Source organism: Watersipora subatra, chromosome 11 (assembly GCF_963576615.1).
Source record: "Watersipora subatra chromosome 11, tzWatSuba1.1, whole genome shotgun sequence".
Taxonomy (NCBI): domain Eukaryota; kingdom Metazoa; phylum Bryozoa; class Gymnolaemata; order Cheilostomatida; family Watersiporidae; genus Watersipora; species Watersipora subatra.
Window position 1 is genome coordinate 43,476,916 of NC_088718.1, and position 72,089 is coordinate 43,549,004.

A 72,089-nucleotide genomic window follows, 5' to 3' on the forward strand; every position below is an offset into this window, starting at 1 on the left:
CCACTCAGCACTTCTCTTCCACTGGTTCCGGCATAACTTCATTCAGTAAATCCTCTACGCTGTCCTCTGTCAGAGTGGCATCCAGCAGCGCCTCTGCTTTATCCTCCGTAATCTCCAACACGGCAGAATATGGCCGTAGTGCCTCGTCCTTCTCCGTGTTACTCCCTTTGTAGGCTACCACGTTTGCCGGTGTTGGCCTACCCACTCCTTCTCCAGTTTCTTTCAAACTCATTGTGACCAAAGTCAGTAAATCCTGTAGAGACTTGTTGCCTTCGCTCTCTATCTGTTCCAGCGCTCTGATGTCATTCAGAGAAAACGAGTGCTCTAATAAGAAATCCTTGGTTGTGTTCGTGAGAATCGTTCTACCTCCTTCCTGCGCGACCTTCGGACCATTTTCCGTTAATTCTACCGAGTAGCATATACCATCTCCGTATCGTTCCGGCCTCCTGGTTGTCGGGGCCGGCCTTGGATTGTGTCGGACCAAAGTTGATTAGATTACGGGGCTGATGAGACCTGGTGTTGCGGTCTTTTCGGTCTCTACCGGGTTTGATTCCGGTTCTCCCAGAACTTTTTTCCATGTGGCCGGATTGATTTCTTTGGAACTAGGAGGGCATCCTTGACTTCCTTCTTTACCCTGTCCGGCTGGAATTTCCTTAGAAGTTACTTCCTTCCCTCGATTCTTTGCAGCCTCTAATAGCAACTTTTCCCAGCTGGGGAGTGGCATTATTGGTACAGGATATATCCTGCCCTCTTTTTGCCTTCTTTCCGGCCTGCTGGGTCGAGCGCCTTTCATGTTTGGACCCCTCCTTGGCTCCAGAGTGGCTGGGGCCTGCCCCAACCTCTCTGGGCAAGCGTGATAAGGCTTCAGTATTCCCTCGCTCTAGATGGAAGACTGTCCCTGCCATTCCACCAGATACGTGTGGTTCCCCCAGGCCTTTAAGACCTGGTATGGTTCCACAAACTTTGCCTGTAGCTTGGGATTTTCTCCTCGTCTTCGGCGTTTGTTCGTGAGCCATACCCAGTTGCCTGGGGCGTACAGCGGTGGTTCTTCCTTATCCTCTTGTCGCACCTCCATCTGGCTTTGCCGGAGCACCTCGTGCACTGTCTGTAGCCTCCGCTGCACCTCAAGAGTATGCTCGTGGGCAGGAAAAAACTCGGTCGGTGAGGGTGACTTTCCAGCTGGTCTGGCAACCTCAGCTCCCATCCCAACATTAGCATGTTGGCCGTCTCTCCAGTCGCAGAGTAGGGGTGTCTCTGTATGCCCTCATCAGCTGAGGAAGCAGTAAGTCCCACTCGTCCTGTCCCTTAGTCAAAAGCAGCGCTCTCAAAGAATCCTCGAGTCCCCAGATATTCCGTTCCACGATTTCATTCACCTGTGGGTGATACGGAGTCGTGTGGGTCTTTTTTATGTTCCAGAGTTGGCACCATTCAGCTATCAGTTGGCTCTCGAACTGTGCCCCTGGTCCGTGTGAATCTGCTCAGGCAATCCCAGGTAGCAAAAGACCTGCTCATCCAGTGTGTTGGCAACCACCAGGGCCGTGGCGTCAGGTAGTGCCAATGCATCCTGCCACTGGGTGAAGTGGTCGGTAAGAACCAGCACCCACTTGTTCCCCCTTGGTGTAACAGAAAATGGCCCCACCAGATCCACGGCCATTTTCTGCTAGGGTCGTCCTGCGTAGAGCATCCTTCTTCCTCCGACCACCTTTGTCCCTCCATGCTTTGCGGCCTGGCACACCTGGCAACTCTTGACGAGCCGCTTGATTGTGGACGTCAGCCCAGGCCAGTACCCTGTCAGTTAGAGGCGACCTATCATCATTCCCAGCCCAGAGTGAGCCAGGGCGTGCTTTGTCACACCGTAGTTTCTTGCATGGCCGGGGGGCAGATGTCGCACTAACCAGCGTGGCGCTGCTGGGCCATGCGTGCTTCCAGCACGCCGTCCTGTCATATGCGCAGAGAGCACCACATGTGAAGCAGGATGTCAAGCTCTCTGCTCCCGAACTCCAGGTGTTTTGATGGGACCTCCTCCCCGGCGGCGATGGCACGGTACATGATGGCCACTGGTCCCTGACCGGTAGCCTGTGTCCTTGCTAGTTCGCCCTTTGGTCCTGTCACTCCTGGCCGAGCTGATAGCCTTTCGGGGGAGCCCCCAGCACCCAGGTTCAATCCCGCCCCTGGGTGGCGGGAGTCCCGTGCGGGTTGCCGGTTGGCCCCCCGGGGTATGCGACGTTGCCCAAGGTTGATCCCGCCCAATCGAGGGTGGAAGTCCCATCCAGGCAACTGGTCGGTACCCACGCGGCTAACGCCCTTGTTCTTTTGCTAGCTTCTTCCATGAAGGGCCCTCGTCCCTCTGTTCAATGCTCGCACATTGCCGGCAGATCTCAAGCCACCGGGCTACTTGGTTTGAGAGTTCCCTACTCCGGCATAGCCACCGGAGTGATGCGTGGTCCATCCGCAGGAGAAACTCCTGGCTATACAGATACGGCCGGAAGTGCTTGACTGCGTTCACTACTGCAAGTAGCTCCCATTGAGTGACGCAGTAATTGCGTTCCGAGGGGGTGAGGGTCTTGCTGTAGTAGGCAATAAACCTTCTCGCAGCCCTTCTGTACTTGAGACAGCACGGCCCCTACTCCACATCTGCTGGCATCCGTGTCCAGGATATACTGCTTTTGAGGATCTGGATAGCCCAAGATCGGGGCGGTGCTGATGCTTTCCTTCAGCGTGTCGAAGGCGGCTTGCTCTCCTTTCGTCCATCTCTAGGGCTCTTTCTTTGCAGTCAGTTGGTGCAAGGGGTGTGCTATAGTGGCGAACTCCGAGTTGTATTGTCGGTAATAACCGATCATCCCAAGGAATCCTTGGAGTTCCCTTACTCCGCACGGACTCGACCACTTCACTACTGCCTCCACTTTGTCAGGGTCTGTAGAGACTTTATTCTGGCTTACTATGTGCCCTAGGTAGCGAACTTAAGGTTGTAGTAGCTTGCACTTGGAGGCCTTCAGTTTTAGTCCGGCCTTGTGGAGTCTCTGGAAGACCTCCTCCAGCCGATGTAGATGCGTATCGAAATCCGGGGCGATGATGATATTATCATCTAGATATAGCGGCAGCCGCGTTCTCCAGTGGAGGCCATGTAGGACGCATTCCGTGAGTTTTTGGAAGGTGGCGGAGGCAGACGTCAGTCCGAAAGGCAACACCCTCCACTTCCACAGTCAGGACCGTGTGGAGAAGGCTGACTTCTCCTGTGCTTCTGTATCCAGGGACACCTGCCAGTACCTGCTCACCAGATCGAGCGTGCTAAAATAGCGACTGCCGGACAGGGCGTACAGGCTGTCGTCGATCCTGGGTAGCGGGTAGCCATCCTGTTCCGTGACGGCGTTGAGACACCAGTAATCAATACAGAAGCGCCATTTCCCATCCTTTTTCCGGACCAACTCTACGGGGGAGCTCCAAGCTTCTCCGGCGGGCTCGATGAGTCCTCGTTTGAGCAGGTCTTAGACCTGCCTCTCGGCCTCTGCCTCCTTTTCTGGTCCAAGTCTGTGAGGGGTTGTCGGATTGGCCGAGTACCTTTCTTAAGTAGAATAGAATTTTCCACCTCGGAGGTCCTTCCTACGTCGTCATCACCCGTACTAAATACGGTGGCATACCGACGCAGCAAGGTTGCCAGCCTAGACGTTTGTCCCCTGTCCTCACAGTTTGGCCTGGCCGACTAGAACAATTTCTCAAGGTAAGCCGGCACTCCATTGATTGAAGTCAAACCGGCGTCTCACAGTAAGGGATCGTCCTCTTTGACCTGCGAGGCCACCACTCCCGTGTATGTGCCGATAGTGGTTCTGGACCGAAAAGTCAGTGGCTGCTCCGTAGTATTCATGCAGCGGGTGATGACTTGTTCCTTGCGTCCCGGCTGGTTCAGGCTACTGGCCATGGTAGGTCCATCGAGAAATCTCTCGATTAGCCTCATGGGGCAATTGTTCCGCGAGGTGATGCAACGGTGTATCGCCATCTTTGTTCGGGCGGGAACCACTACTCCCTTATCACTTTCATTTTGCTCTGGAGCAATCGCCCATGCCGGTCTGCGCAGACTAGCTGTCTGCCATCCACCTGAACCCAAACTCCTGAACTCGAGAGCGCATTGATGAGCAACGAAAAACGGCATCCCGAGGATGGCATCCTCGCTCAGTCGGCTCACTACAAAACCTTCCTCCGTCTTCACATCCTTAAAGTGAATGGTTAGATGGATTATTCCGTGGAAGGGAAGCTGTGTTCCGCCATTCAATAGTTTGTGGCTGTCACTCTCCTCGAGTCGGTCCCGCACAGCTCCTGACAATCGACCAAATACCTGCTTATTGATCAGATTGTTGGTGCATCCGGTGTCCATAAGGAACTGGGTGGGCCGCCCCTCCATTTTTCCTGAGAGGAAATAGCTGGTGTAGTGCGGTCGGCTGAGGGCTTGCGCCTTAGTGGTGTCCTCCAGGACATCCTCTGTGAGGCCTGGAAGGCTTCCTTTCTGTGGTGGGGCGAGGTCAGCACTTCGAACCGTACCATGCTCAGAGCAGTTCTGCTGCTCCCGTGATTGCTACTCCCAAGGCGGAGAAAGGGTCGGCCCTGCCGCTTTTAAGGCAGGCTTCCAACTGTCCGGTTCAGTGGGGATAGTTCTAAGTGTCTTGGGTAGAGGGGATTTGGGGGTCACCCTCCTACGCTTCGGGCTACATCTCTGCTGTTTGCACAGAGGGGCGAAAGCACTATTCGGGACAAGGGGTCTGTCTAAAATAATCTCACCTAACGACTGGTAATAATTCCGTGTCACCACAGGTCCTTCCTGTACACGAATTTTCCTTGGCCTAGTCCTTGCCAGTTGAGACCAGCCATCAGCCGTTGTCGAATCCCGCAAAATCCTGGTATATTTTTGTGTTTGCTTGGCCTTGGCACAGCCAGTAGTCCAAACTACTGCTGTGGCCGTCCTCGGTTTTCCGAAGCCGGTTTGGTGTGGTGAGGGCAGTTCTTTTGTACATGCCCCGGTTGGCCACATCAACAGCAAAGAGTAGCTGGCTGGCTCCTTTTTTTCAGCTGGGGTGCGCACCTGCTCCTGGAGCTGTTTTACCTTGTCCGTGAGAGTTTGGACCTGCTGGGCTAGTTGTCCTATGACATCGAACTCGGCAGAGTTCACCTGGGCAAAGGTTCCTTTATCCAGGACTTGCACCGAAGATCTGGTGGGCTTACGCTCGCTTCCTTGGATTTTGAGTTAGTCATTTCTGGCTCAAACAGCGTCCGCCAGCGTGGGCATAGGTACTGCCAACAGATGTCTCTGCAGGGCAGGGTCCTTCAGCGAGCTGCAGAAAGTCTCCATAGCCATGCTATTTCGGTGGCGATTTGGCAGGTCCCCGTACGCAATGCGCACCAGCCTCTTCACCTCCATCGCATGCTCCTGCAGCGTCGTTTCCTCCTCTCTTTTAAGGGCGTTGAGTTGGCTCAGTGCCTGCTTAGTGGAATATCCGAACCTTGCCGAGAGGGCATTAAAATTGGCCTCTTAGTCCTCGGCTCGCTCACAGTCCTCAGCCTGCTTGCCCAACGCTTCCCGGAAATGCAATAGAGTTGCTCCTTCTGTCCATTGGTTAGCGTCGGCTACCTCTGTGAAGTGAGCAATAAAATATTCCACATCTCCTTTCTCAGTATACTGGAGAGTCCTGAAGGGTGGCGCCCATTCCTGAGCTCTCGGCATCAGCAACACCCACTCAAGTGCCTCGACAAGTCGGTTGGGTCCCGGGTCAGCGCTCCTGGCTCTCCTGTTACCCATGTCTGGTTCCTAGTAGGTTTCTATTCTTCTTCCAGAGGAGTGCCTCTACTGTGTCCGCAGCTCCTGGCTCCTTTCTGAGTTTCTTTCCATGGGAAGTTCCTCCAGTAGAAGCACACCACTTCCTTAAGCAAGTTCTGTCGGATCCCTTAGTATGTTTCTGCTTCTGGAGCAGTACATCTACCTGTCTGATTGGCAGGCTTTTCACAGCTCTTCCTGGGTTTCTTCCGGTAGTAAGTTTTTTTCCAGTAGGAGCCTGCTGCCTCCTCAGATAGGTCCTCTTAGTAGGTTTCTGCTCCCGGAGCAGTGCATCTACTAATCCTGTAGGGCTTTCCACAACTCTCTCTGGGTTTCTTCCAGTAAGAAGCTCTTCCAGTAGAAGTGGTGCTGCCATTTTTCCGGCAGCCCAGTTTATCCAGAGGCCAGTGATCTAATGCATGTCCTGTGGTGGAGTTCTAGAGATCGTTACCAATCCCATTGCTGCCACCAGGGAAAAGTTTATTTCTGCGACCTTCACTTTTCTCCACTAGTACAAGGCTTGTGCATGAGTACAATGCTTATATTTCTGTTTAGTTCATCAAGGTGTACAAGAAATGAATCAAGTGACAAGCAATGGACAGGCCCAAAACAGCTCTGCTTGACTAGACAGATGTTCAGGCTTATATAGCTGCTAAACTCCGCCCCTGTTCTGCTTAGTTAGACCCGGCACGGTTCGGCCCGGCTCGGCTCGGTCCAGCTCGGCTCGGTCTTCAGTCAGTGCGGCTCTGGCTTGGCTATGCTTGACTCGGCTGTACATCGACTTGGCTTGGCTAAATGCTAAATGTTGTGGCCATCCACCACAATATTAACAATACTATAGTCAGTAGCCATGATATATTAACATTACTATAGTCAGTAGTCATGATATATTAACAAAACTATAGCCAGTAGCCATGATACATTAACAATACTATAATCAGTAGCCATGATATATTAACAATACTATAGTCTGTAGCCATGATATACCAACAAAACTATAGTCAGTAGCCATGATATACTAACAAAACTATAGCCGGTAGTCATGATATATTAACAATACTATAGTCAGTAGTCATGATATATTAACAATACTGTCTCCATTAGCCATGATGTATTAACAATCCTATAGTCAGTAGTCATGATATACAGTATTAACAAAACTATTGTCAGTACCCATGATATACTAACAAAACTATAGTCAGTAGCCATGATATACTAACAAAACTATGGTCGGTAGTCATGATATATTAACAATACTATAGTCAGTAGTCATGATATATTAACAATACTGTCTCCATTAGCCATGATATATTAACAATACTATAGTCTGTAGCCATGATATACTAACAAAACTATAGTCAGTAGCCATGATATACTAACAAAACTATAGTCAGTAGCCATGATATACTAACAAAACTATAGTCAGTAGTCATGATATATTAACAATACTATAGTCTGTAGTCATGATATATTAACAATATTGTCTTCAATAGCCATGATATATTAACAAAACTATAGTCTGTAGCCATGATATACTTACAAAACTATAGACAGTAGCCATGATATACTAACAAAACTATAGTCAGTAGCCATGATATACTAACAAAACTATAGTCGGTAGTCATGATATATTAACAATACTATAGTCAGTAGTCATGATATACAGTATTAACAAAACTATTGTCAGTACCCATGATATACTAACAAAACTATAGTCAGTAGTCATGATATACTAACAAAACTATAGTCAGTAGCCATGATATACTAACAAAACTATAGGTGGTAGTCATGATATATTAACAATACTATAGTCAGTAGTCATGATATATTAACAATATTGTCTCCATTAGCCATGATATATTAACAATACTATAGTCAGTAGTCATGATATATCAACAAAACTATAGTCAGTAGTCATGATATATTAACAAAGCTATAGTCTGTAGTCATGATATATTAACAATACTATAGTCGGTAGTCATGATATATTAACAACACTCTAGTCAGTAGTCATGATATATTAACAATACTATAGTCAGTCGTCATGATATATTAACAATACTGTCTCCATTAGCCATGATATATTAACAATACTATAGTCTGTAGCCATGATATACTAACAAAACTATAGTCAGTAGCCATGATATACTAACAAAACTATAGTCAGTAGCCATGATATACTAACAAAACTATAGTCAGTAGTCATGATATATTAACAATACTATAGTCTGTAGTCATGATATATTAACAATATTGTCTTCAATAGCCATGATATATTAACAAAACTATAGTCCGTAGCCATGATATACTAACAAAACTATAGACAGTAGCCATGATATACTAACAAAACTATAGTCAGTAGCCATGATATACTAACAAAACTATAGTCGGTAGTCATGATATATTAACAATACTATAGTCAGTAGTCATGATATACAGTATTAACAAAACTATTGTCAGTACCCATGATATACTAACAAAACTATAGTCAGTAGTCATGATATACTAACAAAACTATAGTCAGTAGCTATGATATACTAACAAAACTATAGGTGGTAGTCATGATATATTAACAATACTATAGTCAGTAGTCATGATATATTAACAATATTGTCTCCATTAGCCATGATATATTAACAATACTATAGTCAGTAGTCATGATATATCAACAAAACTATAGTCAGTAGTCATGATATATTAACAAAGCTATAGTCTGTAGTCATGATATATTAACAATACTATAGTCGGTAGTCATGATATATTAACAACACTCTAGTCAGTAGTCATGATATATTAACAATACTATAGTCAGTAGTCATGATATATCAACAAAACTATAGTCAGTAGTCATGATATATTAACAAAGCTATAGTCTGTAGTCATGATATATTAACAAAGCTATAGTCAGTAGCCATGATATACTAACAAAACTATAGTCGGTAGTCATGATATATTAACAATACTATAGTCAGTAGTCATGATATATTAACAAAGCTATAGTCAGTAGCCATGATATACTAACAAAGCTGTAGTCAGTAGCCATGATATACTAACAAAACTATAGTCGGTAGTCATGATATATTAACAATACTATAGTCAGTAGTCATGATATATTAACAATACTGTTTCTATTAGCCATGATATATTAACAATCCTATAGTCAGTAGTCATGATATACTAACAATACTATAATCAGTAGTCATGATATATTAACAATACTATAGTCAGTAGTCATGATATATTAACAATACTATGGTCAGTAGTCAGGATAATTATGTCCCCAACATTATTTAATAAGAGAATAACAACCATAAATTTATTCTTTACTGAAGTGACGATTTGCCATTTTCCTTTTTCTATAAAACAATAGTTATCATAGTCATAGAGACTAGCAGTACACATCAGTTATTATAGTCATAGAGACTAGCAGTGCATATCAGTTATCATAGTCAGAGAAACTCGCAGTACAAAACAGTTATCATAATCAACTACTTAATTACTGACCAAAGGATCACCATACCAGATGGTTTAGCTATGAAGTGCTAGAGCCAGCTCATGAGTAGACAACTCACAATACGGAAGTAGTTAATCAATATATTCAATTTTATACAGCATCACTAGGTGTTTGCCAAAGCTTTCATAAGCAAGACTGATTGATTTTACAGGGTATTCCATACCATGATCAACTATTGATTCCGCTGTAGTGCTGATTGTTGTAGCCTCGAGTTCTTTTGTGTTGGTAGAGATCATGATATTGACAGTGGGAGAGATGTCATCATTAGTCGAATTGGTTGAAGGTGATGAGTTATGAGTGGTAGCTGACTGAACATCAGTTTTGCTTTCAACAGAAAATAATGAAGAGTATTCATTTTGAGCAGTGGATAAAATTGAAGAGGTTGTCATCATCATAGTCTTTGTAGTTGATGCAGCAGCCATGCTGAGTGCAAGCATGAGCACCAGCTCTTTAGCCTGTAACACAAAATCACTTAATCTTAGATTAAAAATCTGGGATAATCTCCCTTAAGCCAACTTTTGAGTTGATTGTGTGCGTATTTTAGGCTTGTTACTATGGCAACATTTTCCATATCACCAGTGCGTAAGGGAGCTTTATCTAAGCTGAGACACCAGCGTTTTTTCCCAACATTAAAAAGCACAGCTATACTTGAAATTTGTTTAAGTTTTTATAATCTGTAGTCAGAAGAGGTGAGTTTTCTTTTGACCAATCAACATAATTGCTGTTTTGAATTCTAGATGTACATTGATAATAATAGCAAACTAAGCATTTAATCATGTTTTATTTTCTAAATTATTTTCTCTCTCCTGACAAAAGTCATCAAACTTCCTTTAAGAAAAACGCTAGCATTTAGGTGAGCCATAAGCTGCTACTAGTAAAAGAAGCTCTGTTCAGCTGGCTATAAAGCTCTCAAAGTCAACAGCTATCACAAATAAAAATGTTGACAATATTCCATACCATCTACTGTTGCATTCATTATTACATGTCAACTCCTAAAACATGAGCCTTCATTGTTATTCCCACTTGTTACTTTTTAAACATATTTTCAAATGCAAATCTTCAAAGGCAGAGAGTTTGTTGGATGTATCATTGTAAGCATTGATACCTCTATGTTTACTTTTCTCTTCAAAGACAAACTACTCGTTAGCTATTCATAGTAATGGGTATGTTATTATAAGAAGTGCTCAGCAATGTGAAAAAGGGAAAGCTTTCTTTTATTGTTCCTTCTGAAGTAACTTCATTCGCATTGTACACCGAAGTGATACAAATACAAAGCCATTAATGGGTAAGAACTCAAGCTAAACTATATGAAACCTAAGCTAAAAGGACAGTACTTGGTCTATTGCAGTTTTATTTTTAAGCCTGCTATTGTGGTAAAATTCTGCTTTTAACTGGTACATCTGGAAGCTATCTGATCTGATAGATTTTATATGGCCTTACCATATGTTCAAAACTAGAGCTGATTCTAGCGTAAAATTAAGTTTGTTTTGACATGGATTCAAAAATTGTGAATTGGTATCCATACTACTGGCTCATAAGCTGCTTTATATCACATATGGAAAGTTAAATCAATAAAATGATCTTCTTGAGCCATTTGTAATTTCTAGATTACTTTGTTAATGTTAGCAAACATGGAACTACTGAATGTGATGAAACATGCATTGCATACATGAAACTACTTTGGAACTTGTACTAGACACAAAGGTTACTGTGTGAAGTACCAATTAGTTTGCTGTCAGATCACAAAATATTTTAAAGATCTGAAAGCTGCTAAAATTATATATAACTGATGTGGTAATAAATAATAATTTCTTACTCCAACTGTGCAAAATAGATTTTATTTTGGCCCGAAACAGTGGTTAAGCTTCTTTAAAAAACTACAAAGTTATTTGTGCAACAAATAATGCTGCTAACAGCTATTGAAAAGCCACTTATTTTATCCGTTTTCATTGTTGTTATAAACAAAACGTTTTCTTTATTTATTAAAAAGGCAGATTTATTTGTGACTATTTAAGAGCCGCAATCTACATGTATATGTACTACTGTAGTTGCAGTAGTATATTCATTACAGCTGCAGCAGACACACATTCTTATTTTGACATTTGGCGGATATAAATACATTTATATATGATTTTAAAAGCAACAGTCAATAAAGCTGTCTGTAGCCAACATATTATATAACACTAAAGAACAATGAAGCTATCTGCTTAAAACCATAGTCGCAGCAAATGTCTAAGACTCGGCAGAGTTCATGGTTGGTTTCTATCTCAGTCGGTTCATGGTCGGTTTTATTGTGGTACCTGTCATAACCACCTTTATGTGCCATAAAGGTACGTCTAAAATAGTGGCCCCACACCATTTTAGAAGTAACCACCTTGCCACGTAACCACGTGCCATAAAGTAACCACGTGCCATAAAAGTGGTTACTTCTAAAATAGTGTGTGGCTGCAAATACAAAGTATCAGAGGGAGTCAATCTTCAATTACCTGTTAACAAAAGGTTTGTTAAAATGAGGTAGCCTAATTTCTTACAAGTCAAGCAAAGGGGCATGTACAGCTTTATTGACAAAATCAGTCTCTACAAGAAACCGAATATCGTATTGATGTTGAATACATGTAGAGCGGCATAATAAGATTTTAGAGCAAACAAGCAATTTCCTAGCAAAAAACTATCATTGTATCACTGATCATTTTCTAGATGTTATAGAATATCAGGAACTTAGTGTGAGAATGAATATTGAGAATAACAAAGTTCAGTCTCTGCCATCACACAAAAGCTATTCAGTTTCTACTGCAGTAACTTCTATCTTAATAAGTGGTTGAACTCGAGTACATAGAATAATTGGTTTTTCTAAACAACAAAGAAAGTACTCCATTGAGCATTCAAAGGCTTTATGATGTTTATACCTTTGAAAGCTGTATAGATTGTTAGACATTTTACTAATATAGACTACCTCAGTAGATTTGACATTGGGCCAGTTTACCTAAGCCATTTCAGCACTACTCCTCAGCACCTATTTTCCTTATAAGAAGGCAGACAAGGTACTAGTATACCCTTCTCAATTACTTACTCCAGGGCTGACTGAGTACTACTATACTTTCCTATTACCTATTTCAGGGTTGAAATATTACTAGTATGTTCTCTTGAGCTATCAATATTAGAGCTGACAGATTTATTATAATTCCTAAGTTACTTACAACCCATGATGTATGCTACTTTTATTTTTATGCTCTAAAACCACTTTGATTTTCAATAAAACATTCTAGCCTGAAGTTAAAGAAGGATTATTTGATTTTAAAAGCTCATCTAAGAAGTTGAATCATTGATTAAATCTACCACAGCCAAGCCAATCTGAACATGCCTACCTTATGCAAATTAACTTTCTATGGCAGCTATACATAAATTGACTTTTATCTACTAGCAAGTATTTCAGGCAACTATAATACCACCAGCAATTTTAACATAAAAGGATTTGGCTTAAAATAGCCAACGGTCTAGAACGCGCCTAACCACCGGTAGTGGTATTTGCAACCTGAGTTATTCTGAAACATACATTGTGGTAGCTTAGAATGACAGCTACGAGTTTTAACTGTTTCAACTTGTGTTCTCTCTGCATGCATTTTTATTCCTGTTAACTGTTCTATCATTTTAACCGTAAAATTATGCTAAGCCTAATGTAAATGAGAAAAGTTAAAGTGAATAAAATTATGTGACACTCAACTTCGCATAATTTGCAACAGAGCTAGCAAACAGAAACCAATAAAAAGTATTCCACACCATAAAGTAGTCAGCACTTTACAAAGAAAACTGAGACAATCTAACCCTAGTTGGTTGCAGCGTCTATCTTCTATTACTAAACGAACAAGTTTTGCTAAGCTGAAAAATTCCTCTGTTATTTCTTACAGAAAGAGTAAAGCCTAATATACTTACAACAACATGAACAGGCGCCATCTAGTTCACAGCTAATGGCATAGAGTTTTTTGTTGCATCTGTATATGTTTGTTGAAAGTTTTTGTGACTTTCCTTTTAAAAGTCTGGACGGCAGTAGCTATCAGCAGCGGCAATAAAAGAGGTTATGAAAATAGGTCATATTGTATTTACTTAGGTCTCATCAACATTGTGCTAATTAACTACTTGAGCTTGCTACTCTTTGCCCTTTGAGCAAACAAACAATGAAGCCTTCGTAGTTATTGGTTTTTTTAAGATGATTTGTCTCAGATCAATAATAACTATTGTTGAGAAAAAAATTCTGTAGATGAAGCGCTAATAAGGTGAAATCTGAGTGCAAGAGTTGACCTAGTTTGATCGGTAAAATCTTTAGGTTGAATTTCGATAATGGATAAAATTTCATCAATTATGGTCTGGCTAAGCAGTTGAAAAACTTGTTGCAAGTTCTTTATTTGGCCCTCAGCCTCAAAGCTTTGTATTTTATGTATTTGGTGTTTAGTCTGGGAAACTTGCACTGAATCTAAAATGTCCCTTCAATCTCAAAAGTTTCTGCTGATTCTGTGTCAGGCTTTCAGCCGGAAAATTTTGTCATTGTTGACATAATGTACTGATAGCTATTAGGTAGTACCTACATAGCTTGGTAAGAGATACAATATTAACATAATACAACAACAGTTAGTAGGTAGTACCTACACAACTTGGTAAGTGTTACAGTGTCAATATAACACACTGATAGCTATTAGGTAGTACCTACATAGCTTGGTAAGAGATACAATATTAACATAATACAACAACAGTTAGTAGGTAGTACCTACACAACTTGGTAAGTGTTACAGTGTCAATATAACACACTGATAGCTATTAGGTAGTACCTACATAGCTTGGTAAGAGATACAATATTAACATAATACAACAACAGTTAGTAGGTAGTACCTACACAACTTGGTAAGAGATACAGTGTCAATATAACACACTGATAGCTATTAGGTAGTACCTACATAGCTTGGTAAGAGATACAATATTAACATAATACAACAACAGTTAGTAGGTAGTACCTACACAACTTGGTAAGTGTTACAGTGTCAATATAACACACTGATAGCTATTAGGTAGTACCTACATAACTTGGTAAGAGATACAGTGTCAATACAATACACTGATAGCTATTAGATAGTACCTACACAACTTGGTAAGTGTTACAGTGTCAATATAACACACTGATAGCTATTAGGTAGTACCTACATAACTTGGTAAGAGTTATAGTGCCAATATAATACACTACCACCTATTAAGTAGTGCCTACATAACTTGATAAAAGATACAGTGTCAATATAATACACTAATTGCTATTAGGTAGTACTTACACAGCTTGGTAAGTGTTACAGTGTCAATATAATACATTGATAGCTATTAGGTAGTACCTACATAACTTGGTAAGTGATACAGTGTCAATATAATACACTAATAGCTATTAGGTAGTGCCTACACAACTTGGTAAGAGATACAGTGTCAATATAATACATTGATAGCTATTAGGTAGTACCTACATAACATGGTAAGTGATACAGCGTCAATATAATACACTGATAGCTATTACGTAGTACTTACATAGCTTGGTAAGAGATACAGTGTCAATATAACACACTAATAGCTATTGGGTAGTACTTACATAACTTGGTAAGAGATACAGTATCAATATAATACACTGATAGCTATTAGGTAGTACCTACATAACTTGGTAAGTGATACAGTGTCAATATAATACATTGATAGCTATTAGGTAGTACCTACATAACTTGGTAAGTGATACAGTGTCAATATAATACATTAATAGCAATTATTTAGTACCTACAGTGTACATAATGTGAAAAGAGATACAGTGTCAATATAAGACACTATGAGTGTTTAGGTATTTTTCTATTTACATACACTTGTAATGCTTTGAATAAGCATTTGCCATTCTGTATTTACCTATACTTGTATTACCTTGTGCACGCCTTTTCCATATGCATACGCTTGTAATACTGTCCAACATTATCTAAGTCATTAGTATTTACTTCTTATCTCACTATTTCAACATATTTAATTTTGTTATATTTTACAGACTTCATAAACCTTTAAAAGAATATCTGATAGAATCAGGCCGTATACAAACTATACTGTATCAGTAAAAGCTATGACCAGCTTTCCTGATGGGGGTTCTGCAGCTACGGGAAAAACTAGGACTCTAGAAGCGGGTCTTTACATAGAAGTATTTCTTTCTGACAACTATAATCCCATTTTTGTCAAATCATACATGCTGAAAGCTAAAGATAATTCCAATGATATCTAAAGCTTTAGTTACTCTTTTATGGTAACAAATACGAAAAGAACTATGGTAAGTTAGTGAACTTGCGTTATGTAGTAACTTATAAACAAGTATATGGTGTTATTTACCAATAGTTTTTAAATCTCAATTGATTTGTTTTACGTTTGCTGTTTAAGCGTAGTTTGAAATATTTAATTTTAGGAGCGTGAAGGAACATTAAGAACACGAAGCTAGACATAACATACATAAATTTAGCCACATTAAAATCACCATGCTACTATGTTATGGGAATATGACTCTCTAACTCCCAAAAAACACAGAAAGTGAAATAATAATATTGAAACAAGCTAGCTTTAATGCTAGTATGGAATGCTCGCTTTGCAAAATGTAATGTCAACAGAGAACATAAAAATGGATTTATTTTAAAAATTAAGTGTCACTTTAATGTATGATTTAAACAATCAAGCTTTAATTTTTTTGTTTATAATAGCTTTCTGAATTGACCAAGTTTTTTTGTCAAACTCCTAATTTTCTATGAGTAGATTCTAACTCATAAGGTAGTCTTCCTTCGTTGCAGCGCCAACTGTTCCACCAGCAGGTTTCACTATTATCTCCAGTTCTTCTAGCTCCGTATAGCTAAGATGGTCAGCAGTTCCGGAAGAACACATAAATGGTATCATTATGTGAGTAGATAACTCCGCCTCAGTATCACAATACATCATCATTCAGCTATAAGCCAGAAGCAGTTTAAATAAATTTTACACCTACTAAACATGTTAAAATTTATTTGAAACCAAATTGCTCTCTATGAAAATTAGGCATACAAAATAGAGAATATTGCTAGCAAAAACTGGAGAAGAGAAGACAATACCAAAAAATATTCATTGCGGATCATTAATAAATAGCTTTACTTTCTAACATTTTAAATATACTATGGAGTTGTTAAAGCGATTTTCACTTATTTAGTTTATTAAAAACTACAGGTTAAAATCATTACCCTGGGAAAAAATCCCTGGTAATGATTTTAACCTGTAGTTTTTAATAAACTTTATATATATATATATATATATATATATATATATATATATATATATATACATTTCTCAAAGTCCGTGTGTCGTGTGTTGGAAATCCGGCTATAGGTTATAAAATAAATATTAAGTATCGAAGAGGATTCGATCTCGGACCAAGCCGTTCACAGGTCTTACACCTAGCCCACTGGACTACAGACTATGCTGGTCAGCGACTATAAGGCATTATATCAGCGCAATACCTAACGCTATGACGCCGGTCATAGCATAACGTCACAAGAAGCTGTTCGCTCACATTATTAAACTGCCTAATTGCTAAACTGTCTCTACTTCTCATTGTTTATAAGACAAAGAACTTTTCTCATGATATGTAGTTTGAAAGTTAGAATGGCAAATGTTGTTATATGGTAAATACAAATCAATTTTCTGTCCTAATACTCTTCTATTACACGGGCAACGCCGGGTGGCACAGCTAGTATATATATATTTATATTATTTATATATATTATAATATATATTTATATATAAATATATATGTTGTAATATATATTTATATATAAATATATGAGTTGTGTAATATATATGCTAATATATATTATATATATATACACAACTTTGAAATTTAAATACATACATACAATCACAAATATAGGTATGACTGGTAAGCTGATAAGGGTTTGGCTGTTATGGACTGCAGGAATGATTTCTACTACGAATTTTAGCAGTCAACTTATAGATTGATAGCATGAAATTGTTATGTAGGGGTAAATTATGTCCTACAATGAAAAGCGTGTCAACATATCAGAGAGTCAAACAAAACACATTATTGATGGACTGTCACCCAACCCTGCATATAGCATCACATTAGCAGGCTACGTGATCAGGAATGATGAGATACTTGAAGGAAGAGTTGTTACAATTGTTGAAATCACAAAAGGAGGAAGTAAGTTTATATTATATTGTTAAAGTTTAATATATTAATGAATGATGAAATTAATATTCTTTCATGGTAGCTTTTGAAAATTTTGACTAGACAAAAACAGGAAAAAAGTGAATGAGCTGAAAGGTAAGAGAGGAGATGGAAAGTGAATGCAAGACACTCGAAGGAAAAAATTGAATTTTTACATTGAAGGAATTTTTTGAGCGAAGCAAACAAATCTTTGAAAATTTTTCTTGAAACAAACGATATATGTTTTTTGTTGTTGTAAGCACAGTTTCAGTTTTATTTGTGCAAAAGTTGAAAAATAAATACAGTAACTACTTTTCAAATAAGAGTAAGCAAACCCCTAGTGACTGCACTTTTAGTACAGTCCTTCTTGTACTACCATTTTAGTTCTAAGCTCACAAACCCTCAGCAGCTTTGTGAGAGAAGGCTGGATAAATAAAGTTTCAACGACCTACATTCAATTCACTCTCACCAGTGATTCCTCTGAAATATTCACCCAAGAAAATGGACCGGTCATCAAATATCAGATTCTTGTGTTTGCATCCGAATCAAACGATGGCTGCCACAAAGGTGAATGAGAAATATTTCAATTTTTATCAAATTTTATATTTGCATCTTGTTTATGATTTTGTCTAGTCGGGCATCTCTGTTGTTTATAAAGCTTGAATATTCAGTTTGTTTTCAGGTTGAAACTCATAGGTTGAAACTTTCACAGCTTGGAGCAGATGTTTTTACAAGATCATACAGTAATTTATTTTATTCACTTCACCACACAGCAAAACACCACACAGTTGCCAGGAATATCAATTTAGAATACCTTTGGTTGATTAATTAATATCTGTATTTGTTGTTAGATGGAACAGGAAGATCTGAGATCATTTAATCTTGGGGCCAGGCTCAAAGTTATAAAGGAAAGTCTTTACAAGCTTATGCTATTGGAAGTTTTGTTGCAGTTCCACAGGCTAATCAAAGGTATTTTGGTTGTATTTCACCTTCATCTTTGATTCACAACACTTTAAACACTTTAGATTGGGACTAAGTTAAACCCACAGGACACATACTCTGAAAGCTAGGATAATCAAATCGATGTTTTATTTCTATTCACATCATTTTATATCAATATCTTATTATACTAGAAATTCCACTGTAATACAGCCCATGACCAAAGTGATATTGGGAAAAAAAAAAGGGTACTGATGGTTGAGAAATGCAATATTAGCAGTCAAATGGCACTGCAGTGCAATAGGATAACTGCAATAGTAGCTGTAATGTACTTGGCGTTATTATGTACAGTAACTTCATTTGCAATATTAGAAGTAAACATCTTCAGTGCAATATTAGAAGTAAAATGCACTGATATTATTAGAATAACCGATATTATTGATATAATGGTACAGTAATAATAGAAAACCAATGCACAATTTTGTTTACATTTCAAAACGTCATAGCTAACAATATCAAGAAGTTGTGATATTTATATAGATTTTTAGAAAATCTATTTAACAAAACTATTTATAAAAAATCATAACAGTAACATATTGCCCAACATCAGTCACTATATACTTTGATCTTGTAAATTCGAATGCTTATTCTTATAATTAAATCTTATAAAATCAAATAATTATTCTTATAATTAAATCTTATAAAATTGAATAATTATTCTCATAATTAAATATTGTAATAATCTCATAAGAATCGTTAGTAAAAATACCATCGTCATTTCCTTTACTTTCGCTGCTTTGGACATCAGTTGGAATACCAAAGCACTTCTAAATGTCCAAAATGTCAGTTACTTTAAAATCGGCAAAAAAGAGACGATAACTTTTCAGTACTTCTACGTTAGCTACAAAAACCTTCGGCAATTCGACAATGCTATAGACCGGGGGAATGTGCACGTTTTTTTTTGTGAAATGCGCATGACTTAATGGTTCTATTCTCTGTCGCTTGGCGTTTTGTTTGCCGGTCTTAATTTTGATAAAATTAAGGCTTGTCAAGTTTTAATAACTATTTCAGGCCGAATTAATCTGTTTATTTATGTATAATCTGATCAGATGGGTAAGGGTTAGAAAATTCTCTACAAATAATAAAAATTGGTAACATATTTAAATAGGTTTATAAGTGTTTTGTATCATTATTATACTTAAACAACTTCATTGAAAAATGGTTAAATGCGTTGATGAGATTTCGGTGCAAGGATGTGTGACGCCCGTGGATGAATAACTTTTGTGAGTTGTATGCACATATGCATTTATCATAAATCTCCCAAACAATTGCTCCGCTTGTGCTTGGTTGTGGGATAAAAACTTTCCTTTTAACGCTATCTCATTATTACACTGCTTATTGTGATGTTTCAAGGTTGACAACTCTAGTTTAACAGGTTGCTTCAAATTTGAAGGGAACTAAATGAAAATGGCCACAGGTCACATGACTGGTTGTAAACAAAAAAAAAACTTTGAATCATTGTCTAGCTAAAAGATTACTGTTACTAGCCTATGTAGAAGTTTTCCACTTGAAGGTAGGAATTCATTCATTCAGCTACCACATTCATGGTAGGAAAACTGCGCAAAACAGTTGTTACATATGTCACTACTAGGCGTTAAACCTGTAACTAGATGCTTTACTACTGTGTTATAAGCAGATGTGACATGATAATTCCATAAACTGTATCCTATCATAAAATTGTCATAAACTCATAATTTAATAATAATTTAATAATAATAATGCCATAATTTAATTTGAATTAACTTGTGTTTAATATTTATTACAGTTATATAATTTTATTCCCAACAAGTCTCTGTTTGTCTCCTTTGGCTGATCTTATGCTGACCTTTTAACCTTTGGCTGCCGACAAAGACTAGGTAATTTTACAGATGCCTACATAACACTTTATACCAAACAGCTATAGTCAAAATTGAGACAGTAAGTTGCTTTTTAATTCCACAAGACTTAATTTACAGCTTATATGTACTATATTTATAGCCTTTAAACAATGTTATACTAGCAAATTAAAATTTTTACAAATTAGAAGCTTTGCTGATTCAATGAGCTTTTGAATTAGTTGTATACCATAATAATTTATCATATATGAATGATCATATATACTATGTTACCATAGATTTCCAACTATTAGGAGAGGAGAGGCGACTCTAAAGGCAATAGAGGATGACGATGACTGTGAAGTTGGTGAAGAGAAATCCTGTAACACTCATATTATACCCAACACTAACTACTGGTGAGTAATTGCTTCCGTCTCACACCTTGCAGAAATCTCTAACAACAGAAAGCTTTAAAAGCTTTCTCATTTTCATTTGACTGTATTTACAGTAAATTTTGTTTACCACTCATTCTTTAAAAGCATACGCCGCTGCATACACATATTAACTTGAACAGCTTAATCAATATGCAAACCTCAGTGGTGCTTGTTTTATGGAAGGCATATATGTATAAAGTTAGTTTTTTATGTGGAAAAATTGTTTAAAATCCTTGAAAAAGCAAGGCACTAAGAAGCATTTCAAACCTTGCACTGATTTTTCCTACATATCTGATCATGTCTTCCCCTCACATGCCCTACCTTCTCCTGCCCTAACGTTCTGCTCTATCCTGTTAGCCCTACCTTGTCTTGCTCTATAACGCCTTGCCGCACTCAGTCTTGCCTTACTGATTCTGTTTTGCTCCTGACCTGTTATTCTCTGTCTTACCCTGCCTTGACTGGCACAGCCCAAGTTCAACCTGTTTTGCTTTTTAAGACAAACAGTCATACCTAAACTTACCATCTCATGTGAATGCAATTATTTTGAATTTTGATGGAGGAAAGGATCAAATATTTGTCTGTACCATTTAATTTACATCAAATGACATCGGAATTTTTCAAAACCTTACACCGTTTTAAGTAAAAATACCAATTCTGATAAAAATTAAAAGTTGATTATGAAATACAAATGCAATGATTCAACTACATTTATTGTGCATGTTAAAGTAACTCACACTACATAGGTATTTATATCACTCACTACAACTGAACCTACAATTCTCTTCACGTATTGTAAATGTGAAGTAACTATGAAACCATTTCCTGATTATTATTGGTTAATTTAGTCTTTTTAAGTAGTTGAATAATTTATGTATCTTTAAAACATGCATTGGCTCTGATGCTATATGAAGATCCTTGAAGTAATAATAATGCAGGATTTAGGTTGCAGAATGAATTACAAGACATATAATGCCTTTTCATAAAAATGTTTGCTCCAACTTATAACAGTTTTGACACGCTAAGAAATTGTAATCAAACATTTTACATCTAAGAATGACAGCGTTCTTTTTATCAGAATGTAGATAAAATGTATTTTCTATTGGCTGAACTGATTTTCATGCAAAACAACTTCAGCGGAATAAAAGTATTGAAATCTAAAAAAACTAGAAGAGAATTATCTTTTGGACCAAATTGTTCTAAGAGCAAAAATATTATTTGTCACACATGTTTAAAACAGCTTGACAATATTTTTATCAGTTGACCAGCTATAGGCAGTTCTCGCTTGATTTTTCACTTTTTACTCATACTTCATACTAGTAACTAGTATGTGTTGACAATGTGGTTGCCAGTCTCTCTCTCTCCCTCTCCCTCTCTCCCTCTCTCCTTCACTCCCTTTCTCTCCCTCTCTCTCTCTCTCTCTCCTTCTCTCTCCCTCCCTCTCTCTCCCTCTCTCTCCCTCTCTCTCTCTCTCCCTCTCTCTCTCCCTCTCTCTCCCTCTCTCTCCCTCTCTCTCCCTCTCTCTCCCTGTCACTTTCTCTCTCTTCCTCGCTCTCTTGCTCCCTCGCTCTCACTCTCTCGCTCTCTCGCCCTCTCGCCCTCTCGCCTTCTTGCCCTCTCGCCCTTTCACCTCCTCGCCCTCTCTCCCTCTCTCTCCCTCTTTCTCCCTCTCTCTCCCTCTCTCCCTCTCACTTTCTCTCGCTTCCTCGCTATCTCGCTCCCTCGCTCTCACGCTCTCGCTCTCTCACCCTCTCGCTCTCTATGCTTTTTTTTATCCCTCCATCGGTTTAACCATGACTGCCTGACAGCTTTGTATTCATTTCTGACTTTTATTCAGCTCTGTTTTCTTCCTTTGCTCACAACTCTACTAATAATCACAGTTCAAACAAACATTGCTTAGTTCTGTAGCTACAATTTCTGTTTGTCAAGCATATACTTACGAGGATGGACTAGTGGGGAAGGCTATGCTGACTCGGAGTGCATTGTGCAGGGACGAACAGAACTTGACATCATTCCAATTGCTATTGGAGCTGCTGCTTTTTTGGTTGCCGTGATATTACTCATCATAGTGATGGTAGTACTGAAAAAGCGTAAAGACAGGTAAGACAACTCCTTGTGATTAGCATTAATTAGGCTTATTAAACTTTAATTGCCACGTACAACTTTTATTGTATTTTCTAGGTAAATCAGAGACGCTGATTCCGATTTTTTCGTCAAAATAAAGATTGATCGACTAACTTTCAAAGTAATAAAGACTTTTTGACAGGGTCTTAATATTGGTCTCGAAATGAACACAATCGGCACAACTACTGTAGCTCTGTCCATATATATTTGATGTAACCTAGCTTTTTAGGAACGGAGGTTAGGGATGTTTATTCCAGTTTAGAATGATAGAGATGGGTGGCTTAAAACCCATTATTATCTAATTTCAGCCTTCAAAATAATCTTAATCTTTTCTGAAAGGAAGATAAGCTATTTAACATTGCATATTTAAACAGGAGCTAACAAAGCACAATAACAACACTAGTTTGTTATAAAATCGCGCTTTTTAAGACCGACTTTCTCGCCGTTCAGCTTATTTAACATCCTATAACAAGTTACGAGCAATTTTAGATAGTTTAATAGCCTTTCATAACAAAACTGAAAAGATTTTGCAGGCTGAATTTAGATAATAATGGGATTTAAGACACCCATCTCTATCATTCTAAATTGCAAAAAACGTTCTTAACTTTTGTTCTAAAAATCTAGGCTACGTCACATATTTATGGGCAGAGCTTGTTTTGCCGATTGTGTTGTTTCGAGATGGACATTGAAACGCTTTAAAAAAACCTTCATGCTTTTGAATGTTAGTGGACCAATCTTTATTTTGAGGACAAAATCAGAACCAGCGTTTCTGATTTACTTAGAAAATAGGATAAAAGTTGTACGTGACAGTTATGGCTTAACGATGAACTTACATAAGGTTTTAGTAAATTTTATGAGTGATTATTGGTCTTTTTTCTAACATTTGCATTTGTTTCTGATGTTTGAGGTAATCTGATTAGCAAGAGGTTTTAGAATTAAATGGGATAAAACTTTGGCTCAATTAAAATGCTCAGAAGAAAAAATACATGCAAAATAATGTCACTAGTTGCTATCATTGCTGTAGTTGATATCAGCTACGGTGTTCAAATTGCAGCATTACTCATCTCAATTCTGTCAGTCTATTTGCAATTATAGACCTCATAATCACACACTCGCTTGATCTTCGTGTTTTAACCGTGATGAGCATTTTAACTGCAATCAGGTTTATTCAATTCTAATTTTGAAACATCCTGGCAGTCAGATCTCCTCAAACATCAAAAAGTATCACAAATAATAGAAAAATATCGATAATTTCAGATAAACTCTACTAAAATTTTGTGTAAGTTCTATTTTACTCAAAAAGCTCAACAAGGTTACGATTTAGTTGTTGTCTGATTCATATCTGATGATATATATGCTGATTGACTGATTGTTATTTTATATTTATTAAGTAAACAAGTAAGCTAATAACTTGAACTCGCATATTTTCTGCTAACATTTAAAAAATAAAAGTTGCAGACTAGGGGGTGAATCTCCAAATATCATATCTCGACCAGAATCAGCTACCTGGTCTGGGGAAAATACAGAAACTGATGAGCAAGAGCCACCGGCACCTGTTTCACAGAAAGATTTTGTAGCTCACACTGAAAACATGCATAAAAACCAGAACTGCCTGTTTTCTGAAGATTATCAGGTATAATTCAGACTCCTAATTGCATCCAAATAATATAACACAGACCCAACCACCAAGTCTGATTCAAGTCTGATAAATGCTGTGTGAAGCTCATTGAATATATTCGTGTCTGCAAAATACAGCGTAGACCTCATTGCGCCTATGCGAGTCTGAAGAGTACAATGAAGAGCTCAATGAGATTGAAGTTAGCTGAAAAGTGTCAGCTAGAGCTCATAGAGCGTGATTTACATGTATCTCTAAAGAGCATCATGAAATGCTCATTGAGTTCAACACTAGCTGAGGAGTTTTATGTAGAGTTTGATTCAAGTTTGAAGAGTACGATGTAGAGCTCATTGAATATAATTTTTAGCAGATCAATCATTAGGCATGCTTCTGTTGTGAAATAAGCAAAAGAGATGTCAGTGCACAAATAATCAAGTTGTATGATTGTTAATAACTATGAACTTATAAAGCTGTTGTGAGAAGGCAATTTGAAAAGTTACTAATAAAATGTCGAAATAGGTTTGCTCCAAAATAAACCTTGTTTTCATAAACTTTTTAGAATTATTCTTGTACATTCAATGTGTGTAGCTTATGGCTTTAAAATCTTTTTTGTGAAAAATGTTTTTACTAATGTATCTGTTAACATATTTGCTTACTGTTATTTTGTGATGATTGCAGACTTTGCTGAGGATGTCTAAAAAAAATCGACATAATGCAGCTGTTTTGGAGCCGAACACTTCTAAAAATCGTTGGGTTGACACTCTTCCTTGTACGTATGCTTAGTTATAAAGTGTGTGATGTTACAAAAACTTTAGCGTCTATCTTAAAACATCTGAATTTAAGACTGGGTTCAAAGTTCAAAGTTCAAATTGACTTGGTTCAAAGTCAATTTGCTTCATTTATAAAAAGTCTAGCAAACTGGGGCAAATATTCTAGCAAAAACACTTTCTAGAGCTGAGTAAAAAACAATAATAAATAATTTGAGTTGTCATATGCAATATTGAAATGATCAAAACTTAAAAAAATGTATGTAAAAAGTTACAACATATCTAATTAATATGACAATTAGTAAAAACAGACTTCATTGTTAGATGTGAGTATATGTTCAAGCCTAACAACTTGTAAGTTTAGTGATAGGGAGAGATTAGAAGTCTGCAAGGTAAGATAACTTCAGCTAACACTAGGTATAGTTAAAGCTACCTTATTTTTTGTAACTTAAACCATAACTGTCACGAACAACTTTTATCGTATTTATTAGGTAAATCAAACACGCTGATTCTGATTTTGTACTCAAAATAAAGATTACTTAGTCCACTAACCTTCAAAGTCATTTAGGCTTTTTTAAAGCATTTCAATATCCGTTTCGAAAACAACACAATCGACATTACAAGCTCCGCCCATAAATATGTTACGAAACCTAGCTTTTTCAGGAACGGAAGTTACATAAGGATGTTTAGACCAATTTTCGCAAATAACTTTGCTGAATTTCTTTAATTTTGCTTCTTTTAAAGAAGTTTAGCTTAAGAAAAAAGTTTAATAACTAGCCCTACTTTTAATCTCTATTTATCTATTACAGTTGATCATTCTCGAGTGAAACTTCTACCTGCAGAAGAGGAAATTGGTTCAGACTATATCAACGCTAACTACATGCCTGTAAGAGTTCTTGAATGTATTTTACTGATGGCCACAGAACGCTAAATTGTTTAATTGCAAATTTATGGCTATCTCAACTTAACCTTTGTAAAAAATGTTTTTTAATAGAATAAGTGGTGAAACACGCGCATTAACAAACTATTACAAATTAATCACTTTTTGTAAATCATTGTTACAAACCTAGAAAATGAGCTGCTGTCGATGTGTCCTTTTTAAATTATTATTTCTGTTACTGCAGCAAACTAAAGTAGCCTAGTTGATTGTGTGTAGCTCAATCCATTCTGAGTGATTCAATATTTATCATTTGCTTTAATTTTCATTTGCATCATCAGTTTAAGATGTTTTTAATGCTGAGAAAGTTATAATTGTATAAAAAAGTTTTATATCTAATCAATAAACTCTACTGCAGGTTTGGCGCTTAAAACAATGATTTGCATTTAAAAATAGGTACTAGAAGTCTTGCAAGTCAGTCGGTTATACTGTTCAGAAATAAATAAAATATAGTAGTTACTAAATACTAGCCAAATCCACTTTTGACATTTTTATGGTAAAACCTCTCAACTCAACCAGGCAAGTTGTTCAAGTTCAATTCAGTTTATATAATACCTATATTATCAGGATGACACCACTGACAAACCATAGGAATGTTTTTGTTCTAAACACACATCTTGTGTATGATGTTGTAATTACAGTTAATGAAGTTATGATGCAATTAAAATGATTTTAATATAATTTGGTTTATATAGACATCACAACCATAAAATTTGATGAAACAGAAAAAAATGAACTTTTGTGAGCTTGAATAAATTTGTGGTATACATGGATCTTTTAAAAAACAATAAATGAATAATTCAGTATACAATAGTTGGTTTACTGGTTCTGTTTTATGCACTCAATTTATACTCAGCATCGCAGATATAATAAAATAATTACCCAATGAATACTTACTTCACAAGCTAGGAGTCTAAATCTTTACTTAAACAATAGCCGTGTTTTAAGCCAGCTTGATGATAGTTAGGCTATGTACAGCAACCAACAGTGCTAGCTCTTCACCCAAAGTGCTTTAAATGTGAGTATTTTAGGCAGAAAAATATCTTAATAAATTTAACTGATGTAATGAATGTAATTACAATCATTCATCACTAGGATCAGTTGAATAATAATTGTAGTGTAGTAGATTAGATCTCTGGCCTTCAAACCTAAAGATTCCAAGATGAAATTTGATGTAAAGCGGAGCTTTATTGCTAGATTTTACTTATTATAACTGGACAGACAGTGGAACTGATATTCATATATAAATGTAGATTCCTTGCAATTATGTTGTTAAAACCAAGCCGCATTATGCAAGTTTGTATCAAATACTTTTTAATAATCTAGGGGTTCATGTCTCGCAGAGAATACATAGCTACCCAAGGTCCTCTTCCTGGAACCATCGATCACTTATGGAGAATGGTTTGGGAGCAGAATGTTCCTACAATTGTTATGTTGACACAGGTGATTGAAAAAAGTAAGTCTTTATGAAAATCAATCAATCAAAGGATCACAGATAATAGCTATTAAAGTTTAACTACATATCTTGATATAATAATTAAAATAATTTAATTTTCAAATATTTTATTATGTGAATATAGTTAAATATAGGCATAAAATAATACTTACGTTTTCAGAATAAAAATTTCAATGATGCTGAAAAACCACTAATATAATCTTTGCTCAGATTTTGCTTTTGCCATTATTCAAGACAAATAACTATTTTAGGCAATTCGCAGCCACTATTTTGGTTTTGATGCACTTTTTATTCTCATAACATTATTAGGATAATAGAACACAACAGCTGATAAAAATAAAAACGTTTCAAATAATTCTGACTTGGTTTACTTATGTGCCTAGTAAAATGTTGACACAGATTACTTTTAACGCTGACAACTTTTTCATTCATGCAGAACCTGAAGCAATCTAATACTATTTTTTGGGTGCCTGAACTGAACATGAAAGTAACTAAAATGAATACATTTGTATATAGCAAAACTATGCATAAATAAGAAATCTATACATATACATATATACATTGTATATAGATCGCAACATAGTCAGATCTCGTCAATGATTCTTTTCTCTATCTTCCTAAATGGAAAGCTGTATTAATGTTAAACATCAGAACTGTCAAACAATCCTAGTTTTTTGTTGTATCTTAAAAAGTTTGAGTCGTTTCTGTTATACACTGTAAAACAAACATGTTTTACAGACAGGAGGAAGTGTGAACAGTACTGGCCAGATGAGGTTGATGAAGGATCAGCGTATGGAGATTTAGTGGTTACTCTGGTATCCACTTCAATACTACCAGAATACACTATTCGAATCTTTGATGTTCAGATGGTAAATGCGTAGATGTAGATATATTCCCATGCTTTATATTCTTGAAGCTACACTCTTTGTTAATGAGTTAAAGAATTATACACAAATATAAACAATTTGGTTTGGATTTTACGCAATATCAAGTCTTGTTGATTTTAATCTTGAAACAACCGGCCAGTCAGATCACCTCAAACATCAAAAACAACCACAAGTAGTAGAAAAATGCTGATACATTTTGACAGAATCTACTAAAATTTTTTGTAAGTTCACCATAAATATTTTAAATGACCGATTTTGTTAATGTTAGCTAATTAATTTGTTCTACTGATAACCATTAGAACAGTCTCCGAGCTGCAGGCATTTGTTATTTTTAAAACCGCTTCTCTACCTTCACCATCTTACAGAAAGATGCAACAAGAACGATCAAACACTTTTCTGTGTCTTTCTGGCCTGACTTTGGATGTCCAGAAGAAACCTCAAGTCTGCTAAACTTGGTGAGGGTGGTGAGAAGCCACTTGAAGCCTGAGCCAAGAGGCCCTTTGGTCGTACACTGCAGGTATTTTCATTTACCTAATTGGTGTCTGGTAATTCCTAAAACCTCAGGTTAATCATGGCAAAAAATGGAACTTTGGTACAACACAATTTAAATCTAAAAAATTTGTACACTAACACAAAATAAGTGGTCAAAAGATTTTCAACAAAAGATTGCAGCGTTTTTTTAGCTTTATAAATAAAGGAGATATTCTTAGTCATACATACACTAGAGAGAACTAAAGTGACAGTACTCTAAAGATTAAAAAACCTGTAATAGAGGAGAAATCTTGGATAAGTTTTCTCCCATCTTTTTTATTAGATTTATATATTTTTTAAAAGTAATATATATCATATCAAAGAAACTAAGTTGAAAGGAAAACTCCAAACTCTATGAGTTAAGTATAGAGACAGCCTGACAAGCAGCAAGTGTAAAAAATGTTGTGTCCTATATATTGTGGAGGACCGGGACATACATGTATATTATTTACTGCACTTATATATATATATCCGCACTAGCATTTACCCGAACCTCTCGAACTTCCTTTATCGCATACTTGAACTGCCTTTTTATTATTATATAACTATATTACTGAACTGCCTTTTTGTTACATAACCATACTAATCCTGTTATATCTTGCATATCCTTTGTGATATAAATAGATCGGTAGGCGAAGCTAAACTATAGGCGCTGGCTATATAAGCGGTAGATAGGCAGGGTGTGCTTGATTCCACTCATACTTGTGAACACTTGTATTGAAGATATTGTTAATAAACTGCTATATACTCATACGAACTGATTCTATTGACGCCTGCCTGGTTGGCTCACCGATTGTACAAGCAGGCTCAGTGCAACCATCAGACGGAACTGCCAGGGTGACTCTAAGAAGGCTAGGAGGCGATCCACGGTTTTGTCTAGACTCGATCGGGTGTGCCATGGCACAAGAGATCCAGTCTTAAGACCAGCCATTAGTGGATCCAGACTAGCCTGAGATAGAGATCCAGAGGCAGGCCGGGGGTTTGGTTTCGGAGCAGGCCTGACTACTAGGTTCTTGTCTTGGACTGACTTGACCGCCACGGGCAGGTCAATCAGGCCTCGGACAAGGCCGACCAGTAGCCCAGGTTGCGACTCCCTTGTTAGGAAGTAAAGCTGACTCAGCTACCAGAGTCAGATCCTTTACAATATATATATATATATATATATTTGAAAAATTATTGCGAAAAAAGTAAACTTTTAGTATTTGCGTTACAAATTTGTTTCGTGCGAAGCACTCCTCAGACGCAATTGTACTAAAATGAAAAGCTTTACCGAATGTGCCAAAATATCAGAAATGGGCTCGCTGTGTTAATCATGTAATTTAGTGCTAAGTGTAACCGAGAAGATAACTCCTAGCATGTCTGCAATTAGAAGTCAATTCATTTCTTTTATTTAATGTGCCTAAGTGTGGTTTGCATATTATGAAGTATTTTTCAAGTAAACATAATTTGCATCGTTTTGTCTTGTTTGAATATGGTTGTGCTTGAGCTAATATTTTCCATGTTATGTTGTATGTTGAGTTGTTTTCTTTCAACTTCCAAATGTGTTTGCTCAATTCTGTGTGGTGTTGTTTGTTTTTGTGGTTAAACGAGGCTTTATGGTTGCTGTATCTAGTTTTAAATTCGGTTGAGCAAAGTCCTATGTAGGTCGCTACGTGGTTGTTTGTATTGTTGCTGACTGTTGCTTGATATATCACATTTTTGGCTCTGCATTTTCCTTCCAAAGGGCAGTTGTTCTTTTGTCTGCAATTGCAACTTTTTTCATTGCCTTCTTTTTGTAGTGTACTGGTTTTATTAAGGGTTTTGTTGCTCCCATCAATGATTGTTTTCATGTTTGGCATTACTGAGTAGCTCAGTTTTAAGGTTTGTCTATTAAATATTGCTTGGAGTGGGTGTTTCTTTGGAAAACATGTTGTAACTATGCTGAAGAATTTTTGTCCAATATTGGTTTCAACATTGGCGCTGAATGGTGGGTTGTACTATGTAATTTTTCTTTGTCTGTTACGCTTTTTAGGTTTATTCATGTTGGTTTCATATTGTAGTTTGCTGTTGTATCCACTCTTGTGGAGTGCTTCTTGGTATGGTTGCACTGTGCTGTTAAATTGTTGTTCATCTGATGAAAGTGCGTTTAGTCGTTTGTTTATGTTGTCTGGTAAGTTTTTCAATATGGAAGGTGGATGGTTGCTTTGTTTGTGCACATATAGTATTGTGTTGCCTGGTTTTTGGAAAGGCTTGAAGCTGCCATCTTGTAGATTTAAAGTTACGTCAAGAAAGTTCACTGATCGTTTGTTCGCCTCAATAGTAATTTTCAAGTTGTTCTTATTAAATATGTTGCATATTAGTTTCTTTGTTTTTTCTATAGCTTGGGGTGTACCCTTGCAAACCGCAAGTCCGTCGTCTCTGTATAGTCTAATGCTGCAAGTCAATTCTTTGGGTATTTGGGTCAGTAAGTAAGTCCCTACTAATTCACAAGTCTCCGCTCCGTCGTAGCTACCCATAGTCACGTCAAACAATTTATTAGAGTTCTTCTTTGACCAGGCCGTGTCGTTGTGAAATACAAGCGATCTTTTTGCATGTAGTATGATTGCCTTTTCGTCTTCTGTGATATTTGTTATGTTGCTTGCAAAATCTAATGCTTTTTTTAATAGTGCCCCTGTTATTGAAGGGTAAAATTCACAAACGTCAAAAGTAATAAATGCTTGTTAACTAAAGTTAACTAAATAAAGTTAACTCACCGAATGAGATGGAAAGCACATTTTTACTTAAACCCAAATCAGCAATTAGAACAAAAAGAAACCTATGGATTCAAAACAAAGCAACTGCCACCTTTTATAAAAGAAATGTCAGATTTTGAAAGTAAGATAACAGAAATGATACAAAACATCAAATTCAAGCCGTACAACAATGAACTTCAACGAAAACTACTTCAAGACACTAAGACAATACAAGCAAACAATAAAATACTTGTCAAAGCTGACAAAACAACCAATTTTTACAGACTTGAAAATGATGAATACAGCAAAATGTTGCAAAATAATGTGACTAAAACCTACAAAAAAGCTGACAAGACAGCAGTAAATCAAATTACATCAAAAGACAAAGAAATAGCGCACAAATTAGGACTTGAGAAAAGAATTGAGACAATAGCAGAGAAACAACCATTCATAACGTTAAAAGACCACAAAGATAACTTCACAAACCACCCCACGTGTAGACTAATCAATCCAACAAAATCTGAAATAGGAAAAATAAGCAAAACTCTGCTCACAGGTATCAACAAAAAAGTGACAAGAGAAACTAGTGTAAAATTATGGCGAAGTACGGGTGATGTACTGAATTGGTTTAGAGAAATAAAGGAAAAGCAACAGCAAGCATTTATTACTTTTGACGTTTGTGAATTTTACCCTTCAATAACAGAGGCACTATTAAAAAAAGCATTAGATTTTGCAAGCAACATAACAAATATCACAGAAGACAAAAAGGCAATCATACTACATGCAAAAAGATCGCTTGTATTTCACAACGACACGGCCTGGTCAAAGAAGAACTCTAATAAATTGTTTGACGTGACTATGGGTAGCTACGACGGAGCGGAGACTTGTGGATTAGTAGGGACTTACTTACTGACCCAAATACCCAAAGAATTGACTTGCAGCATTAGACTATACAGAGACGACGGACTTGCGGTTTGCAAGGGTACACCCCAAGCTATAGAGAGAACAAAGAAACTAATATGCAACATATTTAATAAGAACAACTTGAAAATTACTATTGAGGCGAACAAACGATCAGTGAACTTTCTTGACGTAACTTTAAATCTACAAGATGGCAGCTTCAAGCCTTTCCAAAAACCAGGCAACACAATACTATATGTGCACAAACAAAGCAACCATCCACCTTCCATATTGAAAAACTTACCAGACAACATAAACAAACGATTAAACGCACTTTCATCAGATGAACAACAATTTAACAGCACAGTGCAACCATACCAAGAAGCACTCCACAAGAGTGGATAAAACAGCAAACTACAATATGAAACCAACATGAATAAATCTAAAAAGCGTAACAGACAAAGAAAAATTACATGGTACAACCCACCATTCAGCGCCAATGTTGAAACCAATATTGGACAAAAATTCTTCAGCATAGTTACAACATGTTTTCCAAAGAAACACCCACTCCAAGCAATATTTAATAGACAAACCTTAAAACTGAGCTACTCAGTAATGCCAAACATGAAAACAATCATTGATGGGAGCAACAAAACCCTTAATAAAACCAGTACACTACAAAAAGAAGACAATGAAAAAAGTTGCAATTGCAGACAAAAGAACAACTGCCCTTTGGAAGGAAAATGCAGACCCAAAAATGTGATATATCAAGCAACAGTCAGCAACAATACAAACAACCACGTAGCGACCTACATAGGACTTTGCTCAACCGAATTTAAAACTAGATACAGCAACCATAAAGCCTCGTTTAACCACAAAAACAAACAACACCACACAGAATTGACCAAACACATTTGGAAGTTGAAAGAAAACAACTCAACATACAACATAACATGGAAAATATTAGCTCAAGCACAACCATATACAAACAAGACAAAACGATGCAAATTATGTTTACTTGAAAAATACTTCATAATATGCAAACCACACTTAGGCACATTAAATAAAAGAAATGAATTGACTTCTAATTGCAGACATGCTAGGAGTTATCTTCTCGGTTACACTTAGCACTAAATTACATGATTAACACAGCGAGCCCATTTCTGATATTTTGGCACATTCGGTAAAGCTTTTCATTTTAGTACAATTGCGTCTGAGGAGTGCTGTGTTGGATCCTGCGACCAACACGTAGAGGCGACTAGGTCGGCTTATTCTACCGGTCTGCATTCACCCTTCACCGGGGCTGTGTGCGGGTTGCCCGTGACCAACACGCGGAGGCGACTAGGTCGACTTACACCACCGGTCAACATCAACCACCTTGCACAAGGGATAGCTCCCAGAGTGGGTTTTGTACCAGGTCGACAAGGTCGACCGGAGGTCGACGGGGTCGACGATGCTTCTATGAATTTATCACCACAGCACAGTCCATAGACTAGGTCTTTGGAATTAGCTATATGCTTAGTGTGGTTCTGCTATCGCTCAAGGTAACAGAAGAAGTATGGTTCCAAATGCAATGCATATATTTGAACAACATAAAAGAGCCGAGGCTCTGCCTTAAATACATTCAATTATGCAAATAAGGTAGCAAAGGCCAGCCTCCTTTAGGGGCGTGGTTACACAAATGAAAAAGGGAGCACAACTCCAAATGATATAAAGAAAAAGGGGATGGCAACATAATGTTTCCATCACACACACCGCCCCTATAGACGACCATCGGCTATATAAAAACAAACCAAAAGAAAAGAAAAATAAAATAATATGAGAAAACACAAACTAACTGAAGCATACCAAGGATAAACAATGTCTTTCACGGACTTCGGTCGCATCTTTTATGGGGTCGAAATCCGGTTTGCCAATTCTTCTAGATGACGGGCCGTCCGTCTGAGATTAGAGGCCTCTTCCCGAAGGGCGTCCACCGTGACTCGGGGTCGAATGTCTCCCAGTCGGCTCTGGACGCTTCCGACCGTTGTTAATATTTTCCTGGGAGCTGGTATGGGTCTTTCCACTTTGAGCGGACTACACCGCTGGCCTATCCGCTTTTTCTTCGGGGGAAAGGGAAAGGGCGCCTGGGGTCCTCTTCTCACAGGCGGCTTCGCCTTAACCGGCCCATAGGGTGTGGGTTTCTCGAAGGCCGGAGGGTTAATCAGTCGGACCTTCTGGCTCCACGCGGGGTAACTGGCGCGGTCGACCTCATAAATGTTGATGCCCGTTCCACCGTGGGCTTTTCGTATCTTCACATCCCTTATTCTGGACTGATGTTTAGAGATAGTGTCCCTGGAAGTTGAATTCCTCCCACATTTACAAAAGAATCTAGTGAAATGCTGCGCGATATGAATACGGCGCCGTCGGGGAGTGGACAATAGCTGCTGACACAACGGGCAGTTGGTACCACCTTCCCGGCATAACCTCAGTATCTTCCTAGCCGTTTCTTCAGAGACCCACTTGGTCGGCAGGTGAGAGTTTGGGGAGGAATCCTCTTTCACCGAGTCGGGCTCCGTATCGTCTAGAGTTTCGTTAGGAGCTGGGTGGAGTTCCAGAGGAATTATTAACTCGGGTAGTAGAGGCAAGGCTCCGATAATTGGAGAAGCCTTCTTTATTGTTTCCTTCGTTACTTCCATGGTTAGAGGAGGTGCAGATGTATACGCTTCGAGTTGACAGCAAGCAATGAGCGCGCTCTCTCTGGTGTCCAAGATGGCCGCCCTCTGACCTTGACCTCTGGTGGCTTCTCCTGATTGGACGGCGCTAGTATCATAGTCGGCTAAGTACGCAGGGGGCTTTCTGTTTCGTTGGGGTCGTGGGGTGTTTCCAGTCCCGGCGGTGCTAGCCTGAGCTCCTACATTTCCCGTGGTTCTTGCTTCCTCGGTCGTCAATCCGCAGCCAGGGTCGGGGCCAGCCCTCGAGTTAGGGTTGCGTTCCCCTGGAGAGACCGAGGAATCCTCGCCTGGAAACCGAAGTGATTCCAATCTTCCCGGCGATTGTAGTATTGGCAACTCCATTAGTCGACTAGGCAGGAGTGATTCTGGAATAACGACATCTGGATTACCGTTCTCTCGTGATACTCGTCTACGGGGGTGACCTCTCATGTTAGGACGTCGGGCAGGTTCGATTTCAGCTGGGGCTCGTCCTTGTTGCACCGGACTAGGGCGACAGAGCCTTAACCTTCCTTCAGCTTGAGTGGATCGCTGGCCATATCTTTCTATTTCGTAAGTATGATTTTCGTGACTCCTTAGTACGCGATAGGGTCCCACATACTTGGCCGCTAATTTTGGATTTTCCCCTTTTCTTCGCCGCTTGCTTAGTAACCATACGAGGTCACCCTCATTGAATAGCGGAGGCTCTCTCACATCGGTTGATACAATCTCCTTCTGTCTATCTCGGAGGAGAGTATGGGCTTGCATCAACCGGTCGTGAACAGTCTGGACATACTCGTGTATGCTCGTAAATGATTCCAGCCTGTTTCCATACAACAACTGGTCAGGAAGACGAAGCTCTCGACCCAACATCAAGTAATTGGGTGTTTCCTTAGTGGCGGAGTGCGGTAAACCTCGCAGCGTCCGCATGATTTGTGGCAATAACTGATCCCAATCCTCTTGTCCTCTGCCCAGTAGAAGGGCTCGTAGGGAGTCACCCAGTACTCGATTATTTCTTTCAACCACACCATTCCCTTCGGGGTGGTACGGAGTGGTCCTAGATTTGTCGACTCCCCACAAGTCACATAGCTCTTGAAATAAAGAGGACTCGAATTGGCTCCCCTGGTCGGTGTGGATAATTTCGGGCAGACCGAAGTAACTGAATATTCTCTCGTCCAAGACCTGAGCTACCGTTGGGGCTGTAGCGTCGGGGATAGCTAAGGCATCTGACCACCGAGTGAAATGGTCAGTGAGCACCAACACCCAGCTATTTCCTCGAGGGGTCTGAGGTAGGGGTCCCACCAAGTCTACGGCTAGACGTTGCCATGGCCTCCCGGCGTACAGCCGTTGTCGGTTCCCGGAGGTCCGGCCCTTTCCCGTCTTGGCCCGCTGGCAAACTTCACAAAAGAGAACTGCCCTCCTGATATCTCCAGCCATGCCCGGCCAGTACCAATCCAGTTGGACGCGTTTCAGGGTCCTCTCCACACCGCAATGTGTTTGTTCGTGGGCTTTCCACAGGATCTCCTGTCTCAGCGTTTGGGGGCATACCACCACCACCCTTTCTCGTCCATTCTGGATGAGATGAAGGGTCAATACACCTGACTCGTCAAGCTGGAGCTGGTGGAACATCCGGGCCAATCGCTGCAACTCGGGGCTGCCTACTTGTAGCACGGCCTCTTCTATTCTTTTCCAGTTCCTGACGGCCTGATAAATTATCCCTAGGTCGGTAGCGGGTCTCTGTTGCAATGCCCGTACTTCATCTAGCGAAGTCTGCACCACCGCCAACAGTTCCAGGACCGTGATTTCATCAGTTTCTTCAACGGGTCCTGGTTCACCTGTCATCTTGACGGCCCGTAACCGAGGGTTTTGAAGCTTTCTGAGGGGGTCGTCCAACACTCCCGGTGACCCCGCACCGCATGGCAGCCGTACTGGAACTGGGCTGGCTGGTGTGGGAGTCGGGAGGTCGGGCCCTGATGTATGTCCGCTGCTGGGTAGTCGAGGCCATTCGTCCTCATCCAACTGGCGGGCGCTGGGACTGGGTCCTCCTGTACCTCTTGGTGGCTGTACTGGAACTTGGTCCACTGGTACAGTAGTTTCCCCATTTGTCCCTGGAGTTACTAGAGAGTCACACACCTGTGACCTAGTTGGCCCCCGATCCCACTTTTCAATGGCTGCACACTGCCGGCAGTCGATGCACTGTCGTCGACTCAATCCATCGGCGTTACCGTGCTTAACGCCCTTTCGATGGATAATTCGATACTTGTGCTCGGCTAGGCTCTCCAGCCACCGGGCCACCTGGCAAGAGGGTTCCTTCCTCCGGTGCAACCAAACCAAGGAGGCATGGTCTGTCCGGATAGTAAATTCTCTGCCATATAGGTAGGGCCGGAAATGTCGGACAGCCAGCACGACTGCCAGCAACTCTCTTCTAGTCACGCAGTAATTGCGTTCGGCGGAGGAGAGGGTCTTGCTATAGTAGGCTATAGGTCGCTCCTTGCCTTGCTGGACCTGGGATAGCACAGCCCCGGTTCCTACGTTACTAGCATCGGTATCGAGCACGTAGGGTAAGGAGGGGTCAGGATATGCCAGTACTGGAGCGTGCGTCAGTGACCACTTGAGCTTAAGGAAAGCTTCCTGTTCCTCTCCCTCCCACTTCCAGGGGACCCCCTCGCTTGTCAACAAGGTGAGAGGTTTGGCGATCGAGGCGTAGTCAGGTACGTATCGGTGATAGTACCCAGTGGTACCCAAGTATGATCTTAACTGCGTCACATCCTGGGGTGCTGCCCATCCACTGATGGCCTGAATCTTCTCAGGGTCGGTAGCCACTCCAGTGTCGCTGACTATGTGGCCCAGGTACTTAACTTGGGTCTGGAACAGACTGCATTTAGAGGGCTTTAGTTTTAACCCGGCCTGTCTCAGTCGCTCCAACACCTCTGCCAGCCTAGTTACATGACTAGAGAAGTCTGCCGACATGAAGATGATGTCGTCCAGGTACAACAGCAAAGTTTTCCAGTGTAGCCCTTGGAGGACGCGTTCCATTAGCCGCTGGAAGGTAGCCGGGGCGAAGGTCAGTCCAAAGGGGAGCACCTTCCATCTCCATAACCCACTGCGTGTGGCGAACGCTGACCGTTCCTGGGCCTCGGCAGAGAGGGGTACCTGCCAATATCCGCTCATCATATCCAAGGTACTGAAAAACCTGCTGCCGGACAAGGCGTCCAAACTCTCATCAATCCGGGGGAGGGGGTAGGGGTCCTGGCGAGTGACACTATTGAGTTTTCTATAATCCACACACAATCGCCACGCCCCGTCCTTCTTCCTTACCAAGACCACCGGAGAACTCCAGGCCCCGTGAGCGGGCTCAATCATGCCCTGTTTCTCCAGGGCCGAAACCTGTCGCTCGATTTCGGCTTCTTTCTCGTGCCCTACTCGATATGGGTGTTGACGGACGGGTTGTGCCTCTGGAAGGAGGGGGATTTCGTGCTGTACCAGGGTGGTACGCCCCACGTCCTCGCTTCCTTGGCTGAACACATCCGCATAACGGACCAAAAGGTCTTCCATCCTTCGGTGCTCGGTAGGGGACGAGCAATGTGGCGCCGCCTGTTGGAGCAAGTCCAGCATATGGGGAGGTACGTTGGAAGCAGAAGGGGGAGGTTCCTTAGAAATCTCGGCCTCTTCTTTCGCTGTCCAGGGGACCCCTATTTCGTCCGGCCCGACTCCAGTGTATTGTCCCACAACCGTCCCTGCCGTCACGCTGACTGGATGGTCGGTAGGATTCATGCAGCGGATGGCCACTCTCCCCTTCTCACCGGGTTGATGTAGGCTGGCGGCCACCATATAACCGTTTCTTACTCCCTCGATTAACCCGACTGGTTGATAGCACGAGGACGTGAGACGTCCGGCAACCAGGACCTCGGTTCGAGGGGGAAGCGTTGTGGCTCGCATTATTTGAACTCCACTTGTCAGGGGTTGACCCTCTCTGTCAGTGCAAGTCAATTTCTGCCCATTTAACACCAACGTGGGTTGCTGAAAGTTCATCTCACAGTGGTGGTCGACCAAGAAGGGCATGCCCAGGATGGCATCTTCCTTCAGGGCACACACCACTAGAGACACAGTGACCTGGACACTCCTGACTCTGACTGGGAGAGTGATGAGTCCGTGAAACTGCAGCCGGGTACCATCTGCCATCCGCCCATAGTCTTCTCGAACCTCTAATTGGCTCTTGACATCCTTGGGTAAGCGCTCAAAGACATGTCGTCCCAACAGATTAGAGGTGCATCCGGTGTCCACGAGAAACTGGACGGGCTGACTTCCGATGCGACCTGGCAAGAAATAGCTGCTATTGTGTGGCTTCCACAATTCATCTCCATGAGTTCGTCTGGTTTGGCTCATTCTCTGGGGGCCTTTTCGGGAAGGCCGAGACGGCTTTGGCCAGACGTATGTTTCGTCCTTGGCTCCTGAGGGTGGGAGACCTGCACACTCAGGTAAGGGTTGATACTGGTTATGCAAGGGAACCGGTGGCGAGCAGGGGGGGAGCCTGGGTCGCCTAGTCCGTCGTGGCCGTTGCCACTGGCCTTGCATTGGTACAGTAGATCCACAGTCAGTGCTTCCCCCTACTGCTGTGGATGGGAACCGTTTCCCGACCTCGTGGCTTGAGGTGATTGTCCTTGGGTGACTTGAGGGCACCGGCGTTGTGTGTGCCCTGTCTGGCCGCAACCCCAACAATTTGGTCCCCTTTTCTCCACTCCCCGTCGTCCTAACAGATTTTCTTCCCTTAGTCCATCCGCTAATCTTTTTATAGCCATCAGGACGTCATTCAGGGTGGCTGATGGGGGATCCGAGTAGACGGGGGCGACTGTAGCAGGGGTAGTCTCCTCCTCCTGCACTGTCATTACTATGGGTCGGGCACCAGGCCGAGGAAGAGTGGGCTGAATTTGCAGGAACTCATTCCCTGCCTGCACTGCTTCCTCTAAGCCCTGGGCTTTTATTGCCAGAAGATGGCGTTGGAGGGGCGTGTTTCCTAGGGTCAGGGAAAACGCATCCATGGCCATACTGGCTTGGTGGGAGTCCGGAAGGTCAGCGTATGCGATCTTCACTAGACGCTCCATTTCGGTTGCGTGTTCTTGGAGGCTAGTCTTTGGCTCCCTCTTGAGGTGGAGCCTACTCTTAGCCTCTCTCGGGGAAAGCCCGTACTTTGTGCGTAAGGCCGAGAAGATGGAGGCAGGCGAACCTCCTCGACTACAACCTCTGGCTCCCTCCTTCAATGTCTCACACAGGTGGAGGAGAGTGGCCTTCTCATTCCACTCATTAGCTTCCGCAACCTCCTCGAACTGGGAGATGAACAACTCCACATCCTCACTCCCATCGAACTTCGGTGGCTTGAAGCTAGCTTCCTTCTTAGGCATTTGTAAGGCTCTAGTAATAGCCTCTGTCAGCTGACCAATCTGGTCGACATGTTGTAATTCCGCCTCAGCCAGATCTCTGGTAGCACTCCGTCGGCTGTGTGGCATGGTTACAAGGGTTGTCTTAGAAGTCCGAATTACCGCAGTCAGATCCCACTGCTGCCACCAGTGTGTTGGATCCTGCGACCAACACGTAGAGGCGATTAGGTTGGCTTATTCTATCGGTCTGCATTCACCCTTCACCGGGGCTGTGTGCGGGTTGCCCGTGACCAACACGCGGAGGCGACTAGGTCGACTTACACCACCGGTCAACATCAACCACCTTGCACAAGGGATAGCTCCCAGAGTGGGTTTTGTACCAGGTCGACAAGGTCGACAGGAGGTCGACGGGGTCGACGATGCTTGTATGAATTTATCACCACAGCACAGTCCATAGACTAGGTCTTTGGAATTAGCTATATGCTTAGTGTGGTTCTGCTATCGCTCAAGGTAACAGAAGAAGTATGGTTCCAAATGCAATGCATATATTTGAACAACATAAAAGAGCCGAGGCTCTGCCTTAAATACATTCAATTATGCAAATAAGGTAGCAAAGGCCAGCCTCCTTTAGGGGCGTGGTTACACAAATGAAAAAGGGAGCACAACTCCAAATGATATAAAGAAAAAGGGGATGGCAACATAATGTTTCCATCACAGTGCTTCGCACGAAACAAATTTGTAACGCAAATACTAAAAGTTTACTTTTTTCGCAATAATTTTTCAAATATTTCATACTCCACTAATAATCTTTTAGGTTTTTAGTGTAGAGTTCTCTTTTATATGCTTTTGCACTTGCTTTTAGTTAATATATATATATATATATATATATATATACAGTGAAACATGGATAACTCGCCCTCGGATATAGCGAACACATGGTTAACTCGACTGGATTTGCTTGGTCCGTTCCCACGCAATGATAAATGGCTCTATATAACTCGAATTCAACACTGTTATAACGAACTGTTTTTTTGCCCAACGGCTACCGAAACGGTTGCTATCGCTTTAGAAAATCACTTTATTCCAAGCCATAGAGGTAAACCTCAACTTTTCGTAATTCATAAGCGTCGTTATTACCTCCATCGGCAAAATATTTTTGTCAACGACTGTTCTAAAGGTTTAGTGAAATTTGATTTATACTGCTATACGATGAATAACGCGGACTGGCCCGGCCACAGGCGCAAGGATTTTCGCCAGGCACATACAAAACAAAAATCGCATGTTGTTTTGTATGTGCGTGGCGAAAATCTTTGAGTGCGTGACCCGGCTAGCCCGTGACGAATATTTTTCCGAAGTTGATTCCGTGTTGAATCAACGTCGGAATGTTGAATGTTTAAAACGTCTTAAAATTTGTTTTTATTAAACGTATACGTTTTCTTAGCTAAAAAAACTATTCATCGTTTGACCTAAACACAGAATACGTGTGTACATTCAATAAGTATCCATTCAAAAAGCGTGAGTGATATACAATGTACTGTTAAACCTCGTAAAACTTTTAATTGAACTGCCTCGGAGTGTTGCTCTTAACGAATCCCAGGTAAAGTAAGGCAATCTTTCCATAAACTTCAAGAAATATCGGCAAAATTGATCGTGGGTAAAACGCTCAAAAGAAAAAGATGTCTTTTCTTTGAGCATTTCAGCAACGATCAAGTTTTGCCAATGTCAATCTAAAAAACGTCCTGGCAATAACATCACCTCAAACAACAAACCAATCTCAAGTGATAGAAAAATCTCTATACTTTTTGATAAAAACGTTTTAAACTTTACATTAAAAGCATTTAATTTGAAACAAGCCATTTGTGCTTTTGATTTATATTATAGTTTGTATATGTTCATGTATCTACTAATAAATAAGTGAATACATGGACTTGTGACAGTGCTCTGATAACTTGAACACTCTGATAATTCGAACACTTTTGCTCGGTCCCTTGAAGGTTGAGTTATCCGAGTTTCACTGTATATATATATATAGAGCACAACGTTTTTATATATATTTGTATGCATATATATCTATATATATGTTTGTATATAGATACATATGTATAGATATATATCTATAGAGATATATCTATATATATGTTTGTATATAGATACATATGTATATATATATACAAATATATATATACAAATATATATATACAAATATATATATACAGATACATCTGTAGAAAACTTGATATTTATATACAGTACTTATATATATATACTATATATATGTATACAGTATACATATATATATATATACATATATATGTATGTGTATGTATATATGTATATATATATCAAAGTTTATATATATACATATATATATATAGACTTCCAACCCCGTCTAATGAGTCCATTGCACGAAACAAATTTGTAGCGCAATTATTAAAAATGTACTTTCTTCCTAGTATTATATATATATATATATATATATATATATATATATATATATATATATATATATATATATATATATCATTGACACATAAGTGATACATATGTGATATATATATGTATATATATATTCACATACATATCAATAAACACTCGATGTCTTACTCGGCAATGAATGTAAGATTCATTTCTCACTCCTTCCTACCAAGCGCTGTACGTTGACTGATTGCGCACACTAGCACTCACGTTTATACAGGAAACAAAATTACCAAAGCTGATTTATAACACAGTTTCACCCCCTTTTTTGGCTGTTTTTAGTGCAGGGGTTGGCCGAACAGGTACATACATAGCAGTTGACAGGCTTCTTCAAGAGATACAAGAGAATGATGAAATTGACATCTTTGCCATGGTATTGGAGATGAGAGACTACAGATGCAAAATGGTGCAAACCGAGGTAATACATTCCTTCTGTTCTTAGAAAGAAAAATATAGTTGTTTAGCTCAGTGAATATTATTATACTGTGGTATATAAATGTGATAGCTAATAAGTTAATTAATATGGTAGGAACATTATAATAGCACATATTTTATTGCATTAACACTATAATTTTCAAATGCTGGTTTATACTAGCTCATGCATGTTCTGCTACCTGTCCAGTATTGTCAAATGTTTACATGTGGGATGGACACAGCCACATATTGTCACCTGTCAAGTAATGCCATCTGTAACATTAAGTCATCAACACACAGCAATTCATTTGAAGCTTTTGAAAGGGCATGTCTCAGCTGAAGCAATCTAAGCTAATATAATGGAGGCAGACGAGTTATAATAACTCAAAGACTTAACATTGTTTTAGCACCTTCCTGTCTGCTAAAATGTGATTTTACTTGCTGTATTCTTGATAAGAAAGCTATCACTAATAAGCTATCCTATCAAGGGTTTCATAACTAATAAGCTGTCTAATTGACAATGCTCTTGCTAAAAAGCTGCCAAGTAAAGATTGCTATTCCTAATAAATAGACCATTGATGATTTTATCACAAACTAGCTCATCTACCCGGCGTTGCCCCAGTAATAACAAAGTCTTTAGACAAATTGATTTGTATTTAACATATAACAACATTTGCCATTCTAAATTTTAAACTACATATTATGAGAGAAGTGTTTTGTGGTCTTTTGTGTAGTTGAAACAAATTAGGAGAGAAAATAAAAACAACTGTTAAAGTTTTCAAACTTTGTCAAACAACTGTAACTTTTAAACTTCTTACCATGAGGAAAAGGTTTTGTGTAGGACAACTAAATTAAAAATAAATAAAACAACTGAAGAGGTTTTCAAACAACCGTAAATTTAAAAGTCCATAACTTGAAAGAAGTGTTTTGTCGAAATAAATTAGAAGCCAAAACTAAATTCATCATAACTTCAAAATGTTGGACTATGCTTTTGTATTTAGGATTGTGTTGGATATAGGCGCATAATGTTAAATGTATTTATAATGTTTGCAAGAACTTGAGCACGTCAGGCTAAAAATCAAGTGTGAAAAATTATAGACCCCTTCAAGGTAAATATATGAACTCTTTGAATGCTGCATCACTCGTGTCAGGTGTTATGGTGACTATTTTTTTTACTAAAAACATGTCATTTGGTTTTGGCTCTTGTTCTGTTCTTACTTGTTCTATATAACCTAAATTAACAGTATTTTATAAGGACATTTACAGCAACCAAATATGGTTGATAGTACCTAACCTGGGTAAAACCTTCTTGAAAAAAGGACATCTATCTGTGATCTAGTTTAAATTGCAAAAATCTAAGCCAATTTATCTTGCAGTTAGAAACAAGTTGTTAAAATAGCATAAAAGCATTTGAAAAAAGCTAGAATAAATTAATGCAGAGTTATAGGATGCAATGAGAATATATGAAAACCAGAAGTGGACTTCTAAGACTTCGTTCACTATTAAAAAGAGAACGAGAGAAAGTTTAATGACAGTCTCCTAGCCTCTCATTAAACCTAGCCCATTCGTTTCAGAAACTTAGCACTGTCATTAAAGCCTAGGCTCATTTAATCAGAGGCTCCTAGCTTCTGATTGGCTGATGAGCGTCCGATTTGTCGGTGCAACCGGGCACTGCTGGGTTTCTCCGACACCGACTTTCAGATCGGTGCCGACACCGATCTTTCTGTTCACACCTACCGACACCGACACCGACTCATCAAATTTGTCTGTGCACGACAAAATCGGTGACAAAATCGGCCAGTGTATACGCACCATAAGAAGAGTACGATTGACTAACAAATAAATGTGTATCATAAAAAATATAATTATTGATAGCCAAAATGTCCTAAGATGACTGACAATGAGTTTACCTACAAAGAAAGCTTCAAATTTATACTAAAATATATTGTAACCATGTTAGACATAAAACGCCATACAAAAAGGTAAAACTTGTTCATAGAAATAAAAAGTTTTGGATTATTGATTTTTGCAAAACTTCTATTTTTTATCAGTTAGAATATCAGTTACCAACAAATATAGCACAGTTGTTTTAATATCTAATATATGTATAGAAGTTTATAGTATGATTGGACGTGGGTTAAGGGAGCTGTCACAAAGTTATAAAAGTTTTGCTAAATATTTAAAAACTGTTCACAACATCACAAAGGAATGCATATTATTTTGCTGCTATCTATTTCTTTTGCCACTATTAACTAAATACTTATTCTAGCAGTTTAAAAATGCTTCATAAGCAATTTAAATATACCTCTATTTTAAAAATATTAAATTTTTAAGTATTTTTCAATCATGTTATGCAAATTTACCAGTTGTTAATTTTCATATGTTCTGAGCCATTACAGATTTGTGGAAAGGCAAACATGATCCTCGTGTCATGTTGGTGTTTGTGCAGAAGTGCAAAAATGACACCCAAAGTTATGAACAACAAAATAATACTTAAATAGTGTTTTTGGATATAAAAAACCTTGTTGATTGCAATGATTAATCTCTGAATAGCTCAATTTAGTGAAAATGAATTCTTTTTACCTCAGAAACAATATTAAAAGAAGACTAACTTAAGCCTCTGATCTATAATACTATTACTCATAATAATATTATTATTAATAATAATTATTTGCTAAAATGTCTATTACTAGTTTAATCACATTGTCTGCAATACAAAAAAAACTTCTCTCAATATTCAAACTTGTTTTTTCATACACTCACTCGATCTTACAATCTGCCAATTTTATAGGACCAATATGTGTATATTCATGATTGTCTGAAAGCTGCTCTGCTGTCAAATCTCTCTGCTCGCTACAAAGTGACACCTGAAAATAGAGAAAGTTCAGCAACACGGACATCTGATGATGAGACATCTTCCCTCATGGACCACACCTACGAGAATCACCCTGCGGGTTCGTGATATGTTTCACTTTTGAGTTACAATGAAACAAACTGCTGTATGAGAATCTTGAAACTTGTAACAGAAATCAATAAACAAGTAAATTATTCTATTGATTGAAGAGAGCGTAACAACGCTGGTAAAATATACCAGCTTGCTGCTAAAACCAAGTTTGGATAAATAATTGATGAAGTCTGCATTGACTGATTTTACTTCTTGAAATGTTCCTCATTAGTCAGCAGTCTTAACCTTTAATAGTTTTATGCCATCAAATGAAATGTGCAATTTCCAATTTATATTTATGTCTACTTTCACAGGTCTTGAAGAGGTGATGCTAACACCGATGGGTGGCAGCGAATTGAATGAAAACAAGGAAGATGACTCTGAAATGAGATCTGAACTTTAGACATCTAACTGGAAGCTATCAATATTATCTGGTTCAGTTAAGCTTTACTTGACATCATGAAATCTAGAAAACCTAACTATTGTAGCAGCTAATTTAAACATGGCAAGTAAAACAAATTTAGTTACTAAATTTATAAGAAATATGAAAATTAAATCAAAAGGTTTTACGCAATCTATTTTGGTTATTATTTTCCTTGATGTTGAAATGGAACAAAATATAGAAGTGATACGCAATGTTACAACATTAGATAAAAATTGATGGATTTAAAAGTGTGTCAACCTAATTAACAATTTTTTAAACAACAATAATGACAATAAAAATGACCATATCCACTGAGAATACTATAGTAGCAATAATTCATAACCAATAAAAACTGTACACTTTTTTTACTGATATGATTTATCAATTTCTTTTGAATTTTACCAGCATCATCACTGCTTTAATTTCTAATGCGTTATAGCTTTTTATTTATCAAGATTAATGCTCTATCTTACTGTACACTTATTAAAATCGCTTTTCTGATAATTATATTGTTTCGTCGTATAACATCGGGTTTGAGTGAGTAATTACATTTTATTACTTTCTATTATTACATATTTAGCTTTTAGCATTTAATAGAAACTGTCATTCGTAATAAAAAATTTTTAATATATTCCCATAGAAATGTCACTTAATAAAAACATATGGGTGGAAGTTTTTTTATTTAAATTATTGGATGCAGTACCACCAAAATGTAAAATTACAATACAGATGTGTACAAAACTGTCTATATTGAAATTTCAATCTAACATTACAAAAAAGTACTCTAGAAATGCAAAATCTAGTGATCTTTAATACTTTACGCATGCTTTTTTTTATAGAAATAACTCAAATGTCGCCTAGCCTAGCAATTCTCATTGTGTTTCAGGCAGCCATTTGGTGATATCACTTAATTGGTTCTGTTGAATAGTTTACGGGTCATAATCTTTTAAGCATTTGACAAGAAAAAATGCCTCAGTAGTTTCCACAGTTCTTACAATCTCCATTGTTAAATATAAGTAAGATGTTAGCGTAATTAGAAATAAGAAGATTAACTCTTACCCGCTATAATATCAATAATAATTTTGCAGACTACATGCTTACAACAATATGCTGCAAACGATATGGATAACTAATGTTTAGGAAATATAGGCAAAACAATAAAACAGTTTTTTCCCTTTATGACTGACACCAAAAGACACGTGTAACACTATTTGAACCATGCCAGCAACCACTGATTACTACAAACAATAATCTTCAAAGAACTCTGAATACTTTGGTTTTAAATTGCCAGCTTAAATACTGAACTAGTTACTAGGATCAGTTTGCTGCTCTGCTTGTTTGTTGCTCTATCGAATGGGTTCAGTATAGCGAGTTCAACTCAACTTCTCTTGGAATCGTAGAATACTTGTACCACAAGAGAGACTACAAGAAATTAATGAGGTATCAAAGAATTGCTTACCATTACGTACATAAGTTTTAGTATGCTAATAGATTGACTATTAGACTATGCAGTATTAGACTATTAGACTATGCAGTGATCATATTCAGCATGTAAAACTTGCAATCAAACTTTAGTGGCTCTTTGTTACTATTAATTTTTGGCAGCTTATCTCAAGTTCTAGTGAAAATATTTTGTGCTTATCTTAAGCTCTGCTTAATATAATAAATAACGTGTGTGCGTGAGTGCGGTTGTGTGTGGTGACTTTCGGTTATCATGTGGATGATATTTTGTTGGTGGTGGTAGTGGTGGAGGTGATGGTGTGTGTGTGTATGTGTGAATGTGCTGTGTGATATGTTGTGTGTGGTATGTGGTGTGTAGTAGATGGTGTGTGTGCGTGTGTGTGTGTGTGTGTGTGTGTGGGTGTGTGTGCGCGAGTGAGTGTGTGTGGTGTGTGATATGTGGTGTGTGGTGTGTGTGCACGTGTGTGTGTGTGTGCATGTGTGTGTGCACGTGTGTGCAAACGTGTGTGTGCACGTGTGTGTGTTCACATGTGTGCACGTGTGTGTGCACGTGTGTGTGTGTGTGTGCACGTGTGTGCGTGCACATGTGTGTGTGTGTGCACGTGTGTGTGTGTGCACGTGTGCGTGTGTGCGCGCGTGTGTGTGCGCGCGTGCGCGCATGCGTGTGTGTGTCTGTGTGCGTTTCAATAGCTGCAAGAAAACACTTTGTAACAAACTAGCTTATAGAAAAATGAAGAAATAATACAAGGTACTGTCACTGGCACTGTTGCTGGCGTCGTAGCTGGCGCTGTCACATGATACTCTGAACTTTAAACTTTAAATAGAAAAATTAAATGCGCTGACAATGTGTAGAAACTTGTTTGTTTGTCGTATAATAAACTATTTGTAAAAATTTCCATTACCAAAATCATTGAAACAGAATAGAGCACAGCAAGAAAGCTTTTATAGTTAAACCATGTAGCAATCATTGCATGTTAGTTTATACAGCAACATTCCTGATGTAAAAGTAGCAACTGAACGTTGACTACAGATTGAACAGGTAAGGTTGTACTATTTGCTTGTTAACTAGTTAAACTGTCAAATCGGATATTCACTATATCACTGTGATTCGTTAAGTATTTAAGGTCAGTATGTTTTTCAAACACCTTACAAAATAGCAGAATAAATCCATCGAAAAATTGCCTAACACTGCGAGATTAAAGAATGCACAACATAAAAGAATGATGTAATGTTTTCCCACTAACAAGATTAGTTATGAGGAACTAAAGATTTAAGATTTTGACACTAATTCTATCCCCTTTGCAATAAAATAAGATTGAAAGTCTTTTTGCAATGGGAAATTTCTGTATCTAAGGATCTGCTTAATATGTGGTACTTATAAAAATTAACAGGCTAGGGCAAGGGTGCCATCTGATGAATAAATGCATGAATTATAAGATGGTCTCATGATTTCTGAAAGCAATGTAATTATTGTCTTTATTGCCAGCAACAATACAACAGCGGCAGTTTTGCTACTTAAGGTGTTGACTGCGTATGTGTTTAATTTAGGTGTTTACTGTGATTAATTAAAGTGTTCCTGTTTACATAGTTTTACAAACACTTGTATACATTATAAAGAAATATTATGGCACAACACTGTGACCAGAGCCGTAGCGATAAGTCTACCGACTACCACGGTGGTAGGGCTAAGCCTTCAAGACACAGAAGAACACTCGGCAGGCCCTAACTATACCGGGCTTCTAGACACAGAGGAAGCCCAGTATAGTTAGGGTACGGGGGCTACTGAGAAAAAACTGAGAGACAGAGAAAAAGCTAAGAAGACAGTAACACGAAAATTGATTATAGAACAAAGGAAAAGGGCGGAGCCTGAAACTTAAAGTAAAAGTATGAAAGGAAGAAGGTTCGATCATTTTGGCAGAGAGGTATGCGCACCATCTCTGCATGCTTCGAATGTGGTTTATTGCTTGTCATGCATGTAAACATAAAGTGTAGCTAAGCTAGAATTTGATTGGTTAAAATTATAGAACTGCTCATCGAATGACTTGTAAGGGTAAATGATTAGAAAGTCTAAATATGGATGCACCTGCTTATTATATAAATCAGATTTTGCAGACACTCTAGTATAGAATAAAATTTTCTGTATGTAATTAGGTTCTAATATCATTATTTTAAACGAACTAAAAACTGAGCTCCTTCATAGAAAAATTCATTTGCCAGCATTTTCTACTGCAACAACTTTGACTAAACATGCATACAATTAGAACAAAGTCAAATTTAAAAAACTTGGTTGCAATAATTTTCAAGGAGAAACTCTACTCGCAATATCAGCCTAGTGATGAGCAACAGGTGGAGAGGGTTCATTTCCTGGAAAGGTTACGGGTGGTGGTAGGTGGTGAAAATTAACAGATATGGCATTTGAATATTTTATTTATTTTTTTGTCAAAACAACACTGGATTTTGCATTAGTCCATGCTCTAAAAAACAATTGGCTAATTAGAACTCGGTAAAAAATTATCAAGCAAAAGAACCGCATTCTGCAGAAATGAGCTTTAGAAAAACTGCATAAAAAACAAATACACATCACAAAAAATATTGCTAATATAATAATAGCCAGGGTGTTGTCTCCATCATATTATTTACTTACTGCTATATAATTTAGGTCAAATGATCTTCAATGTCAATAATATGCTAGACAAAGCTCAATACAGCTGCAAACAATAATACTACAAAATTTAGGAGATTTTAACTCTAGTCTTGGAAGACATAGTTCATTCGATTTTACACAAAATAAATGCAAGAAGTTAAGTAGTGCATATTGTATAATCGGTGCCATTAGAATTTAGGCTACAATAATGTAGGCAGCAATGACAGTTGAAAAAGTTCTCAAAAGTCACGAAAATTATGAACTTTAGCGGAAGTTACTATATAATAATTGTAAATTAATTGACAAGGTAAACATAGGTGCTTTTTGGTTTTACGTGTGGCACAACTAAACAGATAAGTTGATCTGATCATATAGCAATGTCTCCTTTTAAAGTAAAACGAGTGACCATTCTGTGTGAATCTTTTGGGAAATTGAATAAGTGGAAACATGAAACAAGTAAAGACAATGATGACATGTTAGTTTATGTTTCTGTTTATGTTTATGTTTTATTGTTATTTACACCTAGTTGTCAGATAAAACAAACATGTTTGTGAGTTTCTGTAAATTAAAGCTTTGGACTATTAAACATCAGGGAATGAAAGAGCTGCAGAAAAAATAGTTGTTTATGATATACATTTTTAACTAAAATTTATAGTTTTAGTTTTACACCTAGCAAGAATATGTGCTTTAAACTATTTCAGTAAGAAAACACCAAAACAAAAAATGAGAAAAAATAAGCTATTAATAAATATTTTGTAAAATTTTGGCTTTTTGTTTTTTGCTCCTGTTTGGAACTGGCACATATGCAAACAAGTTAACGGTAAGCCTAGCTTTGCTCCAGATTTCTTTCATGTTCAGTAGAAATTGTTACCCTACTTCCATGACAAACATCCGTGATCACATTCACGAAGGGCAATCATCCTTTTAAAAGCTGAGGTGCATTTCTGTGAGTTTCTAATTAGACAGATGGTGGAGCAGTAAAGATAACTGTCGGTTCCTTTTACTGCTCTACAAGAACGAAGACAAGAGTGTAGGCAACAATATATAAGTAGATGAACCAATGTGCGCACATTACAATATACAACATGCAGACAGACTGCCACTACCTCTGCCTTTTCCTTTTCAGCCGGCTCCTTATATAGTCAGCTAGCGTGGTTGACTCCACCCTCTTCTGTGGTCGTGACTAGCTGGTTTTTAGTTAGCCAGCTCTGCGTGCCAAACTGGCTCACCTACAACCAAGCCTCTTTCTGTGATGTTGAGATTCAGTCTGGCTGTGGCATCACTCATAAGATTGACTGGGCAGCTGACCCTGATCTCGGTGCTCTGTCAATACAGGCACATTTATATTCTGGAAAATATGATGGAAAATAAAAGTTCTAAGTTTGCTAGTGCCTGGCATTGCTTGCGGCGGACTGACTTTTTAACATTGAATAAGCTGTAGGTAATGATGGGTGGAACTCCATCAGTCTGGTCTTTTAACTCTTCCCTCATGCTATCATTTTTAACATCATGGAACATTACTGTTGCTATAGTAAAAAACACTTTTACAAAATCAAATGGCCGTCAGATTGACATCTTTTGCAGGATGTCATTATTGTGAGCCTAATGTCATAAGTTAAAACCGGTACACAACTATTTTCCAGTAAGCATTTTATTCAGTTTTTTTTTCAGCACTTCAACTTCAAGCAACGTTATTAGACAATAAATGTTTAATAGGTATATACATAGAGAAGGTAAATAGATTTTGAAATCCTTTATTAGTTAAAGTACGTATTGTTATAAGGTATATTTTGTAAACTAGCATAAATCGATACTTCTGTTTGTAGATAACTGATATACAAATACAAAGACACCAGTAATGTTAGTAATTGCCCTTGTGCACTGTATAACTGGTTCTATCTATACCTTGTTTTGTATCAATCTTGAAGCAAGATAAGACGACTATGCATGAAGGAAGTAGCATAGCTTGTTATCAATATGCAAACATGGCTGCTAGGTGGAGTGTTACGCAGTAAACCAATCAACTGATTATCCAGTTTACGATGCGATTGGATGATTAGAGGACGGTCACTTTCCTATTATATCAGTAAGTTCCTGGTGAGCTAGTCAGTTTCTAGGACTGGAGTGAACTTAAAACTTTGTTAACACAAGAGATAAGCATGAGCCGTTATAAAATTATGGTAAGTAATTAATTTATAAACTGGTTGTGATCCTTTTAAAATAGAATAAATTTCTTTGTTAAACTACTAAAAGTTATTCCATGACACAGTGCAATAAATTTTTAAAAATTATATGGAGACTTATAGCACGCTTTATGTCATATCTAGTATAAATGAAAGTCTGTTAGTTAACAAACTGCTAGCTTTTGTGACTTTTATAAAAAACAAGGAGTTAGCTAAAGTTTAGAATTGGTTAAAAGTTCTCTGAAATAAATTGCTTCTATACTTACCGGCCTCGCAAATTACCTACCTGCCTTTCTAATTACCTATTTCCATATTTAATTAATATCCCCTTATTTAATTACCCACCTGCCTCTCTAATTACCCACCTCACTGTCTAATACCAACCTGCATATCTAATTACCAGCCAGCCTCTCTAATTAGCTACCTCCCTACCTAATTACTTACCCGCTTCTGTAGCCTCCTGCTCTACCTTTTCAGCCCCTTTTATGAAACTGACCTCAACATTTATTGACATCTTAAACATGGCGGTAGCCGAAGGAACTTTCCCATCAGTCTGGAAAGCTACAATTGTCAAACCGATTCCAAAGTATGCAGGTGCGATAGCACCTGCATAGCTAAATGTCTACCTAGCTAAATGTCTGGAAAGGCTAGTTAGTAGTCACATAACATAACTATTCACTGATGAAAGCCAGTTTGCGTACAAGCCAATTTGATCCACAGAAGATTCTCTGATTGTACTTATAGACATGGTAATCAAACGTCTAGATGAGAATGCTAAGAACTTTGTGCGTGCTCTATTTATTGACGAGACGAGTGCTTTTAATACCATCAATCCAGCGCTGTTAAGGAAGAAAAAAGTTTCCCAGCATGAAATTCATCCAAACATAATCAACTTGATGTACAGCTTTTAAACCAACCGACCACAAACTGTTAAGACCTCTGCAAATGCATCAGCAATAATCAAACCATCAACAAGAACACCTCAAGGGTGCATCATCAGTCCCTTGGTGTTCTCATTCTTTGTCTCAGACATGCCATGTCAGCACGGTAACATCTAACACATGAATTATGCTGACAAAATGGTGTTCCGGGATTTCCTTACAGCAACGCAAACATAAAACCTCTAGGAAGAAGCAGATAATCTCAGTAACTGGTGCGATGACAATGACCTTCTGCTAAACTCTAAAAATACTAAAAAGTTAATCTTCAGTAACTGCTGCGATAACCATGCTGTTCACCATCTAGTCATAAACAACTCGACTATTGAGCAGGTGTTAGGGTTCATCTATCTCGACACAGTTCTGGTCCAGAAACTAAACTTTAAAGCCAATACTGAAAAGTGTGTATCCAAAGCATGCAAAAGACTACATATTATGAGTAAACTTAGGCATCGGGGTATCAACACTAGTCTCATCACAACATGTTATAAATCTTTTATCGAAAATGTTGTGACTTACAATCTGGTAGCTGGCTTCTCCCCTTTCACTAGTGACTCTAAGAAGTTATTACAAAGGATAGTAAAATCAGCTATGAAACTTAGTAGCACTTTATCGTTGCAGTCTGTTTAACAACTATCTGACTGCCGCCTAGCCATAAAAAGCTTAAGGCTAATAACATCAGAACTTATCCTAATTTTGACTAAACTACCTCCAGAACGTCTGTCTGTGACAAAATTTAGAGTGAACTAAGAAAACACTGTTTTAGATCTAAGTGTGTATCGTATTTTAATTACATTTTTACCAAGTAATATGATTTTTATGGTTTTACATTTTTAATTTCTTTATGTATTTTTGAGTCAGCATCAGTTTTTTTGGACCATATATACAAACAATTATATTTCTTTTACTCAGACAAATACACACACAAATTAACTAACTAACTTTTAACTACACGTATCATCTTCTCCTTATAACTCTTCTGTAACTTCCTGCCTCTACACCTAACTTCCTCTATGTCGACCCAACTCTGCAGCTACTGACTTTCACACCAACATTCTTCTGTAGGTACCTAACTTTCTATGTACTTGTTTTTGTATGTACTCACTTCTACTTGCTTGCCTTTGCCTTGGTACTGACCTTTGATCTTTGTATGTATCCACATATGTACGTACCGCTTTCTGTACCTAGAAGGCGTCAGTAGCTAATTGCCTTTCTGCCTATCACCTATATCTTTTCTCGAATCTGTAGCTATCTGATTTTGTACTTATATGCCCCTGTACCTACCTGTCTCTATAACAAACTGCATTTGCAAAGGAAGTATCATTAGTAGGACAGTAGGGTAATCGATGTGACAAACCGAGATGCCTAAATGCCACTCAGTTTGCTGCTGAGTCCAATTGATTATAATTATCATAACACGTGCTGAAAAGGTTTGTCTAGACTATATAGAGCAACTTACAATGATACTCACTTTCATTTTTGCAACTCAAAGTTAATTGATGCTACTGAGCCTGATAGCATGTTAAATTAATAAAGTGACACTTTTAGCCATGATTGCTGCAATGGTTACCACTCTCCTCTAAAAAGCCTAAAGTTCAGGCAATAAACACTCTTTGTTGTTCTGACTGAAGTCCCCGTATCGTCTAAAAAATATAATGATATTAGAAAATAATATTTTTTTGTCTGTTCATGATACACCTGAACTTTCTGGTCTCTTTATTGCACCATATTTTACCCACGGACATTTTTTTAACTCAAGATTTAGTATGTTTGTATATAGAAAAACTTATGAGTGTTCAAAGCATAGTGTCTGTGTTTCAAAGTTTTATACTAATCAATTTGTGGTTTGCTATTCATGCTCTTAGGCTATACATTCTTACATGAAAGAGTAGTAAAACTATTTTACACCAAAGCTGTGCTGTAATGCTAAATTCCTGATTCCTAAATATAGAATTTAAAGCCAAATGTTTTCAGTTTTTTTAAACATGGTTCCCATACCAGCCGCCATCATTGCCTACAGAATTGTTAAAATATCAGGATGAAGTTGGACCCTACACTCTGAATACCTTTGATAACTACCAAGGGTAACCGTAAGATATGACGATGGATAAACTTTTGCTAGAAGCAGGAAGTGAACCTTTTCAACATGTATTGTACCGATGAAACTATACATTTGTGCCTCATGAGACATTCATTGAAGTTTTGCTGCCAGAAGAGGAACAGTGTTTGTCAACTTCTGATTTAGACATTCTGTAGTAGTCTGACAATGTTGTAACCGGTGTCTAGCTTTGTTTCAACATAAACCACACAATCTCCTGTTCAATATTTCTCACATGTGATCATCAGCAGGGTTATACAGCCAATATGGCCACAATATACCAGCACTTCAACAATAGGAGAAGAAACAAAAAGCATTCTTCCACATACATGCTTGTGTGATAAAACCCAAATCTTTGTAGCGTTTTAACAATAACACTGTCTAACGTGACTTCCATGTTTAGTTATTTGTATATCTGTGGCCATCACTCATATGAAAAAACCTTTTTAATAACAGCAACCAAATAAAATTTTCAAAGTTAGTTTATGTTCTCTAGGCAGATTTCTAAAGCATTTCCCTTTGCATTTATTCAATACCCATGCTCAGTGGGAGTCTTTTTCTCATGGCAAATATTTTTCAAGTTGCATTATTCCAACATTTTCTATATTGGATATTTTTTGATACAAGATCTGTCATAGCAGTTACAGCATCTCTTATTGTTTGTTTGAAACCCATTACTAAAAGAGTATGAGTGCATTTTGAGTAGTTTCCTGTGCCATGTTCATTTTACGGATACGAGCAGTCACCTTTAACTCGCCAATAATCTATATATATTTCTCTAAATATGTCTGTATATATGTTGGTCTGTTGATATGCATTCCGGTTATATAGCTATTAGTAGAACAGCGGAGTTGAACAACAATGCTTACAGTCATTAGAAGCCTAGCCTTATTAATTTGCTTAGAGTAATTCTCCATTGGCAATATGCCAGGCTACTAGCTTGAAAGGTACAGTTGTTTGACAAAGTTTAAAAACCTTAACAGTTGTTTTTATTTTCTTCCTAATTTATTTCAGTTATACAGAAAACTTTTCTCATGATATGTAGTTTGAAAGTTAGAATGGGAAACGTTGTTATATGTTAAATACAAATCAATTTTCTGTCCAAACACTTTTTTATTACTCGGGCAATGCCGGGTGGTACAGCTATTTTTTAAAAAGCTGAGTGAGCTAAAGTCACTTTCTTGAAATTTGTAATATAATTTTACTCTTTAACGAGAAATTTCCCTGTCATACAGATCACAACCAAAGTGATAATGAAAAAAGAGAGGGTACTGCCGGTTGAGAAATGCAATATTTGCAGTCAAATGGCACTGCAGTGCAATAGGAGAACTGCATTGGTAACTGCAATGGTAGCTGTAATGCACTGAGTTTTATTATGTATAACAAACAACAATGATGAAAAGAAAAGATTATATGTTTATATCTCTTCAATATCCCTTGTTTATATCCCTGCAATAGGAAAAATTCAATATTAGAAGTAAAATGGCAAGCTGCTGTGTTATATACACAGGCTGGTGGGGGGCTGTATATCATTGGTCATAGCAACCAATATCAAAAAGTTGTGATATTTATCTAGATCTCTGTATTTCTATTTAAAAAACTATGCTGAATTTAAAAATCTAAACATATTTTAGCTGGTTGTCATAGAAATAGATGTATATGTATAAGAAAATGTAGGCCAATTACCTAATTTTGCGGATATTAAAAAAAGCTTGGCGGTACAGCGATATTGGGCACGGCCGCAGTATCATCAACAAAACTTGTAGAAAAACAATAACAGTAACATATCGCACATCATTGTTTAATATATAGTTTGATCTGGTAAATTTGAATGATTATTTTTAGAACTAAATCTTATAATATTCGAATAAAATCGAATAATTATTCTTACAATTAAATGTTGTAATAATCTTATAAAAATCATTAGAAAAAGTATCATCGTCATTTCCTTCACTTTCACTGCTTTGGACATCAGTTTGAATACCAAATTACTCATTATAAGTGTCCAAAAAGTCAGAGTCCAGTAGAATCGGCAAAAAAAGCGATTACTTTTCAGTACTTCTACGTTAATTACAAAAACCTTTGGCAATTGGACAATGCCATAGACTGGTGAAATATGCACGTTTTTCTCGTGCAATGCGCACGACTTAATGGTTCTATTTTCTGTCGCACAGCCTTATCAGCATTTCGTTGGCTGGTCTTAATTTTTAGTATAAAAGGCTTGTCAAGTTTTTATGGCAATTTTAGGCCAAATTAATCTGTTTAGTTATGTATAATCCGATCGGATGGATTAGTTTTAGGATATTGCATCAACCCTTCAAAGACTTGGTAACATATTTAAATATGTTTATATGTGTTTTGTAGCATTATTATACTTAAACGACTCTACACAAAAATGGTTAAATATTTCGATTGGATTTTGAGACAACGGTTTTATTAAAGGCCGTTGACGGATAATTTTTCGGGAGTTATATGCGCATATGCATTCATCATAAAGCTCCCAAACAAACACTTCGCTCGTGTTTGTTCGTGGGACTGTTTTTTGAATTTAGTTAAAGTTAATAGGTATTTCAGTGATACCTTGTGAGCTAAAACCATGTATTTTTACTTCTGTTTGACTTGCGTTATCCTCCTGCCTAAAAAAGTTCTTCTACATGTATTTATCATTCAAATCGGCCAAATTCACATTAGTTAATAACTTGCCTACTTATAGCACCTATGCAACCAAACAGATAAGAGATCTGATATCAGACCTAAGCCAGATGAGTAGACAGTCTTAGCCACCACGATTGACTGTAACAAAAACATTAATCTTAAACTTAATATTAATCAAAAAACTTAAATCAGCTCTTAGTTTTGCTATTAAGTTCACACTTCTTTCTGAAGTTGTTTTCTCCTCATTAGCCTAAGCCAATAGAAACAATTAAACTAGATAAATGACTTCTGCTTATGTTGTTAGCTTATCACTGTAGTAATACTTATGTTGTACTTTGACAAACTTATATATATATATATATATATATATATATATAAATGGTTTCCTCACCCCGGTTAACCCGTATAAGTGATAATTTCTGCTCTAACTCGGGTTTCCTACCAGAGACCTGGAAGTTTGAGCACTCGCCTCAAGATCTTAGCTGTTCCCAATAGCGCACTTTTCTGCAACTCACCTGAGTTGATTGTTGTTGGTATTTGGGCAAGCCACATTTTATGCGCCGGCGTTATTGCGCCCAGTGCCCCAATGACTACTGGGATTACAGTTGTTTTTACATTCCAGCATTTTTCAATTTCTTCTCCAAGAGGGAGATATTTCTCTACCTTTTCTTTTTCTTTGCTGGCTATATTGTAGTCATTGGGTACTGCGATATCTATTATAGTAGCCCTCTTGTTCTCCTTGTCCACCACCACTATATCTGGTTGGTTTGCTAAGACATGCCGACCAGTCCGGATGTAGAAGTCCCAGAGGATCTTAGCGCGGTCATTTTTTTTCACCTTACCAGGAGCTTCCCACCAGTGTTGTGGTTTATTAAGGCCATACTCGTCACATAAACTTCTATACACAACACCTGCGACATGATTATGCCGCTCAGTGTATGCGTTTCCTGCTAGCCGCTTGCATCCACTGATGATGTGTTGGATGGTCTCAAGTGCATCTTTGCACAGTCTGCATCTAGGATGGTCTCTAATGTGATAGATTTTTGTTTGGAGTTGCCTTGTTGGGAGCACTTGCTCCTGGGCTGGCATGATTAGCGAATCTGTATTGGCCGTTAGGTTTTCTTTGTTCAGCCACATATATGTCTGGTGAAGATCCCCAATCTTAGATATTTGTTGGTGGTAAGCACCATGAAGAGGTTTCGTGTGCCAGTCAATTTCCTTATCATCAGGGCAAAGGTCCATTGTAAGAGCAGCTAATTGAAATTCAGCTAGCAATTTATCCGAAGTGGCCATGGAGGCTGCATATGCTTTGACGCTTTGCTCTTTCTCTTTGTATGTATGTATATATATATATATATATATAGGTCTATACACTTTGTCTATATATATATACATATATATATATACATATACATATACATGTATATATATATATATATATATATGCTGTACTTATATCTGCTATACTTATATCTGCTATACTTATATATATATACATTGTATATATATATATACAATATATATATATATATATATATATATATAGACAAAGTGGATGCTGCACAGTTCGTTACAGAGTGCTCAATGATAAATCAGAGCTAAATTATAAAATACGTATAAGTGGAACTTCACTCTATAAGTTAAACATTTTATTGCTAATAGTTTCATGTGGTACAATAAGAATCAAACTCTTCAGATAAAATGTCTAAAGACATTTAGACATTTTATCTAAAGAGTGTGATACTTATTGTACCACATGAAACTATTAGTAATAAAATGTTTAACTGATAGAGTGAAGTTCCTCTTATACATATTATATATATATATATATATATATATATATATATATATATATATATATATATATATATATATATATATATATATATATATATAATATGTATAAGAGGAACTTCACTCTATAAGTTAAACATTTTATTACTAATAGTTTCATGTGGTACAATAAGTATCACACTCTTTAGATAAAATGTCTATATGTCTTTAGACATTTTATCTGAAGAGTTTGATACTTATTGAACAGAAATATATATATATATATATATATTTCGGTTCATCCAGTGCTAGAAAAAGTAGTTAGGACCAGAGCTGGTGATGTTGTGCTTCCAACTCTAGTTTTTTACCTCTGACTCGGTGAGGATTCAATCCTCTCCAGACAGCTTTAAACCAGTACCAAACTGGCAGCGTGCCGGGCCAGCTCCAGCAAACAACAACTATTCTACAACAGCTGGTAGACTCTCTCCTTCTGTCAGTGATTGAGAAACCTGTCGGCTCTTGGCACTTCTAAAATATTTATCAACCTCTTGGTACAAAAGTCAGCCCAAATCAAACGTATTTTTTACTCTATTCATCAGTCAAACAGGGTGATACTCTGTTTGATTCTTAGACGTCTTCTTCTTAAGAAGCGAGTTTGTAGCTCGCGGATTGAGCAACTTAAGTTTGTTTGGGTGTACAGAACCAACTCGCAATCGTCAAGTGAGCTTAAGCTGTAGTGAGTTTGATCATTCCTTAAATGGCCTCCTCTGGGTATGTCTCTGTATACACTGATTTATTTTTTTTGGAGAGGCGGTCAGCCAAGGTCAAAGTGGGCATGCATTGTACATGACTTTGCAGAGAGGCCAGTCTGCCATTACTTTGCCTGCAAAAAATTGCTTTGTTTTGCAATTGCACTTTGTGCACCACGTAGACCCCTGTATCCATACCTTACGTCTGTGTGTGCCCTTCAATGTGACATGACCTAGTCATGGGAAATGTGCTAACAATAGCAAAGGCACATGTAGACGGCAATGAGCTGGATAACTTGCTGTCGGTTCTCTAGGCGCTAGTCATGACTCCACACAAGTTACAAGTACCAGGCTTACGCAACACTTCGGTCACCAGAGTCCATGCGTTAATGCATAAAAATGATCCTTTTTCAGCTTGGCAAGCAGCTTTGCTATTTGGATATGTAACATCCAAGATGATGTTATGGCCAAGGTTAGTGTCCCAAATGCTCAGCCTTTAATAAGCAAAATATGCGCAAGATTCTCGAAGGGTGCCTAACTAGGTTCACTTGGCTAGCTTTTTGGCATCTTCTTAAAATGATTGATTGGATCAGACATCAGTGTCTTTCATTTGTTTTAGAATGAGTGTCCTTATAAGTCCTTATAGGTGAAACAGGCTTGCTTATAAAAGCAGTCTAGCAAAAGCACTCTCCTTTTCAGTTGCTGGGGAGTCCCGCTAAATTTCCTGTGCTAGCTAGCATGTACCATAGACTTATGGATGTAGACCACAATGCTTTTCCTCTTCTGTTTTCATAGACTTCAACAGGCTCAACTTATCTGTCAGAGAGTTGACTGTCTCAATTGATTGAGTGATGTTAATGTTAGGTTTATAAGAAACTAAATCGATATCGGTGGTTGTGATGTAGATAATGGTTTATCTCCAAGAAAGAACTTGCTCACTGTGAGGGGCAGAAGCAAATGACTATGGCTCATTAGCCTCCTGAGATTGCTGCTCTTCTTCAGCTCCTGTATTCCTACCTAAAGTGCTCTACAGATTAGCCAATAGCTCCACCCACACTCCATAACAATCTGACTAACAGGTGATTCGAGCTAGCTGAGGGTTGTACTTGGTGATTCCAGGCGCTCCTTGCTCCAGGCTTGAGAACCAGGCTGATGCAAAACTCTGGAGCTGGGCTGATTCTCCCGGAACATCGCACTTCAGTCCTTGCAGCTGCTGATGGAACTGCTTTAGCTTGGCCTCAAGTTCTTGGCTAAACCTTATGCTTGTGTTAACTTCAGCCCAATGTTTTGCCAACTTTAAATTGACTTTAGCTCCTTCTCTTTTGGCACTGGCCTTTTTTATATTATGGCCTCTGCAAGATTTCATGGTAGCTGATGCTCTTTTTAGCAATTTTAAGCAAGCATGGACTGGCTTCTGCCGGCTCTCATTTTGCCCAGAAGACTGGCCTTAACAATTTGGCCTTAGCAGGTGCCAAATTTTGCTAAAGCAAGAAATCGCTCTCTCATTCCCTTCTTGTATTTGTGATGGAACAGCATCTTCTCCTCAGCCACTGGCATTAATATTCAGGATATATGGTCAGCTTAAATAAGAGTAGCCCAGTACAAATGTCAAGAACAGATGTTTCATCAGCTTTTTGAAAGCTCTTTGCTTCCCGTTGTCCTAAGTCCACTTTTGACCTTTGCCAGACAACCGGTGTCAAGGTTAGTTGTGATAACACAACTATATATGGATTTCCGGTGATAGTCTGCCGTACCCAGCATTACAACTCTCTGAGCCTTTTAAAAGCTAGCCATTTTTGACTGCCCATGTCTTTTCCGGGTCAGGAGATACACTCTACGCGCTTACTGCATGGTCTAAGTAACGCACTTGTTAGTGGAGCAGCTCACATTTAGGTTTCAGCTTCAGCCCAGCTCCTTTCAACTGCCAAGACACATTCTCTAATCCCTGGTGTTGGGTGCCAACGTTAAGGGCAATGAGGATGATGTCATTCAAGCAGAGCAGCTACGTTCTCCCATGCAAGCTGTGTAGCACGCATTCCATTAATTCTGGAAATTGGCCGGCGCAGAGGTAAGACTAAAGAACCAGACCTTCACTTTCCAGAAAATTAAATGGGTGACAGACGCTAATTCCCTGAGTATCGGAGTTCAAGAATACTTGCCAGAGGTCTCTGGCAAAGTTCAGTATATCGAAGTAGTTGCTGTCAAACAAAAAATTGAGGCTATTATTGATACGGTAAAGGGAAATGAGCATCCTGCCTGATGACAGCATTCAGCTGCCAGTAATCGATGCCAGACAGTCACTTGCCATGATTCTCTCGGAACCACACAACTGAAGAGCTCCATGCTTTACCAGCTGGCTCTATGAATACCTTGCTCACCACATACTAGGGTTGACAGTCAGCAGCAGTTTCTTTCATTGGTCTCAGCTTATGTGGAGGCTGCTGGTTAAGCCAAGTTCCCTCTTTCAGTGGGATGGAATGCTTCACCTATGAGGTCCATCCAAAATTTAATCGCCATTGCTAAACGTACCCTGGTAGAGCATCAGCAACCATGCTAGCTGCTTGGTCCGCCTAGCTTTGTACAAATCTTCCAAGTAGAGTGGCACTTCTGCTTCTGGCATACTTGCACTAGGAGGTGTGTCACCCGAGCTAAAGAGGGGTGTTTCGTCGTCCACTTAGTAGTTCTCCACTCCCATGTAAGTGCCAGCTGTAATGCCGGCTCAGAGAGGTAAGGGTTGATTTGTGAAGTTGAGGCAGTGGTTGACTATGCTTATCTTTGCTCTAGGTTCAAGCTTGTAATTAATAGCGGCCTCCCCGGACAGTCTTCTGTCATCTCCGGCAGGCAGTAGTTCCATGTAGTCACTCGACATGAAATGACTATTTTGGTCCAGGCTGGTACCACTATGTCCGTACTACCTAAACTACAAAGCAACAGCCAACTTTATCTCTTTGTACAGGTCAAGGGCCAACTGAACACAGACAAAACAGGCTAGTAATTTTCCATCTAGCACCTTTGAGCCACCAAAATTAGTGGCTACTAGCCTCAATGGCATCCTAGCTAATGTGGCTCACCACAAATACCTCACTGGTTTTTACATCACGGAGCTATATGAGCAGTTGCACAACACCGAGGTATGGCGGCCGAGTACCATCAGCTATGAGACCTTGGCTGTCACTCTCCTCCCAAAGGTTTCTCTGAGGCCTTGAGAGATCTTGTCAAACACTCACTTGCTCAGCAAGTGGGTAGTGCACCTGGTGTCGATCAGGAGCTGGACACGCTGCCTTTCTAACTGTTCAAGGAGGAAGTAACTGGTAGTGTGGGTTTGGTCTAGTGCTTGTGCCCTGCTTGGTTTTTAACTACCACTGTCTTGCAAAGCAAGTTCTTGGGGCTCAAACACTCATGAGTCTTCTGTGATAGCATTTTGAAGAGTCCTCTGACTCTGACAAGTTGACGAAGAGTGAGCCGGCCCTGCCACCTTTAAGGCAGGCTTCCACTATGTGCTTGACAGTTGCCCTTTAGATACAGCTTTAAGGCTAACCTCAATAAGCCACACTCTTTCAGCAGGCTTCTGGGCATCATATCAAGTTGGAAGAATAGTATAAGGCAAGTCGAATGGGCAGTTAAGACAGTCTTTCGACATTGCACCAGCTGGAGCCCTTTGAGCTGATCTCTGAGAGCACTTCTGACAATGCAACCTGGTGTAGCTTGGTTTGATTTAGAGCATGTTGTCATGTTCAACCTGTTCTCCAGGCACTTGAGATATAGTTCCTTTAGAGTCTTGTAGTATTCAAGAGCTGCGGTTGGAGTTTCCTTCATCACCATGTTGGCCAGTGTAGTAAGTACAGACTTTTCCCAACTCAGCATTCTATTACTCCTTAAGCTTTTGCAGGCTGAAACCTTTTTGGCCTGACATCAGCGACCAGCAGCATGCTTGATCAGCTTATAAATGGGCTTCCAATATGGCACCGACAAAGTTCCTTTTGCTGATGTTAGATTAGTTTTGGGTTGTAGTGAAACCAGTAGTTTTATATGCTGTTGCGGCCATCTGCCACTTCTCCGGTGTTGAAGCTTTTTATTGGAGCAATTTTTCATTGTAGGAGTTTCTTTTCAGTAGCCTTTAATGGCTGAAATTTCTTTTGCGTAGCTGCTGGACTTGCTTCGTCAATTACTGCACAAGTAGTACCAGCTGACAGACAACTTGGTTTTGAACCGTTGCAGTTTGTCTTCCCGATGAAGTCTCCCAGACCTGAGGTTTGCGGATAGACAGCCCTTTAACTTCACTTAAAGGAGCTTCATCCTAACTTGCACAAAATCTGTCAGCGTAAGAGTTAGCACTGGCAGCAGGTGTGGTTGCAGCCCTGCGTGATTTGAAGTGCTGCAGAACAGCTCTTTGACCATGTCCACCTTATAGGATGTCTCTATTAATAGGTGCCACAATTAAGGGAAAGTTTCTAAAAAGCCACACAGACTTGAAGTTCTACCTGGCAGGCGTGTCCCTGGAAAGTTGTGACTGTGACTTCTTACCAAAAAGTGTTCAGATTACATCGAGCGGGCATTGGAAAGAGGCCAACTGAGCTTTCAGTTTTATAGTGGGAAATTTTAAAATTGTTACACTGCTAAATTGTTACAGTGACACATTTTTCCATTTTCACATTGTCACATTGTCTCACTGTCTCATTGTCGCATTGTCAAGTTGTCACCTTGTTACATTGTCACATTGTCACCTTGTTACATTGTCACATTGTCACATTATTATACTGTCACATTGCTTAGATGATGATACAGAATCCAATTTCAATCTAATCATGGCTCCGATCTACTGTTATAGTCTGTTTTTATTAAAAACTATTTCCTAACTTTTTATGTAAATTTTTTTAACTCGATGTTGATTACAAAAATGTTGATTTAAGAATGAGCATAACAAAGTACATTGTGTTTTATTGTAGATGGCAATAGTTCTCTTGTTTTCAGTCTTTTTTGGCAAAGTTGTCCTAGTGACTACAACCAGTGCAGCCCCAACAACTACCAGAGCAGGTGAGTTTATTTTTAGTCACTTTTTCTAGACTATTATGTAATAGAAAACAAGAAAATATACATGTAAGTACAACCAGAATATCTCTGATTAGATTTAACACTGTTAAAAAGTCTACTAAAATTTACTAAAAGTTGCACAAGAATTTTAAAAACTTCAAATAGTAATAAAACTTTTGTATTATGATTTACATCAAGCTTACCAACTTTGAGGTTGGTCTTTCTTGGTATGCACTTCATGATACTTAGTTGAAACGCTGATGATTCATTTTTGCTACTGACTTTGAAATACATGATATTAGCAAATGCAGCAATAATGTATACATAGGTTACCACTTGCTTGCAAATATGCTAAATGAATTAAGTTATTTTATGAAAATATTTCTAAAATAAAATAAAGTTATATGCTAGTAACTACTTTCGCTAAAAATGTCTACTTTATTGCGGTAATAGCTTATTTGCTAAAATATTAGTAAACTTTAGAAAAAAACAGTTTACCATGCAGACAGAAGGAATATAAATAAAAAGTGGAAATGAATAGATTTATCTCTCTGCATGATCAATGAGTAGATTGCAACCACTTGCCATGAACATACACCAAGTAATTAGAGACCAAATGTGTCATAATGTGTGTAGATTCCCGTGATGCAAAGTATGTTAAATATAGTAACATCACGAGACCAAAGCAAATTTTACCTTAACGACGAGAAAAAGACATTTAATCAATGTAGTTTATAACAACTGTGTTGGAAAAAAACTAACTCCGATCTACTGCCATTACAATAGTTAACCCTGATTCCTAATCTAAGCCGCATGGAGCTTCACCAAACTTGAGACACATTTAGTCTACCCAAGTCTACTTTGAAATTGTTCTATTTGTAACTGGGTCATTTGATAAAGTGTAATAAAAGCTAGCCAATATAATTCACCAAAACAACATAAGATAAAAGTTAATTGGTAGCTTTAGTAGAATTAAATTATTGGTAGCAGCTGTTAGTCACCAGGTCAATCTAGCAACCAAGGCATCTAGTTTTTATCTTTTACAAAAAACTGCTGTATAAAAACATATAAGGATGTTTAGTTGTTATTGTGGGGCAACTCAATCATGAGATGGTATACATATAACATACCAATCGTAAGTCAGAATACATGTAATACATAGTCCATTTATTTGATCACTAAACCTGGCATTACATTACTATCTTTCATCTCTCTGGTCTTACATTAAACTTCTATAAAAGTCCAACCTGAAATGTAGTACTAAACAAAATAAAATATATGGAGATAATCAACCTTGGAAACTTCTATTTAACATAAAGTGCTCTATTGTTGACTTTCAAGCCGTCATTTCTTAGCTGATGCAACTATTCATTGTCTTTTCCAGCACCAAGTCCGCCCTCTGTACCACAACTCCTTTCCAGAACCACTGATTCACTTAATGTCAGCTGGACAGGAAATGCAAGCTTCTATATGGTAGGTTATGTTAGACATATAAAGTGTACTGTCTGGTAGGTCAGCAGCCGGTTTGATTGGAATCTTGCCTTGTAGCATAAACCTGTTTCTACAACAACCCTCAACTGACATAGTGTAAAGGATGTCTGCGGGGCACTTTTACTAGTGGCTAGTAGAACCAACGTTATGTTTCAAATCAGAGCATATAATTTGCTTCTGTTAAGATACAGTAAAAAGTAAAGAAACATGGAAAATCAATAAAGTGCTAAATTACTCTAATGGTCTGCACCTATTGCCTGGCTTCTATATTGTTCATAGAACATGGAAAATCAATAAAGTGCTAAATTACTCTAATGGTCTGCACCTATTGCCTGGCTTCTATATTGTTCATAGAAAGCACTGGCTTTGACTTCTTCCGAGTCAGACCAGAATCAATAATAGTTCTGAGTCGATAAAAACTGGGTTGGCTTTGCACATTTTTGTCAGCATCTGTTCCATCACGATCGCAAAGGATGACAGACTTTTCACGACAAACTGAAATTTATTACAGTTATTTGCTTGATTCACACCCATGTATACTGCTTGTTTTGAGAAAAATCAGGCTGTGATGACATATTTATCTTTATAATATTTCCTAGATTAGATATGAATGCTGTACTTATAACTAATAAAATATGGCTGATTTATCTTAGCAGTGCCTGTTCAAGGTTATATAGTTTAAAAAAGACTCTATATGCAAGACAGTGAACTGCAGTTTCTAGTGCCTAAATATTGTTCACAATCATTGATTATGATTTTAATGTGATCAAATTCTAGTCCAGTTATTTGCTATGTTGGGGTTGGATAAAATTGAAGTACTTTTTGGACATAAAAAATTCTGAATTATAAAGTCAAAAACTAAGTTACATAGCATTTACAAACTGTGCCTTCACCAAATGCACGGCTTTGATTCTTGTCAAGTTCAATGTTTTTCTAATGCCGGCATTAAACGAAGAAACACGGCTCTTATTATAGTAAAAATTTAATCTAGCGCAAGTTACTCAACTTAATTGGGTGAAGAAACTTAGCCAATGGCAAGTCAATGGAGGATAAAAAAGCGAAAATTCTTTTTGAATACTTTGTATTCGTAATGTCTCAAGCTTTTAAATACCTAAATTATGTTATAGCTGAGCACACACATAATATAAAAAACACCTTCAATTTAAAATTAAAATAGTGAATACTGTATAAGTTGAGTAAAAAAATGTTTCTGTACAAAATTTTTTATTACCTGTGCAATGTCGAGCAGTTTATCTAGTATTTTTATACTTAGAAATATGAAGTCAGTTCCATAGTTGGCTCAGGTGTTGAAGTGGTCTCATGCTGAAATAAATATTTAAAAAAAATACACTCTAGTTTAATTCATTTAAAAACTCAGAAGTTTGACAGTAAATATTATAGGTAATTGGTAATAGCTTTAAAACAATTGTATTATATAAACTGAGTAAACCTGAACATAAACTAACTACTTTTTATGTGAAAAAATAATGCTATAGCAAAAATTGAAAAAAAAATTCATTGTCCCTCTACTTATCTTTACATTGAAAGTTTTATAATCATTCAGACCTCCTAAACCAGATCTAGTGGTAAGCAATTAATCTCTGATGATTAATATTTTAACAAGTATTAATTCACTATCTTTCAGTATTATGAGTTTCATTGAACCACAAGGTCTTTGAATTTCAACAAAGTCCTTGAAAAACAATAAGGTCATTAAACTACAAGGTAATTGAACTAAAGATTCATTGAAGTACAAGATTATTCAATATTTACCATGAGGTTAATCTCCCTCTCTCAGAGCTCCTATGAGCAGAAGTTCTACATATTTTTATGGTACTCAGATGAAAAGCCAGTATTTCCTATAAAATTAAACCATCTGAATATAAGTGTTACTATATTCAGATAGATATATAGACGGATAGATAGATTGATATTATGTTATTATAAATAAATAAAATGTTTAAAGTTTGTTTATTATGAAAGTTTTGATAAAAACAGAAGTTAGAATCATAAAATTAGAATATAGTGTATAATATGAAAGTGTAGGCACAAAAAATGTTACTTGGTCATTTATCTAGTGCATTTGCATTGTGCCATTTGCTTGGCCTTTAGAAACAGCTACAGAAGAATGAAGTAAATAGATATTCACTGTAGTGCAGACAATCCCATTCTGCTAGCAAACTGATGTTTTTAGAAACTCATCAGTTTGCTAACAGCTAGTCATCAGTTCATAAAAGTAATAAAACATCATACTTCTATGAAACATCATACTTCTATGAAACACCATTCTTCTATGAAACATCATACATCTATGAAACTTTATACTTCTATCAAACATCATGCATATAAGAAACATCATACTAAAAAAGATTAATCGTTAAAGACTAGTACTTCTGTGCGATTTTTAATAGTTGTTGGTTGTTGCAGCTGCAGCATGGTGTTGGAGGCACTCTGAATGACTCCTTGACAAACAGAATAAATGTCACAACAGCTATGATTACCGGCCTGATAGCTGGAGAAACCTATAGTATAAAAGTGATAGCCTACAATGATGCAACTGGTGGCACAGGTGTTCCAGGCCACGCTACAAATATTACCACAAGTAAGAGGGAGTAACTCCTTAATGTTATGTAGTCTTTACTCAGTGTCAGGTTTCATGAGTTCTACCATCACTCTGCTCAACCTACCGGGTATGCTATGGTTGTGTAAATGTTATGACAGCTGAACATGAAATTTATTGCAAAACTGTTATAAATGTATAAAAGCCAATGATGAAACAATGTATGTTAGTTACCAGTTTAATATTTGTATGAAATATTTGTTGCGCTGTTACCTTTACATATTTCTATTTATCTTTATATATTATTCAATAACAAGATAAACTGTACATCTAACGACAATTATAATTAATAGATTATCTACTTGAACAGTGTAAGGTTTCCTTAAAGGTTTACTTGCAACAAAATTCACATTACAGTTATTTGGTATCAAATTATTCACCTTGTCTTACTCTGCTGTGTTGTAGGTGCAAAATATGTGGAAATGTGATTACAAGCCCTTAAAAGGTAAAAAATGAACAGTTAATCGCAGCCATCACGAAAAGACCGTAGTTTGGAATCTCTTTATTTCAATACGTACTCAAACATTGTGGTTATCATTTTATCACGTGAATTAAAAGGCCAATAAAAAGCTCAATATAAAACTTTTCGTAGCACTAGTTTATGACAAACACTTCGAGTATTAGTGAAGACCCCGTATCAAATATAGATGCTCGCTACTTTACAGTTTTGTTTTGGCTTGATCAAATCGTCAAGTCCTAATCTGATCATGTGACCCAATACTTCGCAAATAGTTTTTGCAGCACTTTTCGATTATCACAAGTGACCAACAGGCTCGTCATGATTATTAGACAATGATATGTACTCCTTCGAGGTAAGGTTAAAAAGTTAAATGAAGTTTTACGGTAAGTTATAAGATATCAGTGCTAAAAGTGACAGCATTACAATGACAATAAAACAGACGCGTAAGAACATTAGACATGGTTTTATTGAATGCGTGAAGTATATTTGTGAAAATATTTCGACGAATAAGGTTGCATGAAAGTGTAAACAGAAACCATCTACCACAACTACGTCACATTTGAGCCGTTTTGGAAAGAGAATCCAAACTCTGGCGGTCTCGTGTGGCTGCAATTAACCGTTCGTTTTTGAGCTTTTAAGAGTTTGTAATCACAAGTCCACATATTTGGCACCTACAACACAACAGAGTGAGACATGGTGAATCTTTTGATACCAATTAACTGTAATGTGAATTTTGTTGCAAGTCAACCTTTAAGGAATTACAAGTTAAACCTTTATATAAATGTATTGATCTCACATGGCAGAAACCATTATACTTTTCGTTAGACTTTATTAATGTATGTATAGTTGCTTTTCTGTTAACTCTTTATGAGGGCTTCAGATAGGTGCAACCCTAATTTCAAGATCTCCTTCCACCCATGCTTTTGCTTTGTAACTTATATT

General features: G+C 38.1%; 1 protein-coding gene across 1 annotated transcript; it reads left to right on the plus strand.

The window, feature by feature from the left end:
• The first annotated feature begins 17,372 nt into the window (after positions 1–17,372).
• LOC137408102 (receptor-type tyrosine-protein phosphatase beta-like) lies at positions 17,373–47,036 on the plus strand. The gene is given in 12 exon segments (XM_068094497.1): positions 17,373–17,544; positions 17,935–18,117; positions 22,738–22,894; positions 24,377–24,551; positions 25,212–25,302; positions 26,110–26,186; positions 27,564–27,693; positions 28,432–28,597; positions 28,936–29,097; positions 43,545–43,680; positions 46,468–46,630; positions 46,935–47,036. Coding segments are annotated over 12 exon segments (1,701 nt in total). The 3' UTR covers positions 47,024–47,036.
• Positions 47,037–72,089: the final 25,053 nt, after the last annotated feature.